Consider the following 68,295-nt stretch of genomic DNA (forward strand, 5'->3'; position numbering starts at 1 on the left):
CCCCAGCCAACTCATTTGTCCCTGAGCCCACGCTGCAGCTTCCCCCTGCACAACAAAACAAAGCCAAGAACTCGCCCCACTGCCCAAGCAGGACGCGGCCACAGCTCTCTCTGCTCTGTGCTCCCCTCCCGCCAGGAGCACCACACAGCTACTCACAAATCAAAAAGACCGGATGCAAAAAACTAAAAACTCAAAACCCCAAAACAACCTACTGAACATCCACACCGGGTTTGAAAATATTTACACGTGCACACCTGTGCACACCAAAAAGTTCTCAGTTTTTAAGCACCTTTCATTTGTTTTAAGATTCAAGGAGGCTCGTCACCTCAGTGCGAAGGGTTTTCCTTGATCTTAGAACAGTGGGACAGGAGATTTGGTATCAGGCTGGCTGGAGTGATCACCGTTGGACACGACAGGAGCAGCACAGGTCTTCTGCAAAGTGCAGTTCAAAGGTGTCTCTGCCACAGCAACAGAAGTGTCGGTCACAAAGTGCGAGAAGTGAATCCACACCGTGTGCGGGGTTAATCAGTGATTAATAGATATTAATACATGAGCAAGTGTGCAAACAACAGAGGGGGGAACCACAGGAGCCTATTCACCATAGTAAGTGCACTCCACTCGCCCATGGGATGCTACGTCTCTGGATTAACCTCTTCATTAGAACACTGTTAATAATTTATCAACCTTTTATAAAGATATTATTGATGAAAAGTGTGATAGTAGTTCCACTTTTTTTCCTGTGTTGGTCGGGAGCAGCGTGATGACAGATGTCTCAGACTGGCACAGAAAGATGAAAGGAAAACAGAACATTCTGCAGTCTCTTCCCCAAAACAGGACGGAGCAACAGCATTTGCTGTTTGAAACAGATGATGGGAACCACTGAGGGCTCTGCAGGGGCTGCGGATGCCCTGGCGCCAGGAGGAGCAGGAAGCAGAGTGTTGACATGGTGAGGAGTCTCCTAGGGGGCAACGCTTGCAAGCAGCGGAGTGGACACAAGACACACAGTGTGCATGAGGCAGCATTCGGCCCAGGGGCTGCACGGTGCCCATCTGCACCTCTGAGCTGCAGAGGGGTGGAGGTGGATCCCCCAGCCTTGGCTTTGGGAGCTCCTTGCAGGGGCCATTGGGACTGGTGGCTGCTCAGATGTGCAGAACTTACAGCAGGTTGAGATGGCTGGGAGGCAGGAATTGCTGGCAGTTAGCTTCTTGATGTGCATTTGGGCTAGAGAAAAAATTCTTCCTCTGAAGGCATTGCCAACGGGGATATTATCCAGAGCTCTGGGAGAGAGCAGGAGCGTGGGATGTGACTCAAGGTATCAAACCCAGCCCTCCTCACCACACCGAAGTGCCCGAGAAAAGTGCTGTCATCCTCAGCAGCGCCTGTAGCCACATTCCTACGAGAGCAGTGCTCCCAGTTTGTACCAGGGATCACTTCAGAAATAAAAAGGCATTTCACGTGAAGCCAAGGAAGCTGAAGGATGTAAACTTTCTTCTCAAGTCAAGGAATCATCCATCCATCAGTCTCCGATACAGAAATGAAACTGCGCATCTTGACTGTGCCCAGGGTGGGCAGGATGAGGCACTGACCCCCAGCTCGCTCCTGCTCTGCTCTGGGAACAAGCTCTGCAGCTCTGTGCTTACCAGAACAGCTGGAAAAGAAGCACAACAGAACTGCCTGTTTTCTGCCTCAGAACTTTTACTCTGCCTGCTACTGAAATTAGAAAGGAGAGTTTGAAATGGGGGTTCCTGTTAGGAATGGGACTGCCCAGCACTGGGCTCCCAGCAGCATGGCAGCCAGCGCTGTGCCCAGCAGGACCGGAACGAGTAACTGGCCTGGAAGAATTGAATCTGGAAGGCTCCCATGTGTGGCTTAGAATAAAAGCATTTGAAATAAATTTCCATTCTTCCTGTGCTTTTGGGATCACGGTGTCATCAGAGCTAAAGGTAAGCCCTGCAGGCAAGCAGTGCCAGCCACGTCCACACTCAGGGACCTGGGAGGCCGCTCACTGGAGGAGGGTCTGGGGGTGGGTTTTTCTCTCATTTAAAAAAATAAAGTCAGCAGTCTGAGGTTGGGCCTACAACGACTGCCTAAAAGCAGCTCCTACGCCGCCATTCCAGGGGTTCCCAATGATGAAGGGCAGCAAGTTCCAGGGGCCGGCACTGGGTGCCAGGAGGAGCCTGAGTGCAGCAGCACCACCAAGCATCGCCCAGGCCTGGAAGTGGCTGCCATCAGCGAAACAGTGTTGGCGGGGGCAGGCAGGGCTCCCTCTGTGGCACAGATCCAGCCTGCAGCCCTCCTGCTGCCTGGCCTCATGCTGCAACCACTGGTTTCCATCCTTTCCTTTCCTTCACGTTCTCTTGCTGCCAGCTCCATCATGCTTCTGCCACCTGGGGGTCTGCGCGGGTCCCTTCTGCGCTCTGCTGCTGGGGGTGGCGCAGGGCAGCTGATGTTCCTTGGCTCGCACAGCACAGGAGCTGTGGTTGCTCGTGGCCGTGGCGTGGTGGCACCGGGCGCGCAGATGGAGGCTGCGGGGATCCGCCGACGTTCCCGCGCCGCACCAGCGCCTGGCCGCCACCTCCCAGCAGAGCTCCAGCAGCTCCCGGCTCAGTGCTTTGTTTCCTGAGATTTCTGGTAAAGTTGTCTTTAAAAACACAGAACGCGGAGCCCCCCTGGCTCTCTGAAGCAAACGGCAGTGGGGTTTTCATATTAGTGTGGTAAAAACGCAATGAAGAATTTTGGGCAGGAAGAGGGATTGCTGGTTTTGCCGAGATGGAGCCGCCGAGGGCCCAGCAGCGCTGCCGGCAGCAGCGACAGCAGCTCCGCCTGTGCTCTGCTCTGCCGGCAGGGACGGGAGGAGGAAGCATCATCAGTTACAGCGTCGTCTTTTTTTCCCCTCAAACACCAAATCTCGCCTCTGTCCCTTTCGCCACTTCTGCTCGGCATCGTGACATCGCGGTCTGTTCACTTGGAGGAGTACGACGTCGCGAAGAAAGGCACTGATGTCACAGCTCCTCAGGACGCAACCATCGGGATTCTCCACGGGTTTAGGGAAGGGCTGTTTCGGGGTAGCGGCCGGCAGGGCTCAGCGCAGAGCGCCGCGCTGCTCCACCGTCCGCACCACGCCGAGCGGCGGCCCGGAGAGGTGAGGGGAGCGGAGGGAGCGCGGGGCGGCGGCGCCGGGGCCGGCGGCGGTGGGATGCCGAGCCCCGCCGGCGGATGCCGGGGCGAGGTCAGTAGTTGCAGTGGCGCTGGCAGGGCTGGTGGAGGAAGCTCCCCGTGCGCTGGCGGGCCCGGCGGGGGGGGCGCTGGCGGGCCCGGTCCTGCCGCTGCAGCGCCTTCTGGCTGAGCCACGGCTTCTCGGCCAGCTGCTTGGCCCGCTGCACGCGCCGTGCCTGGCTGATCTTCTCCAGGACGGCGGCCTTCACTGACAGCGATGCGCTGCGGTGCGGCGCGTGCCGCTCCAGCCGGGGCTCCGGCACCTCCCTGTGGGAACGCAGGGCCGTCAGAGGTCGGTGGTGCCCAGGGCTCCCATCACGCATCCCGCACGCAAGCCGCCCTCCTGTGCCCCGCTCCATGTGGAGCCCATCCCCACACGTCGCCACGCGAGGGCTGTGGGACGCTCTGGGCAGGACCCTGCTTGGCCAACGCTGCCACCACCGTGCTGAAATGGGTGGGAGCCCATGCCCTGTTGTGCCCATGCTGCTCCCAAAGCAGATTCGCTCCCCTGCCTGTTCCTGGTTCCCCTTGGCCTCCCTCCTCCTTCACCACCAGCACTGAGGTTCCTCTAGAGATGGCACCGTGGCCCTCAGAAGGGCTTTGCAAATGGAGGAGGCCAAGAGGGACATCATCCCCTGGCCAAACAGATTCACCCCCAGTTCTGCCTTGCAAGGCTAGGTACATAGTAAAGCTGTGACACGGAGAATGCTTCCCTACCCTGGGGGAAAGGTTCGCAGGGACAGGGCAGCAGCAACCCAGCACAGCAGCACCAGGGTTGGGTCAGCTGAACGCGGTCAGGGCTTTCCTGAGCACTGTGAGGGAGAGCCACGGGGAGAAGACAGAGCTCCCCAGGTGCAGGAAGGGCAGATCACGGGCTGCATCCTGCAGGCTCCCAGGGAAGGGGATGTCAGGGGGTTTTGTTTGCGCCTCGGTTAGGTGGCAGATTATGGCATCTCTGTTTAACTATCCCCATTATGCTGGAATATGAGTCAGAAAGAAAGGTCTGCACCCACATGTGGTGGGTGAAGAAGAGAGCACCCTGTCCCACTGCTGCACACAGTGGGAGTGTGACCCGAGCCAGCAGAGCCAGGAGGGAGAGCTGGTGGCAGCAGGCTGCAGCATTCCCCTGTATGGGGAAAATGAAGGCTCAAGGACACTGATGTGCTCAGGGCCACCCTCTCCTGGTGGGGCTTCTCTGCTCATGCTGTACTTATGCAAGCCACCAGGCTTAAGCCCAGCCTGGCAGACTCCCCAGCCTGGCAGTGGGGTGACATGGAATATGCAGGAGAGGAGCAGGACAAGGCCAGTGCCTTCCCAGCAGCAAGCAAAGGTTTCACGTGGCCAGCCCCATGCCCACAGTCATGTTAACACGGTTCTAGTGCATGCCAGAATACTTTCAGGCATGGAGGCTGCTGTCTTTGCATGGCGCTGGCCAAGGCACCCTGCCAGGTAGGACAAAGGGACACTGGTGTCACTGACTCACAAGATGGCTTGGGTTGGAAGTGACCTTCAAAGATCATCACACCCAAACCCCTGCCATGGACATCTTTAACAGACCAGGTTGCTCCAAGCTGACCTTAAACACCTCTATGACAATGGGCATCCGCAACCTCTCTGATCAACCTGTCCCAGAGTCTTATCACCTTTGGCATTAAATATTACCCTAGGCCAACCTCTTCAAAGCACCGACCCCAGGTCCCCCCAGGGTTTAGGCAGCACGGGCAAAATGTCGCAGGCTGTGTGTGGCCGCCCTGGTCCCTGAGCTCACACTCACCCGGCAGCATCGTCCTGAGGTCCCTCTGCATCCAGCTCGAGGGTGCTGGTGACATAGACAGACATGCTGGGGTGCTCGATGAGCAGGTCCTCCATCGGGCTGCTGCCCACGCCGTCGGGGCCGGGCTCCTCTGCAGTAAAACAGGGGGGAGGGGTGACAAACCAACTCTCGTCCATCAAGCAGGGGCTGGGCAGGGTGGGCGTGGGGCTGCCGGTGTGAGCTGGGACCGGGGCCGGTGGCAAGGCAGGTGGTGGTGCCGGACGGGGCCGCACCGAGCACCCGTGGCCACCAGCCCCTGCCCGCCGCTGTGCACCGGGGTGGGCAGCACCGCCTGGGGAGCAAGCGGGGTGCAGAGCCATGCGGGGCGCAGCGGGGACACACACACACCATGTACAGTGGGGAGAGGGGGGAGAGAAAGGGGCATCGTTAGTGTGCGAGGCACCCGGGGCATCGCCGCCGCAGACGGGCGCAGCGGGTGCCAGCTGGGCGGCCGTGCCCTGCGCCCTGACCCTGCACTGGTTTCTGGTGGGTGGCTTCACCAAAAGTTGGGGATCCTGGCAGTAATTATTTCCTTTTTATTTTTCTTTTATTTTCTTTTCCTGAAGCAGAGAAAGAAATTTGGCCAAAGCTAAAAAAAAAAATCCTTGCTTTTGTCTGCAAGCTTTCCTAGATCTCCTGAACTGTGCCATTCAAGAAAGGCAGCAAACTACACCGTGCACACGTGGAAGCAGAGCACACACAGTGCGCACCTTTTCCCTGGAAAAAACCTTTCCCTTGGAGTATCAGTGCTTCACCTGATGTTTCCACATCGCCTTTGACTTCAGTCTGCCGGCTGCCTCCTCCCGGCCAGCTGAGCGCACTGCCTCGCAGCCACCAGGACCACGCTCTGCTGGGGAAGGGCACAGCACAGTCTGTGCGGACAGCACTGACGCCGCTACCGGCTGAAGGCGAAGGAGAAATCAGAGGCAAACATGAGCCTGTGCTGCCTTAACAGGCTGGAAAAATTACGAAGCACAAGGCAGGTGTTTGCCTTCTAACACGCCCCAGCTCCTTGAACCTGGGACAGGGCCGGCACAATTAGTCCTGCAGACAGGAGAGCACCTGGCTTCAGGTCAGTAGACAGCAGGTGAGGAACAGCTGTGGCTGCACCAGGCTGCAGATTGCTTGCCAGCAGCAGACACAGAGCCTGGATCAAGCGCTGGTCAATGGGACCAAGCATGCTCCCAGGACACGGGGCCACACGTGCTAAGCTGTCCCCATCCATCTCAAAGAGGGCCCTGGACACACGGGCTGCCCACACCACATGGACTTGCGGCTGGGAGCCATAACGTTGAGTTGTGCCCCACGGGGCCGTGCACTCAGGTGCATTTTGCACTGCACGGGTCGGAGACCTGGAGGCTGCTGGGGGACAGCCAGGCTGCGAGGTGCTCGCCTGCCACAACACAGAGGCCGGGGCTGAAGCCAAGAGGCTTTGGTTTGGAAGCGCTTCGCATAACTCCGGGCTCCAAAATAGGGCTGAACTAACTCGATCCCTCGCTGGCTGGGGAACGCTTAGGCAGCCGTGGTGCTGGCAGGGATTAGCAGCAGGGTGCCAGGTCCATGCCGGCTCCCTGCTGAAAGCTGGCTCTGCACCAAGGGCCTGGCTGCTTCAGTTAAAAAACAAAAAATCACCCAGAAAAACAGGAGCCCCTCAAACCACAGCCAGCCCTGGAGCCCCACTGAGGCTGCAGGCCCCCACCCACGGCTGCAGGACACAGATCTGTGTTTCTCTGCTGGGGGAAAACTCGTGGCTCCTCCTGGCACGCTTTGGGCACACTGCGACCACTGCCAGCAGCAGGACAGAGGCCCGCTGGCCCCCGTGCACAGCATCTGCACACCCGTGTGCAAGGAGCTCTTTGCATCCCCTCCCACATCACAACTGTGACCCAGGAGCACTTCAGAGCCCATGTCACCCTCCTGCCCAGTCCAGATCTTTGCAGTGCTCCCATTGTTACTGAGGTGCCCCAGCCCCCCACCCCGGTGGGTCTGTGCTCCAGTCCCTCTGCAGCTGACTTAGAGATCCCTAAGGAACAACTCACATCAGAACACTGAGCTCTCCTTGGTGCATGAGAGACAGACTCATAGAACAGTGCCCACCCCAAGGGGGGCAAGCCCCAGCCCTGGACTGGGCTCTGTGCTCATGAGAGGCTGCAAAGGCAGCTGGTGGGCACTGAGGAGCAGCAGCCCAAGGCCTGCAGTGCAGACAGCTGTTTGTGTGTGCCTGTGCAAGCAAAAGGTCACAAAATGATCATTGCAATCAGCTGAGTCATCAACCCTACAATAGCAACCCAAGGATCTTAATGGAGCTGGAGAAGCCCTCATGCCCAAGGAATGTGTTTGGCCTGGCTGCTGTCAGGGGGGCCCAGCCAGCCGTGGAGCAGAAAGCATGGAGGGGCTCCCCAGGCACAGCAGCAGACATCACCTGAGTGCCCCAGGCACACTTTGGGCAGATAAACACTTACAAAGACTTTCAGAGAGATTTTCCACTCCTTGGTTGGCCTCAGAAGACCCCAGCACATCACAGAGCTGGAGATGGCTGCAGGGGATGTGGCTGTCATCCCTGCCTGCCCTTGGCTTAGCCAAGGCCACAGTGCTCTGCCCCCACTCAGTGAACAGTGGGATCACTCAAAAGCCTGGGTCTGCTCCTGACCTGGCACTGTGCAGGGGTCCCATCCTCGCACTGAGGGCTAAGGAGCCCCAGGGCAGCATCTCTCCACTAATGGGCAAGGTATGCCATCACAGCACTTGTCCAGCACTGGAGAGACCCTTCAGCAGCTGTGTGAAACCTTGCTTTCCTCACCTCCAAGCTCGATTATGAGCCATCCATCCTCCTCCTCCTCCTCCGAGACAAAGGGTTTGGGCTCCTCCAGGCCCTCTGGTGTGCTGCTGTCACTGAAGAAGAGGCTGGTGAGACGCTGGAACATGGTGGGGAGCAGTCAGGTGGGACAGGAGAAAAGCAGCTGCTGAGCACCTGCCTCAATGTGGGGACGGGCAGATAGGGCAGGGCACAGAGCTCAGCGGTGCTGGAGGTCCTTCCTCGGGGCAGGAGTGCTTTGCTGAAAGTCTTTGCTGAGTTGCAGGGCGCGTAGCGCAGTTATGAGGTTCTTCACTTGGCTTCAGTGCAAAGGCCTGCAAAAGGGAACAGGGGCATTCAGGCCAGAGGAGTGGTGTCAGTGGGGACAGCAGGAAGGCGGTCCCAGCCCCTGCTGTAGCAAAGGATGCACTGCATGTGACTTCTGTTAGAAACGTGCAGTCGCTGGGGATGGGCTCCAATAGCTTGGGGAGCACTCTCACCTCCAGAAGTCTCACTATTGCTGAAATCTGTTTTGGGCTGGTTTAATTCTGAAAGCTGTTACTGTTAGATTCTCTGTGGGTTGTTTGCAGAGATGCTCTTCTCAAGCAGCTGCATGCATTTCATTGCCACCCTCCAGCTCTGGAAGGTGACCCTATCACACGTGCCACCACTGCTACTTTACAACAAAGCCCCAAGCCTGTACCAGCGGGGCCTCCAAACCCAGCAGCGCAGGGCACACACACAGCCACACATGTGGAGACGGCCACTCACACCCATCCACACCCAACGCTGGGTGGGCACTTCAGCACAGACTCACTGCCATGCGTGCCTGGTGCACCCGAGCTGAGGGAACGGGGGCAGAGCCAGGGCTACACAGCAGGACTGCTGCAGGCAGTGAGCGCACCACGGCCCGGGCAGGGCGAAGGCTGTGTCACCCAGCCCTGGGCAGCGTCCTCCTCCAGCCAGGCCTTATTATTGCTCCAGTTTTCTGCTGGGGAAGAGTTCCCCACAGCTCAGCGTGGGGCCAGCACTCCAATTTCATTAATGGCCGCAAAGCCCTCAGAGAGCCGCAGACAGATGGCAGACACAAGGTGCAGAGTATTAACCGTGCAGAGAAAATGCATTTGGTCCAGAGACAAAAGGACATGAAAACACCCCCGGGGCTGGACATGGAGCAAAGCCCCCACACTGACAGCAGCTGGGATCCTTCCGTCCATCATCCTGGAAGGTTCCCTCTGCAGCACTGAAGCGCAGCAGAGGAGCTTCCCTGGTCACGCACACGGCCATGGCAGTGTTCTGCCCCGGGACCACGGCCACAGCACAGCATTTCCAGCAGCACCCATCCGCATGCTCATCTCTAAACCATCAGGCAGCCCCCTTTCCTGGAGCACTAAATCCTAAGAATAAAAATACACCATGGAAAAGGCCAACAAGGGTGATGCACCCACTGGGCTCCCTTAGGTGCCGGACGTCCCCCAGCCCACAAGGGGCAGCCCCAGCTGCGGCTTCATCTCACACTCAGTGGGGCAGAGAGCACCAGGGCTGCGCGGGGACCCACGGCAGCTTCACCCTTTGAGGACGGCAGCGCCGGGTGCCGCAGCGTTCATAGCGGCACAGCGGGATGCTGCTGACACACCGCACCGCGGCGCAAATCAGGTGCGCGAATCCGGCACACGTGGGAAGCGCTATTTTCAGCGCACTTCGCCTAAATTAGACAAGCGCCCGCAGGGCTGCTCTTCGCACACACGGCATACCAAAGCCCTGACCCCTGCACCGCGACACGGGGACGCGGACACGGGGACGCGGACACGGGGACGCGGACACGGGGACGCGGACACGGGGACGCGGACACGGGGACGCGGACACGGGGCGGCCCCGCTCCCCTCCCCCCTCCGGCCGCCCCGCGGGGTGACCCCGCGCCTCGCAGCTCCCGGCGGGCGCTTCGCCACGCAGCGGCCCCACGCGCAGCCCCGCAGACGCCTCCTGCCCCACCGAACCGGGCCAGGCCTGCAGCCGGGCGCATCCAGCCCTGCCCACGGGGCGGCACGGGCTCATCCTCGAGGGAAACGCTTCCCCCGCGTTCTTCCCGTTGCACCCAAGCGCACGAGCAGCAGATACGGTGACAGCGAGGTGCGGTAAGATCCTCAGCGTTATTTCGGAGAATTAAAAATAATAAAATTTATTCTTCGGGAAAAAAAAAAAACAAACAAACAGCTGTCGTTGAAGCCCCGCGTGCCACCCGAGCGACGCCCATTCCCGCGGCGGAACCGCAGCCGAGGCCGCGTCCCGCAGCACGAGGGCGCCCAGGGGCCGCGCGGAGCGGCGGTGACGGCGGCGGAGCCGAGCCGGGAGCCCCGCGGGCACGGGACACGCGCCGCGACTCGTGAGGCCGCGGGAACGCGAGTGCCGCATCACCGCGGGGCTGCCGGACGACACACCGCCGTGCCCCCACGTCCCCACGGACAGCCGCCATCTCCAACCGAACCGCCCCGCCCGCTGAGGCCCCAGGCACGGCGCGGTGACCCCGCTGGGAAGTGCCGCCGCCAGGCCGGGGCCGTGCGGGGTCACGGGAGGACATTGCGGGGGGGTGGGGGGGACGGAGGCGGCCTCGTGACGTCCCAATGTCATATGGAAATGAGGCGACGTCACCGCAGCCTTCCAACCCGGCGCGGCCAATGGGAGCGGGGCGCAGGCGCCGGGCTTAATCCGGCGGTGCCGAAACAAACAACAGCGCGGGGGGGGGGGGGGGGGCGCGGCCCCCCCCCAGCCCCCCCGGCCCGGCCCCGTCCGCCGCCAGACAAAGGCTCCCGTGGAGTCCGGCCCGGAGCCCCGCCGCACCGCCGCCCGCCACTCCCGGACACCCGCCCACCCCGGAGCCCCCGTCCCCCGCAAGGCGCACTCACCCTGCCGGTATCGGCACCGGGCGCTGTCAGAGGGCGGCGGCGCGGCGCCGGCGGGCGCGGAGGTGGCGGCGGGAGCGGGCGCCGCGGGCGGGACGTCCCCGGTTCTACTCCGCGGTTCTGCCCCGCGCCCGCCGCTGCCCCGCACAAATCGGGACCTTCCGACAGCTGAGCGTGACGTCACAAAGCGGCCCGCCCGCCCCCGCCCGCCGGCCAATGGGAGGCGACGCCGCGGGAGGCAGGGCGGGGCGAGGCGGCGCGGGCCGGGCGCGGGGCTCGGGGCTGCGGCGGAGCTCGGCCGGGGCTGCGGGACCCCCGCGTGCCCCTTGCGTGGCTGCGGGGACCGGCCGTGCCCGGGCCCCGTTAGGGGCGGGAGGGCCCCTGTGCCCCGGCCGGCAGAGCCCTGGGCGTCGGGTGGACACCGAGCCTTGCTCCTTCGCGCTCGGCACGGACCGGGGCGGGCGGATCCCGTGCCGAGTCCGTCACGTGGCGGCGGGAGGCAGGAAATGGTCCGTGAGCGGACGGAGCGTTACGGGCACGGTCATTAGCGGGGCGGCGTGTCTGCGTCACGGCCCGGGCTCGCGGCACAGCGGGTGGCGATTCCCCGCCGCCAGTTCACCGGGGACGGAATTAAATGGAGACTTATTGGAACCTGCGCTTCTCCATTAAATAACGCCGTGCCGGCTGTCCCGCGGCCTTGGCGCAGCCTGCGCGCCGCCTACCAGGAGCGCTGCGCCTGCGGGAACGGCGGGGCTGGGAGCAGAGCGCGGGGTGCAGTGGCGCGGGGCCGCTCGGAGCTGCCGGAGTGGTGGCACCGCGTTTGGGCCACTGCAGAAAATTACACGGCAGGCAGGTAGGCTTCACCGAGCTGCTTTTGAGATGCAGCGCCGAGAGCTCCTGGCAGAGAGCGCGGCCGGCGTGTAATGCCAGTGCTCCGCTTCGGCGCTGACGCCAGCAGGCAGCACGGCGGTCGGGCAGGGCTCTCATTTCTCTTCCTTTGTTAAAAACAGAATGCTGGGTCCAGCCATCCGGAGCGCTTGAAGAAACGAGACGCTAGGTAATAATAGCATGGCAGAATCTTTGCAGAGCCCTCTCAGCGCTGCCTGCAGCAGCGGGGCACAGGCAGGGCTGGCAGCCTGTGTGGGGTATCCACCTACCACCAACGTTTCCCACTAACCCATGTACATCTGAATGTTTCTTAACACCTCCAGGGACGATGAGTCCACCGCCTCCCCAGGCAGCCCATTCCAGTGCCACTCTTGGAGACAGAATTTTTCCTAACATCAACCTGAACCCCCCTGGTGTAACTTGAGGCCGTTCCTTCCAGTCCTGTCACTATTATGAAGGAGCAGAGGATGAACCCCCTCCTCAACCCCCACCACAACCTCCCTTCAGGTAGCTGTAGAGAACAATGAGGTCTTCCCTGAACCTGCTCTTTTCCAGGCTGAACAATCCCAGCTCCCTCAGCCACTGACATCTGTGCTCCAGACCCCTCACAGCTTCTCTGCCCTTCTCTGAACACACTCAGTGTCTTTCCTGTAGTGAGGGGCCCAACACTGGTCACAGTACTTGAGGTGCTCCAGCCCTGTCCCCTTCGGAGGTGCTCTGGGAGGTGCCCCCAGTAACCCACCCTGCAGGAGTTGGAGTGCCTGCCCTCTCGCAGCCCCTCCGGCTGCTGTTCTCATTCTGGTTTCTCCTGCTGCTGGCATCAGCTCACAGGCCACGGTGAGCATGGGGACACCCGCTCTGCCTGTGCTGGAGGTGGATAGATCCTTCTCTGGAGACACCTCCTTGGGACGGCCGTGAACCCCCAGCGAGGGGCTGTGTGCCCACTGTGTGCTCACAGTGATTGCAGCCGTGGGACAACCACGGCAGCCCCAAGGAGCAGCCCTGCACACTGCACCTGGGGATATGGGGAGGCTGTGCCCGGGGCACAGGCAGGCTTCAGCCCATGGCCTGGGATGGAGACAGTCTGGGTTGTTGGGAGCCTGCAGCCAAGGCCTGGGGCTGCTCGCAGCACAGCCCTCCAGCAGCAAAGGAGTTCACCTACAGCAAATAATGGAGAGCACTAAGAAAATGCTGAACATCAGGTGGTGACCTAACTTGACATAAATCTGAGTGTTAGATTTACACTTCTCTGAAAAGAAAAAAATAATAAAAAAAGACTTTCTTTGCAAAAATGAACATGACAGAGGCATTCTCCATTCATTAAAACAAGCAAGCAAGCAAACAGACTTGCACTCTATTTCAAATTAGGGTAAATTGTCCCTAAATAACCATTTGTGCAAGAGAGTCACCAGCTGCCTGCCAGGCAAAGCCAAGCACCCCTTGAAGCAAGGACTGCAAAGCATGTGGACCTGGTGGGGCTGCCCGAGGCAGGTACACACAGCAGTGGGACACAGGGCTGCCTGCGGGGGGAGGTTTGGTTTTCTCTGCCCAGCCCCTGCAGGGCATCCTGCCAGCATCCCCACCTGACCCGGCCAGAGCGCTCTGACTCAGTGCCCCTGTGACTGACATCTTGTTTTCTACCAGCTCCTGGGTTGGCTTGGGGACAGGAGGAAACGGGAGCCGCTGGGGTGTACTCAGTCATCCTCCCCAGGGTGGTTTTGGGGTGCGTGCCTCAGCCAGGGGCTGCCTGTGAGGTCATGGTGTCTGATGGCCACATGTTCAGGGAAGGTGGCTTCATAACAGCAGTGGCCCAGTGAGAAAGCAAGCAGAATGTTCCCTCCAGCCTTGAAAAAATCATGTTGGGTGTCAGGAAGCGGTGGGAAAATTTGCCTCCCAACCTCCCTAATCTTTGATGGGGAGAAAACTGGGGGGACAAAGATGAGGGGAAGCTCTCAGGCTGCCCAGCTCTGTGTCACTCCACAGCACCAGAGGGGACGAAGGCCAGGCTGCCTGCAACTGGAGCTGTGCTCCTGACATTTCCCTGTCTGGAAGGCGACACTGGAGCTGCGAGCTGCTGTCCCCGTGGGAAACACAGCTGTCCCTGCAGCCTGGGCAGGCACCTAGGGCTCCCTGGGAGGTCAGAAGCCCCCGGAGCTGCTGTGCTCAGGGATGGCACTCTGTCCCGGTTCACCTGGGGTCTGGCCTTGCTCAGCCTGCAGGGCCTCCCCAGTGTCCACCCTGAGTGCTCCTCATCTGTGCCAGTGTCTGTCCTTGCAGTGACTTCACCTGCACTGATGTTATCTTCAGCCTGTGATGTGGCAGCCTGCTGCTGTCTGTGACAGCATGTATGGATTAGGGGCACAAAGGAGGCTGCAAGGGGGAACAGACATGGGGTGGTGCTTTCCATATGCTGCCATGAGCTGTGTTGGTGCAGAGACTCAGCAGTTTTTTATGCCCCTTATGATCAAGATGGCAAAGCCAGGTATAAAAAGTGGGAGAGGGATCTAGAGTGCTAATGGAGAGCCTGGGGCAGGCTCCTCTATTACACTTTCCTCCTCACTGAGCCCCTTGGCTGTATGGTAGCGTGGAGGGAAGTCCATGGAGCCTCAAGGCACAGCCAGCCACAGAGCTGTGTGGCACCAGGACAGGGGATCTCTGCCTGTTACTGGCAGAGGAATGGGGCGGCTCAGAGCCACGCTCCCGTTATCACCCAGCACTGAAACCCAAGAGAGCTCCCAGTATGGAAGGGCAGCTATAAATGTCCTGCCCCGAGCAGCTTCTGCTATATTGAGGGGAGGCAGGGAACACTAAAGTCTTCTCTTAATCCACAGTCTGGTTTTGTGCTGAGATGATGGGAACAGATCCCCGGGTGCCTCCTCAAGATTTTACATGTGCACATTGCTGCTCCCACCATCTTGTCCTCCCCATGCCCACCCCAGGGACCTGAAAAACAAGTTCCCGAACATCCTAAAAGCCTCCGAGTGATGAGTGAGGCTGTGACCTTGGCACCTGGCTGCAGAGAGCAGCAACGGTCACAGCAATTCTGGCAATGGAGCTGTGGAGTGGAGGGCGGGAGAGGTCCTGGGCAGTCTTTGCTATCCGTGCACCATCCTGGGACCTCTGACACATACAAGAATCTTTAAACAAATGCATGCAGCCCTGAACACAGCAAGTTCCCTGGCTCACACAGCCCATGTGCTGGCTGCAGGCTGAGCACAGGGCACAGCAGGGCACAGCAGGGCACAGCCTCGAGAGCTCAGCCTGGCTCTGCCAGGTTCACCATCCTGGGGCTCAGCATTGAACCTGCAGTGCTCCCTGGGCCACATCCCTGCTTGTTGCTTGTGGGATCGCCGCCCTGTCCCAGCAATGCCGTATGGCTGCTCCTGCAGAGCCCTTGGAGAGGCCCAGCTTGGCCGCTGGATTCAATGGCCCAGAGGGTGACCCGGCATCTGTGCCCATCAGTTTGCATGTGAGGCAGTGGCCTGCCTCAGCACAGAGCTTCCACAGACACTGACCTTACAGAGCTGCAGGAAGGTCCCTGCTCCCAGGCTCTCCTGCTGGGCCCTGGCAGGCACCCAGCCCTGCACTCCTTCCAGCACAGCTGCCACCAGGCCCAGCCATGGCCGCAACAGCACCGGGCCCAGAGGCGGCCATCAGAGCCTCATTGCGGTGTCCGTGGAGGAGAAGCTTCGTCTGAGAGCTGCCCAAGCAGCAGAACTCCACCCTTCTCCCACCATCCACGTTGCCGCCGCTGCTGCTGCTGAGTCTCATTGGAAAAGCAGAGCTCTTTCATGTTGTTTTGGAAGAAAGGCTTTTGTGCCTCTTTTAGCAAGGAGAATTTCTCCCTCTTGGTTGTTGTAGTGCTGAATGACCATCACAGCCCAGCTGTGGTGCACTGCGGTGTGTTGTGCTGCAGTGACAGCAGTGGGTCTGTCTGTCACTGGGTGCTGCAGAGCTGTCCCTATGTCCCACCTCAGCCCTGCAGAGCCCAGGGCCTGGGCCTCAAACTCCTCCTGCAGGGCCCAAGGAGGAAGGAAAAAGGGCTTAAGACATTACTTTCTTTCTTTTTTGCAGTGCTAATAACCCAAAAAGCCCATTTGCCTTCTAGCACCTTTCTACACATCTGGGTGTTGGAGGATGCTGAAAACCGAGAGGCTTGGAACCTGTGATGCAGCCGGGCACAAGGGCAAGAAGGGGCCTTAAGTCAGCACTCAGCCCCAAAATAGCACAAGAAGGTTATCTGAAAAATGCACTAAGTATAGACAAAGCAGCTCAGCCCCAGCGCAGCACAGACAGCCCGGCACGCGGCAGCCCCTCGCAGCCCATGCGCCGCCACAGGCGCAGCTGGGCGGCTCGCACCCTGCGCCCCACAGTGCTGCCCACACAGACCACAGCCCAGCTGGGCACCAGCATCCCGCAGCTCCACGCGTCTCCTATGTTCTCTGATTTCTGAATTACCAGGATTAAAATTAAAACCTCCTCCGAGGACGGGGATCGAGATAACAGCAGGAAATGTGTTGGATAGGACTAGGTCTTGGCACAGAGGACAGAATTGTTCTAGGCAAACTCCCTGACAGAGGTCCAAAGCCCCCGAGGCCCGCACAGCAGCCCTGAAAGTCACAGCCAGGGCACGAGGTGCTCCGTCAGCGGGGGCCTGACCGTGCACTTGGTTTGTGGATTTGGGGTAAATTCCTCCCCAGGCATGTCTGACACAGCTGCACGGGGCTGCGGAGAGGCACCTGAGAGCGAGCACACCTCCTGCACCGCTGCTCCCCACCTCTTCCTCATTTCCAGCTATGGTTTCAGCCACAGAAGGAACGGGTTTTGTAAGGTCAGAAACACAAACACACTGCTGAGGTCAGCAGCCAGACCTTCCCTGACGTGCTGGGCCACAGCCCATGGGGCTGTCACTTCTTTCACGAAAGCTGTGTCACAGTGTTGTAGATAAGCACTCACAAACAGCACCCAGCCCTCCTGTCCTCACCTGTGCATGCATTGCCACAGCCCAGCACAGTCTCAAGCCCAAGGAGGGCCAGGGAGGCAAGGCCAGGAGGGAGCAGGGTGGGACGGGTGGCTGAACATGGGCTGGTGCCCTGTGAGCCCACCTTAACGGCAGGGCTGCCAGGGGTCAGTCCATGGCAGCTGGGTGCAGCCATCATCCCCACACCATCATCCCCACATCTTGGCAACACTCTCCTGGGCAGCTCTTCTCTTGCAGGTGGGCTGTGCACAGGGCTTTCGTTACAGTGAACTCTTCCCCAGTCCCATCCAAAGTCAATGACACCATGGCACTCTGGCAAAGACAGTGCGTTTTGGAGAGCTCGTGCTATTCTGGCTGCAAACCTCTTCACCTCTGAACTTTCACACACTTAGATAAAAGGCTCTTACAAAACTGCTTTTCCTGCATTTTGCCTCCATCTGATTCTTTGTGTAACTCAGGTTGTTAAAAAAAAACAACACACTTTTTACTTCCTGCTCTTCCACTGCCAAAGGCCACCATGCAGGTGATGCAAGAGCTGGCTGTGATTGCAGCACAGCTGTGCCCCAGGCACCAAGAGTTGCACAAGGGACAATGATGAGCAGGTGCAAAACCAGCCCCAAATAGAACAGCCCCCCTCTTCCCCCCTCCCCCCCACATATACAGCATACGGTGGAAATAAGGTTTTTGGTTGTGATACAATGCTCTCGAGGCACCTGGTTCAGGCTCAGAAATGCTGCATTAAGACCAAGGCAGAATTCCAGCACTTGCACATTCCATTTGGGGCTGGCATCAGCTGCACAGACACAAGAAGTTGCCATTACAGAGGACAGCACCCATGTATATGACACGCTCATCTGTTGGAGGGGGCCATCCTAACCAGTCCAGGAAGATGGAGGTGGTGTTCTCACCACAACCTCTCTCTGGCGATCCAAAGAAATAAAGCTGAACGAAGACAGCTAACCTGGCTGACAGCTCAGGGACGGAGGTCCCTCCTGAGAGCAGCGTGCCTGCGGTGGGCAGCAGTGGCTGTCAGCCCAGGTCCCACCAGGTAGGTGGAGGAGGGGGACGGAGAGCCAGATTGGTTTGGGAGAAGGACAGCAGCTCCCCGAGCAGCAGGGAACGGCGCGGCCTCTGCAGGCACCTGGCAGGGCACGGAGCTCGTGGCCGTGCCATTCACAGGAGAACTCTTCCAGAGGTGTGCCAGAAATTCCCCATTCCTGGCTCTGCGGTGAGGTCGGAAGGGAGAGCACGAGGCCAGGGGAAGGATTTTGAAGTTTCCTCTCAGGTCTCCCCCCAGGGTGCACAGAGCGACTCACGAACCATGGGACAGACGGGCACGGACTTCAAAGGGCCGCGTCCCACGGGACAAAACAGCCACGGGGGAGTGACTCTTCCTGCGAGCCAGTCAGTGGGTGCAGCGCCCGGCAGCGATGCGGTGCGCCGAGTCACGCAGCAGGAAGGCTGGGTGCGGGGCAGCGCTGGCCCCGAGGGCCCAGTGGGGAGGGACGGAAACCAGAGGTCACAGGGTCTGAGGCCCCCCCTGCCTCCATCCCCGCTGCTTAGAGCGGCTCCCAGGGCCTCGTGCTGGCACCGTCCCACCCGGACCAACCTCTGTCCCCTCTTCTTCCCAACCATCCTACAGGGATGACAGGGAGCGGTGTCTCACCGTGCCGGTACCATGGGAACGCCCCTGCAGCAACCTGCATCCGGGCAGCAGTGTCACCCTCAGCCCCAGGAGGGAGCCCGGCGCTGGGCGGCCCCAGGAGAGGGAGCCGAAGTCCTGCGCTCGGAGGACGCCCATCACTCTGCTCCCTCCTGCCCAGGGGGAACGCAGTGCTTCGCGCACCGTTTGCTCAGGCAGGAGGAACGCCACCAGCCGCTTGTGTCCCCAGAGAGCAGAGAAATGGGGCTGATGGTGGGAACGGAGCACTGCGGACGACAAAGTACCCCAAAAGGCAGCAGTCTGCGCCCGGCTGTATCCGGCTCCGGGCAAGAACGAGGTGGCTGAGCAAAGTCCTTCCTCTTCCCAGTCAACCTGCTCCCTCGCGGTTTTCTGCAAACTATGGGCAGAAAACACCTTTTTCTTCAGTTCACTAACCTGCAAGAAGAAATGGGTATTTTAACCTGACCCTCGAGCCTGGGGAACTGCAGAAAGCACTGAGCCCAAAGATGACCGGATTTGGGCACCCAAATCCCTTGCACCTGGCAGCCACCCACCCAGGGGGGAAGGGAGCAGGAGGCGGGGTTTCTCAATGCGGTTCTCACAATAATAGGGATGCAAATACAAAGCAATCGGATTTCGAAAGGTCCCACCTAAAACGTCTGCTAGAGAGACACAGGCACCTGTGCCCTCACCTGTGTCCGTCTTGGGCTTCAGAATGAATGGTTTACTTCAATACAAGAAACAGCGTTCCGTGCCAGGAGGGTAATTAAGAGGAGCAGTTGATCTCCTCATACATATGCCAGGTTTGAACTGCTTAAAAGAAAGCAGGCAGGATTATTTTGGCACTGCCTGCCCTTCCAAAGAAAGGCTCAGTTGTCGCAGTGCTCCTTGCAAGTGTCTCATCTTTGGGATGCTTTGAAAGAGAACATTTGCTTCTCTCTCATGTCTGCTGGTATTGTAATGTGAAAGAGATGCAAAGCGTGTTTTAGCCATAAAATAAGACATGTGAAGGGTTGTGACAGGTATATGGCTGTTGGGAATTTACAAGCACAGATGGAAGCAGATGCAGTGGAGTTTGTAGAGAGAGGAAATGCCTTTAGTGAAGTGGAAAAAACAGGCTTAGTGCACACACTGACTGTGTGTTGGGTCTGAGAAGGAGGCACACATCTCTAAAGCTAAATAAGGATGCAGATCAAAATGACTCACATTGAAAACAAGCTGTTAGACAGTCAGGCTGAGAAACCTCTGACTCCTGTCCTTGGTCTGGTGTCTCCTTTGCCACAGCAACGCTTGCCATGACCAAGAAGTGCCGGAGATTTGGGTTTGCTCTAAATCTCAATGCCCGCTTTACCCACGTGCTGGCCACGATCCCTGCACTCACAGCTGAAGCCCCAGATGCACCACAGCAGTGTCCTGAGCTGGCTGCCCCAGAAGGCAGCAGCAGGTGCACAGCTGTATGATGCAGTGCTGCTGCGCTGGTGCTGCAGTGCTTTGCACCTGCAGCTGCTTTACCATGTTCCTCTGGCTTCTGGCTGCAGGTCTGCATGAGACAACCCGTAGCCAGGGTCACCTCTCCCCACTTCCATCCTTTCAGGGACTTCATACCAACTTCTGTAGATCAGTGTCTTCCTGACCAGGGAGCGGGGACCCTAACCCTCCCCCCCCTCCCCCCAGAGCCCTAAGGATTTGATGATTAAATATTGTGTAAAATCTTTCAGGTCTCCTGAATTATTCTGGGGCTCTTCCAGCTCTCCTTTATGTCACAATAACATTGATTTCCTCTTTTAAGCTCTTAAAAAACACCTTTTTTTTCCCCATTTCTTGGGGAGGTTTCATTGCAAAACTGACCTCTCCATTTGAAAGTTTTGAATCAATCAATCAATCAATCAAAATGTACTTTTGGGAAAGAAGAGGGAAGGAAAGAGGGTGAAGGAGAGGGAAGGATGCTGTCTGAAGCCTTAAGGAATTGGCATTGTCCAGCCCCAGCTATGGTGGTCCCCTGAGCAGAGCAGCAGCTGTGAGGGGGCACTGGGGGAGTCTCGTGCAGGGCAGCAGGGGGCCTGGCTGGGATGGCCCAGCTTGTGTCCTCAGAATTAAGGGCCCAACACAACCATTTGTTGTGACAGGGCATGGAAGCCAACAATACTGTTGGATCGGATCCCTGTTCTTGAAGGGAGTGAATCTAGAAGATCCACAGACAACTTGAGTCTGAAATACTGCAGATCTGGCTGTAACTTTGCTGCCCCATTAGAACTGCCTTTGGGCTTTTTGTTATATTAAAGCTACAGAGATGCAGAAATCGAAGCGCTGAATGCATTCAGCAGAGCAAAGACAAAGTGGTTATCCTCAGCAGGGAGAGGGGAGAGAGCATACGCTTGCTGTGTTTGCACTACTGCCTCTGCACTGAGTGCTTCAGTCAATCTCAGCTCCAGGTTGCTATTACAGCAATGATACGCATTGTTCCGAATATAGCTTTGCCAGAGGTGGATCATTAAATCTTAGTTGCTTTTATTTTTGGCTGCAGTCTGAGAATTTGAAGAGCCCGAGCCTCTTCAGCTCGGCTTCTGTCACTAGCACTCTTAGAAGGAGCAGTCAGTGTGGTTCTGACCTTCCGAGTGCTGGGCAGGCGAGCTGGGCAGTAAGAGCCGGGCGGCTGGGGGCAGCACTTCTGTTGGACAGCTTCTCACTGGCTTTATTGATTCCCCAGTCAATGTCTCCATGCAAAGAAGGGGAGACAGAAATAAATAAATCCATTCATAGATGGGCTCCTCTGACCATGCTCCCCAGCGTGGACAGTGTGAACATCCTGGTAATGTGGTACCTTGGCCCACTGAAATTCCTCTCTGGAAAAGTAACCTTTATTTTTTCTTTTTTTTTTTTCTTTTTTTTTTCCCCCTTAACCACAAGAAACTGCTGTTCAGTATCTGCCCTGCTGTTCTAGGAGCCCTGGTTTGTCCTTGTTACTTTTCTTTAGACTTCAAGAACAAGGAAAAAGCTAAATGAAGGATTTGAGAGATGCTATGTAAAATGGGCCCCCACCCAGCAAGGCATTTACTAGTCAGGGAGACAGCGGAGCTGAGGTCTGTGGGCTCAAAACCTCTATGCTGAGTTTCTTTAAAAGAAAATGCTTAATTCTTGGGATTTGTGGCAAATGTAATAGTTTACAGTGCAGTCACTTGGAACTCACACACCTCTGGAGCAGCAGTCATATAGACTAGCTCAATGAAGCCCAGCGTATCCAAGGCTCAAGACCTCAGATGGCTCTGCTCCATCTGCTCTGGAGGATGTGACGTTGCTCCAGACACACAGCCTGGGAGCACAGCACTAGCTGCTCTGGACTCACTCCAGCGCATTTCTTTCTATACAGCTCACATGTTGACCCCTGCCTCTTTGACAGGTCTTGGCTGAAATACACACATCTCAGGCAGCTTGCCATGAAAACACGTCTCAAGAAAGGCTGAGCTCCAGTGTCTCTGCAAGAGCCTCCAGCCTCATCAGACAGTTGCAGGCAGCCTATGGCAGCAAACAACCAAATTTTAAACACTTTATATTCCTTTTCCCAACACTTAACAAATTCCTTCTGGATGGATTGTTCCCAAAGCTGAAATGAGACAGAACAACTAGGAAGAATTATGCAAACCTTGCTGGCAGTAGCAAGCACCCACTCTACCTTGATTCCACACTGCAGTGAGAGTGTTTGGGCTCCAGCCTCCTGCTGCAGTCAGGACAGGTGAACTACACCTACATCAGTGACCCCATCTGAGAGCTGAAAGCATGCTGCATCTGCTGGTGACACGGCCTGGGAATGATCAAGTGAGAGCAGAAGAGAAACACAGGGAAGAGAGGAGGGAGCAGCCTGTGCAAGGGCTGGTTTGCAGAGGGTCTTGGTGAGGGACAGATCCCTTCTTGATTCTTTCCCATCTGACTGTGTGTCAGGTCGCAGGTGGGGTATGTTTGGTTGTGCCTAGCAGTGCTACCAGGACAAGCTGACAATCTCTCATGTGCACAGCACTTTCTCTGAGTTCCCTCATCTGCCTGTTTCCATTCCAGTTGTCCAGTGAACAAGGCAAAGGACAAAACTTATCTAGTTTTAACAACTGCTTTTCCATTCATTATACCCTGTTGGCTCCGATTCTTCCATTGACTTCCCCACAAATGAAGAAAATCACATTGATTTTCAAATATCTGTTGTCAGTCTGGCACTACAGGCATCCTACTCATTATCTCCTTGCTTTTGCTTTTCCTTTTCTTCAGTCCACACACACTTCCATGACCGTGGGTCTCTGCACACAGCTCTGGGCCATGACAAGCACAGTACATGTTAGAGATCATAGCACAGACTGTCACAAACCATGTGTGTAGCTCTTATGTTACAAACCATAAATGTGCTGTCAGAGGCAGCTACAGACCATTCTGAAGTCCCCGCAGTGAACAATCCTGTGGGCAAGTAAAGCACTGCCAGAATGCTGGCATGGAAGTGCTCTGAGCTGTTACACCGGTGACCTATGAGTTCATCATACCTGAAGTGCTTCTGAGTGTACCACAATTGACCAAAAATAGCCACTGGTCCATGAGACCAGGGGTGAGCTGGCTGCTCCACCTCCTGCCTATTTCTGCTCAAGTCATTCCTCATCGACCAGGGTAAGAAGGGAATCCAACAGCCAAACCCACAGACCTCCACCTATCTGATACAACGATCTCTGCAGCCCAGCAAGGAATTTCAGCCAGAAGAAGGGTGTCATTGTTGGGAGCCCATTACACACCTGGGTGGTGCAGCCATGAGTAGGCTGAGTAGAAAGATGGCAAAGCCCACATCAGCCCAGGAAACAGCCTGCTGCTGTCAGGGCGAGTAGTTGTTCATGCTTTGTTTAACAGTGCCCCAAACTGAGCAGCGTTTCCTTGTCAGGCCCTTTAGATTCACCTTGCCTAACTCTAGCTGTCTGAAAGTTTGGTTCCCATAATTAACATGGCCCTTTCCTGCCCAGGAGAGATGCCTAAAGCAAATTTTTGGCTCTCTGGACAAGCTCACCTCTCCATAGCATCAGTGACAAACTTCCGTCAGAAGATGAGCTGGCTTAAGTTTTCTGGCAGGATTTGCAGCTTTCCTCTATTGGTTATTTTTTTTAGATCTCACTCTGGAAAATGTTCAGTGTGGTACCAGAAATATAATCTTTCTGGGAAATGAGGAAATCTGATCTTCATCTTACAAAAAAGAGATTTGTCTTCTATATACAGGAAGTTCCTGGCATAGGAAACCACTTGGGGAAATCTGAAGCGTAATTTGTTCATTTTTCTCTCTGAAGCCAAAGAAGAGCTGCACAGTCAGAGTCCACCTTTTACACAGACATCTTCTTGCCTCTAAGAGAGACAGGACCATGCTGCCTTCTGCTAGTCAGAAGGACTTCAGTATACCCATGCTGCTGCTATTTCAGCTTGCTGGGAAAATCTGCTCTTCCGAGATAGCGAACCAACGAAGCAAGCGCCTTTCTCTGAGTGATTCATAAAAACCAGAACACTCTTCACTTTTACAGCATTTTTTTATCCAGAGTCTAAAGAGCAGATATAAAGAGAACTCATGTAGCCTGCATAAATAAAATGAATTCGGACTGGGAGGTGGCAAAAGCAAAAGCTGGCAGCTGTTTTGACCATCATGCCTCGATATTCAACAGGAGACAACTTGGAAAAGGACAAAACAACTGAGGTTCTACTGATAAAAAGTCCTGGTATTTATGATAGCAGACATTGGAGCGGGCTTCACAGGAAAGCCCAAAGCACCAGGGAACAGCAATGACTGCAGTACAACTCTTGCTCTGTAAGGTCTTCGGCAACAACAACAGAAGAGAACACAGTGTAGTGTTGGAGTGCTTGACTGTAACAAAACAAATCCTTACAGCATGGGTAAATAAAAAGTGGGCAAAAAGTGGCTCTGGGAACGGAGATGTGCTGAATAGATCCCACAGGAACAGGAAGCATCCCTGAATGGTGAACACCACTGCACACAGCTGTGATGAGAGCTCAGTCAGAACTGTACATTTACTTGTGGTGACCCAAGTAGGAAGAGATCGACTCAGACAGGGAGAGCTGCAAGGAAGGGCCGTAGGTTGCCTCAGCAATCATAAGGCCTGTTTTATACAGTGAAGCTAGAAAAGGAGTGGCTTGTTTACCCAGCAGAATGTCAGCACTGCATAATGGCAGAGGGGCACAGAAGTGCCCAAACCAGCAACTGTGTGCATGACCAAAGATGAATCACCCCTGAATTGGCTCAATCTTCAGCAGAGTGTTTTGTGAAAGTCCTCCTGTTGTTATCAGCTGAGTATCACTGGGGGTGTCCCATGTAGGCAAAGCAACCGATGAAGAGAAGGAAGTTTCCAACAGCTGCTCTCAAGTTGGCTCCATCTGGACCTGTGCTTTGGCAACAGAAGCTGGAGCCTCTGGGTAGGCAGGGGGAGGAAGTCCCCCTCACCGCTTTGGGTCTCTTTGCCATCATCCAACTTTGCGCTTTTCATAAAGTCAGAGGAACACCAAGACTTTTAGAGGTCTCCTCCTCTGTATCATTTGGCTGAAAGTAGATGATAAAGTTTCTGCTAGACAAAAGGCAGCAGACACAGCGTGTTATGCTTCACACAACTCCTTCATGTCCCCAGTCTCATCCCCAAATTAGTGTCAATCTGCAGATTCCACGACTCTGGCACTTAACACATGCATGTTTGTTTTAGGCATCTGATGCTTTTATGAGGCATGTGAGTTTAGCTTACGAACTTCACTCTGCTGCTAACCCCAGATTTCCTACTGGAGAAACATTGGAGCAAACCCACGCTCCAGATAAAATTGCTGTATTTGTCACAGATTACTCTTTTGATGTTTTTTTTTGTTTGTTTGTTTGCTTGCTTGCTTGCTTTTGCACTCCAATTAAACACAGAGCAACTGCAGTGGAATGATTTTACAAATGATTCATGGTGCCATCTGAGGTTATCTGAATTTCCCCAGGGCTCCCATTTCCCAGATGGTGCTGGAAAGCGGATGGCATGGATCTGATCAGCAAAACCAGCATTGGAGAGCAGGGCAGCTTTAACCACACAGCTGTACTCCAATTATTCAATAAAGTAGTGCTCTCAGGCAACTGCCGTCTATTACAGAACGGCCACTTGGAGAGCAGTCAGTGTTGACAAAAAAGCATTTCTCATCAGAAAGCTGAAGACAGCATTAACAGCTACAGAGAAAAAATGTCAGTATTTCTGTCTTCTTATTTACAGATGTCTGCTCAATTTAACTTGAACAAGTCCGCTCTGACTAATCAGAGGAGGCGCAGAGCCCAGCAGTCAGTCCTGTGGCCCATGGTCAGCTAGTGTCTGTGCTAATAGGAAATCAGTTTTACCATCTCAATAGAACTGTGATGTTTTCAGGCCAGTGGCCTGAAGAGCAGAAGAGGTCCTGCCTGATAGGCTGATTAGTTCTAAAGTCTCCCGTACTCTTTGAGAAGATCTGTTGTCCTGCGGCAGCAGACAGGACCATACTTGAGCAGCCTCCTGGAAAGGCAGCAGCAGATTGATATTCTGCCTCACCCCAGGGCAGGGGGTGAAGTGCAGCAAGAAATACTCCTCGGGCCATCTGATGCTTTTTCTGTAGTATGAAGGCAATAAGCCCGTTCTAAGTACTGGAAAAACTTGGAGCCATCATCTTGATCCAGAAAGTGCGTGATTTACCATCTAAATCCACAGATCACGGGGACGGCGTACTGGGGCTTTCAGGGACTCTGTCCATGAGGCATTTAGCCTTCATTCCACCGTCTGGTGCAGAAGTTGCATGGATGCAATGCAAACATTGTGGCTTGGACACTAACGAGCTCTTCCAAGTGGCAACCTCAGTAGTGTCAGTAAATCTTTACATTTCTTAGATGAAAATAATGATATATTGTGATATGAAGCGTGTGCTTTCATTCTGGGCCTCAATTTTTTAAGACATGAACAGGTCTTCCTTCCTTCTTTCACCACTCTGGACCAAGGGTTGTAGAACCTGTTTTGTGAGAGTTTGTGTGAAGGGGAAGCAGAGGTAGCTATGGATGTAGACAGAGAAACAGTCGTCATGCAGACTGAGGAAAGTAAAGCATGTACAGAGAAAGCAGTATACTAAAATCTGTCTGGAAGTCGTAACTGATGGTCAGCAGAAACCACAAACACACACTGCCATCACGAACACAAGGAGGGCAGTGCAATGTCCTGCAGCATAGCTGGCTGAGCTCAGTGCACGGCCACCACCACAATGCTGAGCGTGGCACTGCTCTGAGGAAAGGCTGAGGCACCAGACATGTTCCCAACGGGAGGGAAGATGGCATTGCGGCAGCACAGCAACCATTTGGAGGCAACTGTGGAGGAGATGGTGCCTGGCTCCTCCCAGGGTAGAGGCACGTGATGGGGAACGGGCACAGAGCACAGGGTGGGAAGTGGAACACCGGCACCAGGTGCCAGGAGCAGCCTTTCCCCATGAGGTACCGGGGCACACTCCATGCCAGAGGCTCCGTGAGAAACACTTGTGCCCAATAATCCAGGCTCAGGTGGAATTTGCTACGAATCACATTTTATTTTACACTTTTGCAACAGAAGGTGACCTATAGGGCAGGCACACTTGGCCAGAAAGACACAACACTTTCTATTTCCTACTGCCCAAGCACAAGTTCTCGTTTCCTCACTGGCTGAGCACTCCAGGGCTTTCAGCCTAAGCCACACTTCTGATTTTCTTATTACATGTCCTGCCCCTGTTTACCGCTTGGTTACCTCCTCCCTGTTCCCCCCCTGTTTGTGTTCAGCTTTTCCCTGTTACGGTATGCTGAGATAACCTCCTCATAGTTAACCCTGCCCTCTGTCTACCATTCATCCTGCAGAACAGATCTGCTCCAGTACATTTCCTGATGTTACTCAAGAAAGCAGACCTTCTATTCTTTAAGCTCAGCCACAAGCAGGAACTTGTCAGTATTATGAGTCCTTAGGTACATCTCTGTGGTTGCACAAGCTTCATTCCGCTGTCTTTCCAAAAAAACATTTCCTTTCCCACAGTTGCCCCTCTTTCTATTTACACAATTATTGATTTTTGCAAAATTCAGTATAGTCCTGTATGTAGCTACTAGTATCAATAGCATTATTTCACATCTCTCTTCTGAAGCCATGTCGTCCTGATCACCATCTCCTACTCTTTCCCTTAAAGACAGCGCTTTGTCTGAATACAGTGATAGCCCTACAGCATCTACTTGGATAGGGTGGTTATGATTAGACACTGGACCAATCCTCTAACACAGGATAATACAGCATCTGACTGCTGTCAGAACTCCTGCTACCACAATTAAAGATGTAAGTATGGATACCATCACTCCTTTCCAGTTACTGAACCAAGATTTCAACACCTAGTAAGTGAAGTGTCTAGCCCTGAGTCCTCTGCATCAGCCAGTGAGTCCTTGCAGTGGTTATGGAGCAATTCAGGGCTGTGCTGTTGGGAATGAAGCAGTGGTTGCCCATCATTACGCATACTTGCCCCTTTTCAGCCAATATAAGATCTAATGCTATCCTATTTTCCCATGTCATCCTACCAGTGGCACCTCATTGTTCTGCAATCCCTTCTATAGCATCCCTTGTATGAACCTCCGCTGACTGTGGTAAATAGAATTGATCCAATCTATGTTCTTACTAATAGTTATCTACCAAAATAGTGAAGACTCAGACCTGGCCGCAGTCTGGTTCCTTACTTTATGTTCATCAGGGATTCCTTCAGGTGCCCCAATAGAATTTATCCTTCTGTCAGATGATATTCCTAAACTTCCCCTATTTCTCACAGGAGTACAGGGGCTTTCTCTTTCAAATGGCAGGGTGAATGGGATGGCTAAATGAATAAGTGCTCAGGTGCCCTCCAACTTAGAGGGTAAGGTGAACCGTCGGGCTTTCCCTCCGCAATACCACCAATCTGCCCTGGGGATTCTCAGCCTCAAATAGTTCAATTCAAAACCATCATATAGGGTTTCAGTGCACAAGACACATTTGCCCAATGGCCTGGTAGCGTTCACACCCTGTGGAGAGAGACAAACTGTATGGTGACCAACGGCTGTGGAGAGCATAGGGGGAACCCTGGTATCACTGCTATGGAGGGAAGGACAGAAGAGAGAGGGAGACTTGCAAGCCTCATTTCCCCAGGCAGTTTTCTGCAATCATGTGTTCCATTCCTAGGAGATCTCTGGTCCCTCCCAATGGACAGGGGACCACCTGGGCAGATGGCTGCCCTGAAGCGTAAGCATAACACTTGCTATGACTGAGACTCTGGATGGTATATTTTACCCATTCTACCCAGACATTAGGGTCACCATACCCAGTTTTTACCTGGAACATCTGTCAGAGATCTTTTATTTCCTTAACAGTTACAATGGAGTTATTGAGATGACTTCTCTCCCTATCTACAGGGTCTTTCTTCTCCAATGTAATGTTAGTCATGTTGGGTTGTGGTTCCTTTACTGCTACCCTAAATCTTGCCACTAGGTCCTTCCCTGTCACATCTGCTCCCAAACCATAAGTGTGGCCGACAAACTGTCAGCCTTTCTAATCATTATCCTTAATGGATTACACTGCAGGGGCTGCAATTTGGCTGAACAGTCCCTTTAAATATGCTGACTTGATTTTTCAAAGCTCCAATAGAGTTGGATGAACTTGGTGAGTAAATCCATCCGTTATAGGTGGTGGTCCACCACATTACTCCATCCAGGACATGGTGGTCCCCTATATACCTGCTCCAGATCTCAGGGCAGAGGTATTTATTCTCATTAGTTAGCTGTCACTGAGCCTCCAGGTCTCCTCAGGCTAACACCTGACAAGTGTCAAACTGAATATTCTGGGGTACCTCGGTCTTGGTTACATTCACCAATGATTTCACAGGGTATCTTGATCATCCTCCTCCCACCTGTGCCCTCGATTTCTCTGAGACTGGTCATCACCACCACTGATACCACGATTTGGCCCCTTTTTAACATTATACCAGTGGCTGGGGTTAGGAGACAGACAAGGGCATTTTTCTTACAAAGATTCGTAGGGGACCATCAGTGGTTTGAACATGCCAGTCCCCACAGTCTGAGGGTGGGTCAGTTGGCTATTTAACTCGTGTATAATGAGTCCATCCTTTTCCAGTGGTTCAAACAGCAGTCTCTGTGATCGGCAGAACTTGTAAGAGTCCACTCCACTCAGGTTGGAGCTTGGCTTCTCTCCAAGTCTGGATCAATACTGAGTCTTTGGATTGAAACCTCTGAACAACAGACTCTAGTGGTGGGGTTTGAGCCAATAGGCTGTGGTTCCTGAGGAGGGATAAAGAGGAAGACAGCCAGGTGGGGTACACAAAGAGCATTTCATATGGTGAGACTTCCACATCTTTCCATGCAGCCGTTCTGATCCTCAGCAGCTCTAAGGGCAAGCATTTAGTCCATGGTAGCACAGTTTCTAACACTAGTTTAGACAATTGTTACTTTAGGGTCTGATTCATTCTTTCTACTTTCTCAGATAACAATGGGTGCCAGGGGGTATCTTGGGGGAATTCCCAAGATATGCCTAATTCTGTCATTAAATTCTGTAAAACTCCAGAAGTAAAGTGACTTTCCCAGTCAGAATCTTGGTTCTCAACAATCCCATATCTGGGAATTATCTGTTCCAAAATGATTTTAGCCGCTACTGTGGCTTTAGTGGAGTTGAAAGGAAAAGCTTCTACCCAACCTGTTAGGTGGTCCACCATGACTCTTCCCACCATGGGGAACTGGGTGAAGTCAACCTGAACACTTTGGAATGGTCTTAGCCCTGGGTTTCACCTACCCAGGGGCTGGTTCCAGAGGGCTTTCTTAAGAACCTTCTTACAAATCACACACCTGTCACAGACTTGTTTGACTACTGTAAAAATTTCTATACACCCATACTTTCGCAATACGGCACCACACATCATCCGAACGCCCCTATGACTTCCTGGATGTAAGATGGCTACAATTTCCCTCATCACTTGTTTATTCAACATCTCTCTTCCATCAGGGACTATCCACCTTCCTTCAGACTCCTTTGCTCCCAACCCTTTAAAGAGCCTCCTTTTCACTGAATGCCCTTCTTTCTGGAGGAAAGGGTATCTCAAGTGCGAAATGATTCGCTGTGACTTCTGGCTGCAAGGTTGCTTCTCGGGCCCTTTCACCTGCTGGTAGATTCCTTAGGGCAATGACCAGGTTCCCCTTCTGATCTCCTTTCACACGAATCACTGCAATTTCCACAGGTAGCATTATTTTCCAGGATCTATCTAATGAGCTGCTCATTGGCCAATCCCTTCCCCTTACTGTTAACCAGTCCATGTCCCTCCCATTTCTTTTATTTCATTAATCCTCCCATCAACAATCATTGCACCTCTTCCCCTGCACCATTCTTGAGGATCCATCTATAAGAAAACAATTCCTCTTTGCCAACGAGTACATCCTCTAAATAAGTTCTCACTTTAGTTTGGTATTCTATCAGCTCCAGGCAGTTACGCTCTATGTCTGACTTATTCCTTTCACCCTTCCACAGGAAGGTAGGTGGATTCAAACATGATTCCTCAGGTAATGACAAATCGCCATCAATCTGCACACCAATCCCCACCTGATTCATATTCTGGCCAGAATGCATGCTGCCCTGAAATAAGTTCCTTTGTCCAAACAAAAAACACAATAATGAATCCTTTTTCCTTCATCTTTTCCCCAGTCACTGGATTTTCCTCCCATCTCCGCATCCTTCCCAAGGGCTACCAGAGGAACGTTTCCCGGGGCTTTTCTTCCTCTCTCCGAGGCCCAGCATTATCACTCCCCATAACTCCCCAGACTTCTCTTTCAGTTCAAGTCTAAATCTTCACCCTTCTCTGGCCGTGTCCCTCGCAGGGTAACGGAATCACAGATCCAGGCTCCTCTCTTCACACGCAGTTCGTCTCATTCGCTGTCTCTCAAGAGCCTCCCCAGCCCGCAGTGACACCTCACGGCCCTTACCTCGCTCCGTGACCAGACGGACGCAGCAGCTCCAGTCCTACCGCCCACCACAAGCTCTGCTTCCTCGCAGCCCGTCCCACTTCTGATTTATCACACATCCCGCCCCTGGTTACCGCTCCCGTTCCCTGTGCTCCCGTTTAGCTCTTCCCTGTTAGCTGTGCTGGGATCAGCTCTCGCACTGAACCCTCCCTCTGCCTGCCGTTCGTCGCACAGATCCGATCCGCTCTAACGCATTTCCCGATGTTACTGAAGAACGCAGCTCTTTAAGCTCGGTCCCGAGCCGCAACGTGTCGGTACGACGATCCCTCAGGCACTCGGTCGCACAAGCTTCGTTCTGGTGCCGTTACGCAAAACCAACATTCCCTCTCCCACAGCTCCCGCCCGGCACCGGCTCGGGATCCCCGCAGCGCCCGCGAAGCGCCCCGCCCGGCCCGGCGCAGGGCTCGCCGTAGTTCCCGAGCGCCGTCGGGAGCGGCGGCGGCGGCGCGGGGCCTTCTGGGAAGCGTAGTCCGCCCGGCCGGGCCCCGCATTGCCGCCCCGTTCTACGGCGCCGCCCGCGAACTACAGCCGGCGGCGGGCCGGCTTCTGCCCGCGAGGATGGCGGCTCCCTTGGTGCTGGTGGTCCTGGCGGCCGTGACGGTGCGGGCCGCGCTGTATCGCTCCAGCTTCGCCACCTTCATCGCCGAGCGGGTCGAGGTGGCGTCGCCGTTGAACGCCTGGAAGCGAGGTGAGGCTCCGCGCCGGGCTCCGCGGGCGGCTGGACGGGCCGAGGCCGGCGGGCGGGCGGGCGGCTGCCGGGACGCGGAGCCCGGAGCGGGGCTGGGGCGGCCCTGCGTGGGCAGGGAGGAGATGGGAGAGCGTCAGCAGCTGTGACCGAGTCGCCTCCGTTGCGCTGTGACCGTGCGGGCGCCGCGCCGTGAACCAGGCCGTTCCGGCATTGCTGCTCGCTGTTCCGCTCTCTGTGTTCACTCGTGGCCTCACCTTGTTACCAACTCCGGATCCGAACCCTGTCCGAAGACCGAGCTGCGACGTAACCAAGGCTTTTCTGTGACATGCATCATCAAGGCATCTGAGCCCAGAGCCAAGCATAAAGACTGCATATGGGAGATAATATCCAGGTACCATGCAGGTGAAATTACCCGCAGGTTTGGGGCAGCATACAGTGGCACAGCGTAATAAAGGCCAAAAAGCATGAATGCATTTGATGATCTTTAAAGCACTTCATGGGTTCAAAACACAGATCCCCAGACTGCCCGTACAGCAATGGATTCCTTCTAAATCCCACCTTAGAGCATCGGACTGTGCCTCAAGCTGGGAAGGAGCCCTGGCTGAGGGGCCTGAGCTGGAGGGCAGAAATGGAATCTGCTTCTCGAGCATATCCAAAAGCCTCTTGTTGTTTGGATCTCGAGCTGATCCAAAAGCCTCTTGTTGCTTCCTGTAATCTGTTCATTTCTCCATCTCGTTTTATTCATTTGAGGCCTCTACACATAATGAGGTAGCATAGTTCAAATTGCACTGTAAGCCTCTCAGGGATCTAGTTATCAGCGTACCCTGGGGATCCACTCCTGAGGGTGCAGGTGCCCACCAGAATTGAATGCCTCTCAAGAACCATCTTTTAAAAACAGGCTATCCACTGTGTGACAAGCAGGTGGGGCAGAGGGCTGCCTGGCTGAATGGGCAGGAAGAGAAAGTACACAACCTCTGGAAGAAAGTTTGGCTTCACAGGGAGAGTGTAGAGCTGCAGTTCACATCTACAGAGAGAAAATGAGGAAAAACAAAGCTCAATTTGAGTTGATGTTGGCCAGTGTGGTGTCAGACAAGAGAAAAGGCTCTTTTATGTGTGTCAGCAGCAAGACGAGATCTAAGAAAGCACTGGACTGATACTTGATGAAGATGGTCACTTAATAAGTAGGCATGAGGAAAAGGTGGGGGCATTTAATGCTGTGGAGACAGTGGCTTCCCATCTGTGATGACTAAAAGGGTGCACTTGTATCAGCAGAATGTTCGGAAGTCTTTGGGGCCTGTCAGGAGTGAGCCCAGAGTGCTGAGGGGTGTTACTGTGGGACTCCTCCCAGCAGTTTACCAAAGGTACTGGGAATGTGGGGACTCTGGTCAAAGACAGCCAGCGTCACACCCACCCACCAGAAGGACACAAGGAAAGAGCCAGGGTCCTCCAGACCTGTCAGTCCAGGGAGAAGTGATGGAGAAGACTGTCCTGGGGGATACTGAAGGCACTTAAAGAACAAAGCTGGTATCAGGCACAGTCTGCAGGTGCTTATGAAGGGGAAGTCCTGCCTTGTATTTTGGTGACCTCATATACCATGAGAAGGTCACCTGCTTGGTGGATGAAGGGGAGGCAGTGGAGGCAGTTTCTCTGGATTTCAGTGAGGCCTTTGTTGCTGTCCCTCATGGCATCCTTTGGCAGATTGTCCAGCTGTGTGACAAATGGCTCCATGCTGCACTGGGTGATGAACTGGCTCAGTGGTAGAGCTTTGAGGGCTGTTGGCAATGGGGCTGCACTTGCCTGTGGCCTGTGGTCACTAGCGCTGTCCTCTGGGCCCAGCTTTAGGGTCAGTCTTATTCAAACAGTTCTGTCAGTGACCTGGGTGTGGAGTGCATCCTCAGCATGGCTGCTGATGGCACTGAACTGGGAGGTTGCTGGCTCCCTGGAAGGATGAGAGGCCTTGCAGGGGATGTGGACAGGTGGGAGCATCGGGCCGTCACCAGCAGCATGACGTTTGGCAAAGGGAAATGCTGTGTTGTGCAGTGGGGACAAAGCAGTGAGGACACAGGCACGGCCTGGGAGTCAGTGGCTGGAGCAGCTTAGCAGGAAGGGGCTGGGGGCGCTGGTGGCAGCACGCACAGCAGGAGCCAGCAGTGTGCCCTGGTCTCTATTTCCCAGTCAGCAAGCTAAGTTCAACTACATCTTGGGAACCAGGTCCTCAGTGTGCCTAGTGGCTGTTCAGGTGGACAGACATTTTCTTAATGAGAGCTCCCCTTTTCCCTTTTCAGCTCCTGTCACTGCGTGTGTGGCATCACACAATGTGTGATATCCCTTCAGTTGAGGTCAGTGCCCCAGCAATGTCCCCTCCCCACCTTTTGCCCACCCCCGGCCTGCTAGCTTTCAGAGCTGTGGAGTTGATGCTGTGCCAGTGCTGCTCAACAAGAGCAAAATGCCAGTGCTGTATCAGCACTGTTCTAGTGGCAAGTGCAGATCACAGTGGTGCATGGCTGCTGGGAGCAGCAAACCCCTCCCTGCCTGGCCCAGCACAAGGGATCAGGCTGTTGGACTCGATGATAACTGTGGGTCTCTTCCACCTGAACTCTTCTGCTCTTCCAAGTTTTCAGTCAGAATTATTTCTCCAGTGTAGATACCACATGTCACATAATAGATGACTTAAAATCAGTAAATACATGTGATTTATAAATACAGATAACTGCAAAACATTTCATCTCTTAACATCTTGAGTTGTCTGAAACAAATGGCAGGACCACAGAGCAGAAGTTAGAAAGCAATCAATTCTAGCTGATGGTTGCTTGTGTGAGATTCTGTGCCTCCCGTTCAGATGGTGGTTCAGTGTGAGATTTTTATGAGCATAGGTGTTTTGAGAACTATAGTTTTTTTTTCTCTTCCAGCACTGCAGGATTCTAATGCAGATTTCTTTTATGTTTCAGTGGTCGAAGGATTAGCTCTGCTGGATTTAGGGGTCTCACCGTATTCTGGAGCTATTTTTCATGAGGTTGGTATGCGTGCTTTATTTTAAACGTGATATTCCAGCAGCGCATTTCTTAGTCTTATTGCATGTGGATTGGCAAAAGATGATGGACTTATCTTGTCCCAAAGATTTCAGAAAATGTGGAGTTGTGTCTGCAAGAGTTCCACGCAGTGAGGAAATGTAGCTCACAGTTCTCAGAACAACTGTTGAGAGCAAATGATAGACACTGTGGTACTTGTGGTGGGTAAGGAGAGTCCAGAATAGGGGAAATCTCTAAGAAATAAAATGCTTTGTTCCTGTGAGTAGAGGCAGGAGCAGGGAGATACAGAGCTGCTGGCAGTTGGAATGTAATTCTGCTGCATAGCAGCATCCTGGGTTTGAGCGCAGTCATGCATTGCTTATTCCTCATTTTGGAAAGCAAGTTGTTCCTCCAAAGGCTTTTGTCCCTTGATTGGCATTACTGATGTGAACATACACTTACACGTGGTGTCACCTGCGTGTGTCTCACGCTTTGGGTGTCTCTGAAAATTTGTTTCTTTTCAGTAAATTTTTTCTGAAACAATTTTCTCCCAGACCATGAAGTATTTAGGGATGCTTAGTTATACCATCACATTATGTTAAAAGTATTTTAAAAGAATTCTATTTTCTCACTGTGAAGACCAAATTTTACACCATGTGAACGTAATACCTCCAGATTAAGCTTTTCTGTCAAAGGAATAATTCAGAAACCTGCTCCTCTACTTACCCTGGAACTACGGGTGTATGAGAATAACAGGACCACTGCTTTGTTTTCACATGCTTTCTTTTTACTCCATAAATAGCTTGCCTAACCAACAGGCTGAGCAGGGTGACCAGCTGTGTAGGAAAAGCTTTCAAAAGACATGCAAACAACCTGAAAAAAGAGATTCTCTAGAAAAAAAGAAAAAAAAGATTTTCTGAAACTTTTCTTTTATAGTTCTGTTGCAGCTCTACCACTGTGCTATAGAATTGGAAGTTGGGAATAGAATATGATTTTTCAAGTTCGCGTGTCTTTTATAAAATGTGTTGAGAACTTTGCAAAGAAGAAGATTCAGTGAATTGTGGTTTGGTTATCACTTCACTCCAAAGTAACAGCCTGGGGGAAGAGGCTGAGGAAGGTCAGCTTTTGCAGCCTCTCACTGCGCTGCTTTGTTTTTCTCCTCGAATTTCAGGCTGGTTTGTCCAAATGGAGGTGAGCACTGTTTGACATGGATTTCTCTTCTGCTCTCTCTTAGACCCCACTGATAATATACCTCTTTCACTTCCTGATTGAATATGCTGAATTGGTCTTCATGGTGAGTGCCCCTGCAAAGCTGCTCTTGAAAAGTCCCATTCTGTGAAACGCTGAGCGCGACTTTCCTTTTACTCCTGCAAGCATCAGGGACCTTCAGGCTCCCCGTAGTCCAAATTCCTGTTGACCTCACAGTTCGATTATAAAGGCAGCTTTGCAAGTACAAACCGAAGTTCAGGCTTTTCTCTTGCTCTGTAAATTCTTTTTTTTCTTCTTTTTTGTTTGTTTGTTAGTTCTTGGCTTGTTAAATATCCCCTCAGTGGGACAGGACGCTGACATTTGGTTTCACATTTCAAAGTTTACCTCTTACAGGTCAATCCCTGTGTTGCCGCGTTTCTCATTAAAACCCACTGCTGAAATCCAGGGCCATAAAGAGAACAGAGATGGCTCAGTAATCCGAATGTCCCTTGTTGTAAGCTGATCTGTGAGTCCTGTGTAATTCAGAAGGACAGAAATCACATAGCTGGCTGCACATACCACCTGGTGGAGCCTCTGTCCCCAGCTCCCTGCTGGCAGGTCTGTAACAGGGTTAGCAGCCATCTGGGTTGTGCTTACACCAATTCTTCACTGCTGCTTCCTGTGAAGTGCAGGACAGCTATAGGCACTGTCATGCTGGATTCATGGCAGGTGGATTTAGCCAGCTGGGCACTGTCCTGGTGTTGCCATGCCCTGATAACACCAATTCATTTTCTGTTATCCCTGCAATTCCCCATTCTGTTATTCTGCAAATATTGATGTCTTTGATACATCCCATGGCTTCTGTTTTCATTGGTGGGGTGTGAATACAGCGCACAGATCAGCAAGCTAGTTGGCATTTTTAAAGCTTGTTTATTCATTAATCAAGTCAGATCAGAGCCCTTTCTCAAGTTTGCAGAAGAGTCCAATATGTTTTTCTTCATTCACTTGTTTTACTTAATTTGCTTTTTTAGATAACAGATGTACTAACAGCTGTCGCCCTTTACTTGGCCGTCCAGGACTACAACAAAGTTGTGGTAAGCTGACTTGTCAGTGTTGCAGGTCCTCTTCTCCAAGCAAGTACAAATATCTTGTGCCAGAGAAACTTGTGTCATAGGATGCAGCATCAACCAGTCCTCATTACCAAGCAGATTTACTTACTTAGCAGTAAATCTGAGCACATCCCTTGGATATATAAAAAAAAAACAACACAACATAGGGACTGAATGTGGTAAACCAGCTAAAGTACTTTAAATTCTGTTGTGTGCATATTATAGGGTGAAGCAAATTAGCTTCCATAGCTATTGCACAGTATGTGAATGATGATTGCTGCAGTATTGATTCTTTAATCTGAAAGGAATTAAAACAATTTAAAAATTCCTCAGAATACAATATCCAAAGAAATGCTGATCTCTCCAGGGTTGTGATACCCAGGAGGGGTGTGAGAATGTAAAACGTGTACTGAAAATTCACCTTTGGTTGTTGCAGCAGTTTGAAGTGCGCAGAATTTAATTGCTGAACTATTGATTTGTCCAGCCTCTGTCACAATCCTCCATACATTTTGTAGCTAGAAAGTGGAATGTTTTATCCTGAATTTGCCTTCAAGATAAAACATGGCTTGTGTTTGCACTCAGCATGAGTTAATAGACAGACTGGAGAAGTGTAAAGGAAGGACCAAATTTTTGTAGGATGCTGAGGAGACATATGTTGTTGTGCAGAGCAAGATGAAAGTTCAATACCAAACATGACTTGTTCTATTATGTATTATTCTATCATATTTTTCTCTTACCTATTTTTGGGGGTGAATGATTTCTCCCAGCTTCCTCTAACTGTGTAAGCAGTGCTGTTCTCCCTGTTGTCCCAGAGGGGCAGTGGTAGAGCACTAATGTGAACAGGGAGGTTGCATTATCCACAGCACTGTGTGATCTCCCATCCAGCTTGTTCTTTGTCCTCTGAAGTTGAAGAAATAACACGATAGAACTGCTGACATGTAAAAATCCGTGTGAGTTATTTCACTTGTTGAGAATTTATTGTCAGTGTCCTCTCCTTTTGTCTCACCACAACGTAGTTCAGTAAGCTCATAATTCAGATTTCTCCTTTGTCTCCATCAAAAGCATCAAATACAAGGTATATTGAAGAGAGAGCTTTGGGATCTCTGGAAGAGGTTTGACATAGGGATATCTACCTTCGAAATAATCAGGATGGCACAGTTCTGTGTCTTGGTTTCTCTGGGGCTTGTGTGTTGAACAGTGAGGTTACAAAGCCAACTGACGTATGTTCTGTAGTACTGGAGATCCTAACTGGTATGAAACAATTACTTTCCTCACCTGACAGTCTTTGGTCATTCTCCCTTGTTCAGTTCAAAAAGCAAAAGCTCCTGATAGAGCTGGATAAATATGCACCAGATGTGGCTGAGCTCATCCGGACGCCCATGGAAATGCACTACATCCCCCTCAAGGTAGCACTGGTGTAAGTACTGCTACTTTCCAATTGCAGTGGGCTGCTTTGGTTCTTCTGCTCTCTGGATTTTTCTTTCCGATTCAGGACTTCCACATTTGCTGAAGATTTTTTTTTCTCATAAATCTTGCATTTCCTATTCCACATAAAATTCCCAAATACTTGATTTTAAAGTGAATGCTTTCCTGAACGTATGGTGCCAACAAGCAGATTTACTCAGTGCACTCAGCAGCATGAGGTCAGCAATTGCTGTGAAGAGCCTTGTGTCTCCATAGGTGACTTCCCAGTTATTTTGTCAGTACACTGGTGTAGGCAGAGCTGATTCTATGCCAAATATCTCAGATGTCTTTTCAGTCAGGAGAGTTGGCTGCACTCAAGAAAGATGTTTTTTAATATTTCAAGTTGCATTTCCCAGAATTGTATGTATGTATGTAATGCTCAAAGACATTCCAGGTTGTCAGTTTAGTAATGTCACGTGTTGGTGTTCCTCTGTATTTTAAATGTGTTCTGATCTCAGAAAGCTTCAATTAAAATATATAATATACAAGCAAGATATATAGCATAATATAAAAGATTATTTTTTTCATGAGGGTTTTGACCTAAGTAAATCATTGTCTTAAATTATTCTGTGTCAAAGAGAGTTTTCCATAAGAAAAGTTATTTTTTCTTACATGAATGTTGTAAATTTTCCAGGGTGAGGAAGGTAGAGTTTTGCCTTTCACATTCGCAAAGCGCAGGCTGCTCTGTTTGTTCCTCACGTTGGTGCATGTTCTCATAGGAAGGCTGTCATTAAATCACACTCCTTGCTGTGGCCTGTCTGTCTGTGGGAACACAGGCAAAAGCGAGCTGGCACTCAGGGGTGGGAGCAAGGTTTATGTAAGAAGGCAATTAGGAAGTCATCAGCCTTGTCCGCTTATTAATGTGACTGATGTAGCTGTTACTAGGGGCAGCATCCCATTATCTTGCGTATTGTATTGCTAAGCCTTCCAAGCACGTTTCTGGGCTTTGAACCTAGCTAATGGAGAACACTGTGTGAACCACCCCCAGAAGAAGCTGGCAGCCTTGAAGTGCAGCTGCGTTCTGGAAGGTAAAGGCGTTCAGGGCTCACTGTCTTTCTGTAACTGCAGTTAAAACGGGCCGGATTTCATGGCTGGCAGTTCTGTGCTCTGATTATGCCATGGGGAGCCTGCGTGATTGCTCTGCCAGGCTGGGAGTGCATGGGTGCAAACGGTTTGAGGGAAACTCCCTGGTCATGCACCAGAAGGGTTTGTGTCCATCTTGCTTTCTTCTTCCTGCTGTTGATTTCTCAGAGCCAGTAACTGTGAAAAGCAGAAAGCTTCAGATCCAGTGGGTCTGGGTCTAGCTGGATAAATGCAGTCTTTCCGAAAAGCAAGGAAGGTTTTGGTGGTCATTTCATAAGACAGAATTTGGCATTTTAGAAATCTTCCCATCTCCTTTTTTTCCAGCGTGCCCTCTGTGGCCATGGTGCCTCAGGCTGCACTGCAAAGATCTGGGTTTTGCTCCAGATAGAACCACCTGTTCACCTGAGTGAGTTTGGTGATGAGAGGAACCCATAGCATGTAAATAAACAAAAAGAAATTGCAAACTGCATGTGGTTTTCGTTTGAATATCTCTTTAATTACCTCCTTTGAATGATGTAAATGTAACTTGAGCTTTGTCCCTTTTCAGCTATCTGTTAAACCCCTACACTGTGATGTCTTGTGTGGCAAAGTCCACCTGTGCCATCAGCAATACTGTCATTGCATTCTTCATTTTGGCTACAATAAGAGGTAACACAATAAACAAAAAGCCTTTCTTTATGTCTTTCTGTCATGATGAGAAATAACATCAATGTAGAATTTTACAAAAATGATTGCTACAGATATGTGAGTGGGACACATCAGGTCCTGGTGGGAGCAGTGTCTCAGTTCGACCTGAAGTCACAGGAGCCCAAGGTACTATAAGTCAAAACTTCCCTTTGTCTCAGCGTAACTTGGAGTTTCTCCTCTGAAAACCTACCCACTTTCCTGGCTGACTTCACATGGTTTTCTGTTTATGAAAAAATCTGTCTGTGCATAGAAGCACGTAATGCTCTGCTGCTCTTTCTTTTGTATGTGAGTATGCACCCACAGCATGTGCACCATGAGTTTGTGTTTGAAAACATGCAACGTCTACTTACAAACGTAACGTGGGATTGAAATTAGCTAACTGAGCTTTGGGGAGGCAGAAACAGTAACCAAAGACTCACGGAGCCCCATTGAATAGGTTATGACAAAATGGCTCTTTCACTTTGTACCAATGTTAAGTGAGGCTTCTGTTTGTTTTGTGAACCCTCAGTGCTGAAGTATGTTAGCATATGTGATTTGTACTGGGCATGTAAGTTTTAGGAGTACATTCGGGTCACATGAAAGGTGGGTCTGATCTCTTTTGTGGTCTCCAGAAGTGCCCAGAACCAGACATCACAGAGGAAACTGCTGGATTGTTATTAGGAGTATTTCCAAAAGAAAGATTTCCTCCATTGATTAAGTCATTGAGGCAGGAGGGGTTTCCATTTAGAAGCATTTCCAGAAGCCAATGTGTGGGATCCACTTGGTTAACCTGATTTTTAGTTCACTGATACTGTGGGACTTACAGCTGTGTCGCATTCAGACCTGTAGCTGCTGTCCCCCTTGTCTCCTCCATCACTGGGAGTGTGGCAGCCTCTAGTGTTTAAGCTGGGCAAAGGGAGAATATCAGATAATGACTCATTTCTTTATATGTATGCAGAATTTAACAATAAAATACTGAGTTTAATTAAAAAATAATTAAAAAAATATTAATTGGGTGGTTTGTGTTTAGGAAGCTACAACTGTAGAGCAGAGGCAGTTCATTGCCAGGTGATGCTTTTGCAAGGTGGAAGCAGGGAAAAGCTTACTGAGTGTTTGATGTCAGTGAGTGGGCACAGGCTGACAGTTAGCCCAACACACTGAGTCAAGGTTCTTGTCTTCCAGGCTACATTTTTACAGGTAACTTTCATAAAGTGTTCCAAGGTGGAAAGCTACAACCAGGCTACTGCACTGGGTGCTTGTATTCTTTGTTGTGCACCTTTTGGACTTGGTTTCTGGCGTTGGCAGTTGGGCAGTGAGCACATTCAGCAGTTAGCTCCACCTGTCACACCACACAGAAACCTTCCTTGGTAAAGACACTGCTGGTTTTAAAACCACTTGGGAGACCTGTGCCAGTTCTTTCTGTGTCTCTCTGTGTTCTGGTATCTGTAAAGTAGGACCGATGTCCCTTCATTCCTTCAGCTGCAGATTTTCACTGCACTCTTTCACAGAGCTTTGCTGAGGTCCCTGACACATTCTGATGATGAGTGGCACGCACCAAAGAGCTGTTTCTTGCGGATATGACTTAAGTGAATGCATTCCCACAGATAAACAGAGCCATTGTGACCTAAATATAGACTTATATATAGACTGAATTACATGAATCTCTTTGTGTGTTTGAATTGTAGGAGATAGAAACCAGTGAGTGGTTCTTACTCATACACATCATTGTCTGTTCAAAATGTAGATAAAAGCCCACTCTCCAGCACACATTCTGCTAGCCTTCATGAGGTGTTCTGATACTTATAAGCCATTGCAGAGGGTTATGCATTTCTTCCCATTTGGATTTCCTATCTGCGAATTTGTTTATGTTAAATACCCCTTACAAATAAACTCTTTTTTTTCTTTTTTTTTTGTAGGTAGTGCCTTCCTCAGTGCTGTGTTCTTGGCCCTAGCAACATACCAGTCACTCTACCCCATCACGTTGTTTGCTCCAGCACTGCTTTACCTTCTGCAGGTAGATGATTGCTAACTGTTGATCTCTGTTGTCTTACTGTAGGTGTGCAGCTGCAGTTCTTTGTGTTGGGAGGAGAGCCTTAGAAAAAGTAACTCTCTCCTCACACCACTGAGAGTTTAAGTTTAAAGCCTTCATGGAGATGCCTGTGTGTAGAGAAAAGGAAGTGGAAAGCAGTCTACAAATTGCCTTTGGCTTGCCTGAAATATGTGCTATTCTTTGTGTCACTCTTTGTGACAACAAGGATTTTAGGCCTGGAGAATTTCCTTTGACATGGCTCGCTGCATTTGAATGAAGAGTTGTGTGTTCAAAAAACTCAGAAATTTTTCGTTTACGTCAGAAGATGTGCTTGTGCAAGCAGCTGGTTGTCCTTGTGCGTTCTTCCTCCCCATTATCAGGGCTGAGGGTGAGCTCTCGCAGGGCTGACCTTGGTCACTTACGGGTGCACAGCAGCTCAACAGACGCTGCTCGAGGCACAGCCACTCCAGCAGGAGACTGATGGGCACACCTGTAGGCATGGGCAGGGTTTAAAGCTGAGGCAGCTGTTAGCCAGCCAGTGGATCCATTTAACTGTGCCTGCATGCTTCCCCCGACCTCTCTCTCTTAGCTGTTCTGGTGATGTTGTAAACAGTGAGTTAACAGAGAGTCAGAATTGATGAGCACTGATAATTTGCCGGTCTGATCCTGATGTGGGGTTAAGGAGAGGCTGTAACTACTAGCAGAAGACTCTTATCTCACATTCACAGATCACTTGGTGATCATTGTGATGATTTTTACCATCTGGAAGTCCTGCTGTTAAGTTAATACCAGTCTTGGTACTAAATTTTTTTTAGCTAATCTTTATGAGTTCATCACAACCTGTTCTGAAGTCTCTGAGCTTCAGAAAGGGATGGAGACTCAGTTCTTGTCCATTCTCTTTTCCTGACAATCTCTTACTTTTTTCAGGAGTTTGTCTTTTGCTACTCTTTGCAAGACTAGAATTTCAGCAGAGCCAACGTTGTTTTTCAGTTAATTTTCAGGAGCATTTATTTTATAAGTTGCTGCCATTTTTTTCCAAATTCAGTGTGAGCTGTGTTTCCTGTTGGCAATAGAAAAGTACAAGTGTTGTGTCTGCAAGCAGCAACGAGTGCTTTGGTGTTTGAATGAGTGATTTGTGACTGACTTTAAAGCGGAGCAGGCTTGTGTGTGTTCTTTTATCTATATTTGTAAATAATCTTTTGTGAATTTTTTGTACAGAGTTAAATAGCTTTTCTCCAGCACTTTCCAATCTGTCCTGCCAAAAATCCTTGGTAAATTTGCTCAGATTGTTCCAGCAAATTGTGTTAAATGCACTCTAACTGAGGAAACAGAGCACGCTTTCCCCAGAGCCTGTGCCAGTTAGAGTTGGCCAGCACATCTCCTGCCAGTGCAAACCCCAGTGCCAAATGGAAAAGCGACATCAGTGCCTTGGAGGTGGAGAAAGCTGAGCAGTTCCCAAGGCATCGCCCCTGTGTGTACACTTGTCTTTACAAATGCAGCTGGGACTTCAGATCTTTTGGAGTGAGGTGCCTGTATGTGATGTTGTGTGACAAGGGCTTGTTGCTGACCTTTCAGGGTATGTGGCAGTGGCAGGGCTGTAACAGCTGTCTTCAAGGAACAACCTTGTACAGCAGTTCTGTTGTGCTGAGGAACCCATCAGCTCTCCTCTTTCCCTAATTTCAGCAGAACATGAGCACAGTCCATGTGGTAGGAGCTGCCATCACAGGACAGTTGGTCATGGAGTGTGCCTCTTGGTCACCTCAGTCAATGGAGGTTCATGGAGGAGAAAGCTGGCAGTGGAACCATATCGTAGGCACACAAAAGCAGAAACTGAGCAGAAACTGCCAGGCTGGGTACTTCAATTTCAAGCACAGTTCTGGAAATAGAACTTAACTGGAGAGCACACTGTGCTTAAAGCTGCTCGTCTCAGTGCAGCAGTGCCGGTGTTTGGTGCTTTCTTCCGTCAGTTTCAAATGATGTTCTGAACTTTTGGGCTTTCTTGGGGCTTTCCAACTGATGATGAATATTTGCCTCCTTGTGTTTTGTTTTCAGCGTCAGTTCATACCAATAAAACCAAAAAGTAAAAGCTTCTGGCTCTTCACCATGCAGTATACAGCCTTGTACCTGTGCAGCCTGGTGGTGATCATCTGCCTCTCCTTCTTCCTCCTCAACTCATGGGATTTTATCCCATCTGTTTATGGGTTTATGTAAGTATAAGAACTCTTACCAGTTTTATTTTGCTCCATATGCATCACACTCACGTCTTGCTCCCTGCCCTAAGGAATATGTGATCTGTGATTTTACTGGCAACACACGAAAAGTATGTGTGGAGAAGGCCTGCCATTAGCCTGATCCTGTTAATTAAGCAACAGCAAGATTAAGGAAGACAGGAGATGTTTTCCACTGATTAGATCAGAAATGGATTTGATTATTGAGCTGCTCTAGTTGTGGAGTTTCCATCTCTGGAGTAATGTCTGCTCAGGAGTGGTTTAAATCCTGCTCGGACATAAGAAAGGGTTAATCCCTTTTGTCTCCAGATTTTCACCTCTTTGGCTTCTTTTCCACAACATTAAAATATAGGCCCTCCTTTCAATAGTACCCAACACTGAATTAATGTTACAGAAGCAGTTACATGGAGAACAGCCAATTAAAAATTATGTTTCTTTTTCAATTTCAGCCTTTCTGTTCCAGATCTGACGCCCAATATTGGCCTTTTCTGGTACTTCTTTGCAGAGATGTTTGAACACTTCAGTCTTTTCTTTGTATGTGTGTTTCAAATCAATGTGTTCTTCTACACCATTCCCCTGGCAGTAAAGCTCAAGTAAGTATGTTTCTTCATTAGCTTTCTAATTCTCACAGTCGTGCAGTGGTTATAAGGCTGACATCGCAGTCTGAATCTATGAGCATGAAAAGGGCTTTTTTTAATGGAGCCTATCTTCCTCATTTCCCAAAGTTTTACTCTTCCCCTCTATTATGTTGTGATGGAATGGAAGGGGAAATACCTCTTGTTCAGCCACGTATCACAGGAGTGGTTGTGCTCATTAAACTCCATCTAGAATACTGCCTCTAGTTTTCAGCTTCTCAGTAGAGAAGTTGACAACAGGAAGTTGACAAGCTTGAGCAAGTCCAGTGAAGGACCACAAAGGTGGTCAGTGGGCTGGAGGATAGAGAGGAACTGAGGGACAGAGCTTTAGTCTGCAGAATGAAGGTCTTAGGGAATGTCTGATAACAGCCTTTCAATGCCTAAGAGGAGGTTTCTGAGAAGATAGAGTCTTTTGCAGAGGTGTAAGCAGAAGACAATGGTTGTAAATTGAAAGAAAGGAGATTCTAACTAGATATAAGGAGAACAGTTTATCACTTTGGAAGCAGTCACAGATTGGAGTAGGGCCCTGTGGTTTGGAAACCCTCCTTGGAGGTTTTCTAGGTCTCACTCAACAAAGCCCCAAGCAGTCTGGCCTGAATTCAGCATTGACTTTGCTCTGAGGAGCAGGTTGGACTGAAAAACACACAAAGTCCCCTTCTCACCAAGGCTATGGCTGAGAAACGTACTACTGCTGTACAGCCTTGGAAAGCCTTGTTGCTGTCTTAGTAATATGCACTTAGATTTGGAGATGGAAATACCATTTTCCTAAACCATGTCAGGTGTCTGTGGAGACAGCAGTCACTCCTGCCCCTGCTGGAACCCCATCCTGCTGCTTATGTGTGTGGAAAGCTAAAAGTAGCCTGTGGACACAGGCAGTAACACATGACTTTCTCTTGCAAATTCAGCATAAGAAAATGCCTGCATACGGCCTGAAATCAAGATGCTTGGAGTGCTGTAAGGGAACTGGGGGGAGGGGGCTGCATTTTCCAACAGGCTTCTGCAGCTGAGAAAATGTGCATCCTCTTGTGCTGCTTCCCTGCAAAGCAACTCAGTCTGTCCCACCCAGCACTGAGAGGCTTGCTTGCAGAGAACAACAGGGTCTTTAGAGCCTGACCCACAGTATGTTTGTGCTCTTGCTGATCTTTATTTCCATTCCAGAGAACCTACTGCATCCTCTTAACCCTTTTGTCTTTCTGTTCCAGGGAACACCCTGTGTTCTTCATGTTTGTCCAGCTCGCAATCATTTCTATCTTCAAGTCCTATCCCACAGTGGGAGATGTTGCACTGTATATGGCTTTCCTCCCAGTCTGGAGCCACCTTTACAGGTGTAAGTTCTTTGTGTTTGATTGTTCTCCTCCGGAATGGGAAGCTGTCAGTCCAGTAACTGCCACCACTAACCCAAATCCAAACCTGTAGGCTCTTGTAGCCTCCTGTGAAGGAAACCTTGATTGCCGGTGATAAATTCTCTACCTTATGTTTGGGATTAGGGTTGGAAGAAGTCACAGAAGGAATTTTCATTTGTACATTACCTTCTCCTTCTCTCGAAGTTGTTCTGAATTAAGATATTTTTGTAAGAACCTCTTACAGTGCTGTAGGAAGGATGTGACTTGTGTCAAGTACATTCATGCTGCCCATTAAGGCTATGTAATTTGACTGCTGCTCCTGCAACTGATGAGTCTACAGGCCTTACATACTGTCCCACACCTTGCAGCAGTTCTTTGGTTTACATGTGCTTGTTTGCTTCAAGTGAAAGCAACTGAATTACGTCAGTTGAATTTGTCTTTTTTTTTTTTTTTTTAATTCTCACCTCTTTGTTTCTGTAAGTCACCAGAGAGCTACCTGATGATTTTCAAGCTCTGACTGTAGAACCTGCTGCAAGCCTGCCAAGTGTAGTTCTTCTGCAAGCACTTTATAAATGTGTTTTCCTGGTGTTACTTGCCAAAGTCAGCTTAAACAAACAGCTTTCACCAGCACTGTCAGTCTGCCCTGAGCTTTTACTGCAGCCTCCTCTAAACAGAGTCGGGTTGGTGTAAGGCAGCCAGTCTGCCTGGTAGCAGGAGGCATAATCAGGAGTAAAGAGAGTTTGGGTATGTTGGGTTTGACGCTCATCTTCTGTAGCATCAGTAGTAGGGAGTGAGTGGGACATTGTCTGACTTGGAGACCATCCGCCCCATTGGTTTCAGACTAGTGAAAGCTAAGGCGAAGCAGCTGCAATAAATTAGGGCAGGAAGCCTCAGGCTAGCCCTGAGCATGCTGCAGCCATACGAGGTGGCACACTTCTGGAAATCCTGATTCAGCTTCAGTGAGCTGCGTGTTCCAAGCATACAGAAGGAGGGGAGTGTGAGTATGAGAGGGACAGTCACCTGTCACCTGCTCCCATCCCACAGTGAGTGAACAGAACTGTGGAACAAGAAGCTTGAAAAGATAGACGTGAAGGTGTGGCAGTGCTCATCAAATGTCACATAGCTCCCTCCAGCTGCAGAATGATCGGGATTCTTTTTGTTAACTTCAGGGACGTTGGCTGAGCTACAGCCAGGCACAGCAGGACGACTGCCAGGATAAACTATACAGAAAACAAAATCTCTTCTGGCTTAGTAGTTCCGAGCTCTTTTCGACAAAGTTGTGCTTGCTTGTTGGCCGTTTGATACGTACATCCTCATGCAGGCTAATGGATTCTGGCTGCACTTCCACCTCCTAAAGGATTCTCAGACCTATATGAATGTTTTCCTTGATGGTGCTTTAATTTCCTTACCATCTCCTCAGGCAGTATGTCTTTTTCCTTTGGTCCATGGATTCGCTTTTTGTCCAGATAGTCAGCTTGATGGGGCTAGGGATTGGCATGCTCTGTTTTCTGAATCTTGATGCTGATGGAAAGACCCTTCTCCAAACTACTAAATGCTGTCTGTAGGGTAGACACGAAGAAAACAAAAGTCCTCAGTGGAAGAGTTGATCTATGGAAGTGCAGAACCTAGAAGGAAGGAGCTACAAACGAAGGGGCCACGGTCAAGCAAGGGCGGAATTGTTTATTTTAAAGAGAATGTCTTATAAAAGCTTCCCAGGGAGTTGTCCAAACTGTAGAAGTTTGGTTATTGCAGAGAAGTGTGAGTTGCCAAGTGCCTCTCCCCACCGCAGAGAGCCGAGATGCCCATGCTTGTTGCATGAGCATGGCAGTTCAGTAATGCATAATGCTAACTGCTTTTTTTTTTCTTTTGCAGTCCTTCGGAACATCTTCATCCTGTCATGTATGCTCATCGCCTGCTCCCTCCTGTTCCCCGTTTTGTGGCATCTCTGGATTTTTGCAGGAAGTGCCAATTCCAATTTTTATTACGCCATCACGTTGACTTTCAACATAGGGCAGGTTAGTAGAGTGAAGGAAACCAGTGAATAATTCTGCAGGATGTGCCTGCTCTTTGCACCCCTTATCATCCTGCATAGCAGCTTCCCGCTTCTCTGTTCTGGCTGAAATCTGCCTCACCTCACTTTCTGGCACACTAACAGGAGAGAATTCATGTGGTATTTTAACTACAGCTTAATACACCGCAAGTTACGCAATGCAATGCTTGATAGCAAAGAAAAAGCATTTCGGTATGGCAGGGTAAATAGCACTTGTGATAAAGAGAGTAGAGAAGGGAAAATGGAAAATAGTATAGGGCACCAGCAGTGGAACCCCACAGCAGACAAGTGAGAACTGCTCTAACACTGGGCATGGCACCAGATTTTCACCTCAGTGAAATGCAGGGCTTTGGGCATGTGCAGGCCTTGCTCTCCCTCCTTCTCTCAGGGCTGTGCCCTTCTACTTGTGTGACTTCCACTGGCCTCAGGAGAAACAGAGCTTAGCAATCCTGGAGGATGAGGTCTGATATACCCAGCTGCTATGACCTTTTTTAAGTCCTTCCTCTTCTCTGCTAGTTGATATGGGCTGCAGATACTCCCCACGTCCTGGAACAATTTTATGTTCATTTCATTTTAAAGTTGATTTTTTATGTACCTCAGCCATTCACATTTGTCTGTGTCTCCTACGTCTTCTAAAACTAAAGGAGCAGTTTTGCCAGAGACTGGAAATCCCCAACCCCTTGTTAAATGGGAATGAACACTGTGCTGTAAAACTCTGTTCTGTAAAAGCAAGAAGAGGGAGTAGAGTGAGAAGAGAGATCATAGAATCATAGAAAGGCCTGGGCTGAAAAGGACCATGATGATCATCTAGTTTCAACATCACTGCCATGGGCAGGATTGCCAACGATTAGACCAGGCGGCCCAGAGCCACATCCAACGTGGAAGGGGGAGATGGAGATGCTAATAAGAAGGGCTCTTAGGAAACTGTAGTGATTCAGTAGCTCTCTAACCATGTCTTGCTGAGGAGTGAAAGGAATGGTAAAACTTCCATGTCATTTGACCGAAAAGGATTGTATTTCCTACCTGAGAAAATCATAGCAGGTCCTGCAAGGACTTGTGCTTTGTGCCAATGCAGACAGAGAAAAAGTCTCTCTCTTGATTTCCTTGTGAGAAAGAACTAGCCTTCATCCCTGCCAATCCCAGTTCCTTATTTTCCCATTAAGACATCTGCAGAAATATTTATTTGAAAACAAAATCAACTATTAATAGTATTAGTATAAATGGAGCATCTCATGTAGTCAGTAAAGCAGAACAAGCAGACAGAATAAGCTCTGCTGTTCACCCTTTTCTGTGAGCACCACTACCATTCTCTGTTCTCCTTCCAACTTTCTTCTCTGAGCCCAGCAGTGTGCAGCCCTTTTCTCTCTCCCTTGGATTTCACTCCATCCTCCATATCCTCCCTTTCTGCCACTGAACCTTAAAGACGGGCAGCTGCCTTTAACAGTAGCTTGAGCAGCCTGGCTGTGCCCTCCTCCATCCTCTTAGCACTGCAGCATGCTTAGGTGAAGCTGTCCCCAGTGTGAGTTCCCCAGGTGTGTCACCCCAAAGCAAGGTGCTAATGGCAGCTGGATGTTAGGACGGAAATTGGTTTGGCACTGAAAAGGTTTCCCTCTCTGGTTATGTGATGCTGTTTTCAGATGGAGAGGAAGGGTTGCACTGTAGGAGACTGAATGACAAGTGGCATTACTGATGCATCAGGTCAATTAGAATGATAAAATCCTAAAGATTGGAAAAGAGCTCTAAGATAATCTAGCCCAGTGTCAACCCATCCCTGCTGTGCCACTAAGCCGTGTCCTGCAGTGCCACGCATACCCTTCTCTAGTAAACCCCCTGGGATGGCAACTCTGCCACCTCCCTCGGCAGTCTGTTCCAATGTCTGATCACTCTTTCTGAATGAATTCTTCCAAATATCCGACCTGACCCTCCCCTGGTGCAACTAAGCCCACTACTTCTCATCCCATCACAAGTCACCTTGTGACTTTCACAGATAACCTCACCTACAGAGACAGCAGTTCCACAAACTGTCCAAAACATGTGACAAAAGCAGAGGCCGACTCTCCTTACTACAGTGTCTCCCCTGAGCCTCTTCTCCAGGCCGAACGATCCCAGCTCCCTCAGCTGCTCCCCATAACACTTTTGCTCCAGACCTCTCACAGCTTCACTGCTCTTCTCTGGACACACTGCAGGTCTTTCTGGCAGTGAAGGGCCCAACAGTGAGCACAGCGCTTGAGGTGTGGCCCCACCAGAGCTGAGTACAGAGGGTCCATCACCTCCCACGCCTGCTGGCTCTGCTGTTTCTGACACAAGCCAGGATGCCGTTGGCTTGCTTGGCCACCTGGGCACGCTGCTGGCTCATGTTCAGCCAGCTGTCCATGAGCAGTGCAGGATTGTCTGCCTCATGGAGAGGACAGGACAGCAGGGAGGCAGAAAGTGGTGGAGCTGCTCTTAGCCAGTGATGCTCCTAGATTCCACGAAGCTGTAGCCTTGACTTTTCAGCTCTTCCCTTCAGCCCTTAGTCTGGTGTAGATCATTAGACTATTAAAACTTGTTTGCTGAAGCTAACCTCTGAAGCTGTGGTATTTCTGCCACTGCCTGGAAGATTCTTACCATTCCTGAGTAGAAATGGCAGCAGAAAAACAACCACAATTTAAAAGTACTTAATTGCAGTCTGCAGCAGGAGACTTGGAGCATTTGGGTTGAGCTGCATGACAGCATTTGCATGGAAGGAGTCCTGTGGTGAGGCTTAGGGGCAGTCGGTAAAGCTGCAGCACAGATGGCCTGCTTTTGTCATACATTTTGGACATTTGTGGAACTATTGTCTCTGTAGGTGAGGTATCTGAAAGCACACTGGTAGTAAAATAATTAGATAAATTAAAGCCTCCCTTGGTTTTGTGCAGTCAGGCAGTGGCTAAGGAGTGTTCACAGGATCACAAAGCCTTGTGATGAACAGCCTAGGAGCTTCTTAAACCCCTTTGTCACAAGCGTGTCCCATTGGTTGCATCCCTGATGTGTCTGATCATCTCTCTGCAGATCCTGCTCATCTCGGATTACTTCTATGCCTTCCTCCGGCGGGAGTACTACCTCACTCATGGACTCCATCTGACAAGGCAGGATGGGACAGAGGCCATGCTTGTTTTGAAGTAAGGGTTGAATCCACTGTTTCTTGGGCCATGGACTACTTTAAGGAACATGTGAAGCTGGGTGTATATGGGGTGGGTGGGGAAGGTTCCCTGGATGAGGTCTGGCTTTGGGGATGATACCTACCAAAAGAATGGGCTGCAGTTCTTCTGGGAGCACCCTCTGCAGCAGCGGACACAGTGCAGGCTGAGAGCTGCAAGAGCTGCAAGAAGAACCTTCACCGGAGAATCTCCCTTCTTCCTTCAGCTGTGCTTTTCACTGAGACCTCAGCCATCAGTTCTGGGCAGTCCAGCAGGAACTGGAGCAAGCATTTGAGCTAAAAACAGGGCTCAATCTCTGGACCAGAAACTGCTCAGACCATTAACTGTTTTCTTTACGTCACTGCTTCTTGAAAATGTTTGCTTCTCCTGGAAATTTCCCTGTCACAGCTTCTACTGGTAATGCTCCTGTTTGACACGAGAACATCTGGGTGCCTGTGCCAAAGGCCTGCCTGCTGTTGCGGGTTCTGGAAAAACCATGTGCTCAGGCACAGGGGCAGTTTTTGAAGCAAGTAGGTAAGCAAGGATGGATGAACTGTTGAAAGGAGGAGCTGCTGCTGTGGGAGCTCTTGGTGCTCACGTCACTACTGAGAACTGGAACTAGAGGAAAGCAGGAGCAGGGGGCAGTGTGCAAGTGTTCGACCCCTTTATGAGTAGATGCTCCCTTGTGAAGAGCTGCAGGGAATCACAGCAGGCTCTCAGAGGAAGAAACACTACTGTGCAAATAGTCTCCTACTGCAGTGTGGGTAGTGGGTAGCTGCTCTATCCTGTTGAGTGGATGCTTCCTTGTGAGGAGCTGCACAGAAACGTGGCAGGGTCTCAGAAGAAGAAACGCTGCTGTGCAGGTAGTCTCCTACTGCTCCTTATTTCTGTGTGTTAACAAAGCTTGGCAATGCAGGGCTTGCTGTTGTGATAGCTTGGGCAGCAGCACACACATGAAACAAGCAAGCTGCCTGCCTGGGCTGGGGACCAGGAGGTGTCAAGATCTCCCTACAGACCAAACTCAGAAGGTGCCTTGGACTCCACTGTTACAGAGTTGTTGGGCTCCAGGTGTTTCACAGCAGCTTAACCATACAGATAGTCACGGCAGTGTTACACTCTTGCACACACAGCGAAGGTATCTTGTTGCTGTGTGTGGAAGGCTCTGTAACATGCTGTCCTTCAGCTCCCCTGCTGCCTTCCCTGTGTTCACACCTTTTCTCCAGAGCTTCTGCTGCTGCTGACCCCATGAATGTGACCCACCGAGGGAATCCCCAGGGCTCTGCTGGTTGCACGTGGCACTGGGCCATGAACCATAGCGTTGAAAGCCTTCTGCAGTGCTGGGGCAGGGAGCGGCCGCTGCTCCTCAGTCGTGCCGAGAAAAAAGCGGAAAGGCTGGTGGTTTGTCAGCATGGAAACAGGACTGCCTGGCCCAGAGCAACGGAGAGAGCGTTGTGCCCAGGCCCTCCCCAGGCGGTTTTATGAACAAATCTTGTGGTTTTTTTTAACAGTTAAAAATTTTGCCTTACTGCACTGCTGTTAGCGCTTTTGCCGGGGGGTGTTACTGTGAGTCCGGCTCAGCCACCCCATGCTGCAGCCCTGGGCCGCAGGTCGCGAAGGCAGGGCTGCTCCGTGCGGCATGGCAAAGAGCACAATAAACTGTGCAAGTTTTAGGAGTCGTTTGCCTGCTCTGTGTTGAACAGGGGCGGAGGGAGGAGTGCAGTCTGTCACCTGGCGCTCAGGGTGTGACCTGTGCTTTGCGGGAGTCCCAGGGCTGGTTTTACTTTTGTACAGGGAGGGGACAGTGCAGGCATATCGCCACCAGGAAAAGTAGCTCCAGGCCAAGTAGCTCCGAGCCGAGGGGCTGGGCTTAGTCAGAAAGTAACTAGCAGGCTCTGAACAGCACCAAAGGGCAAACAGGAATGCAAAATGTGGCTACTGGGAAATACGTGGAAGGCACTGGGAACACCAGAGCTGCAGATAGGTCTGCCCAGCAGATGCTCACAGTCCAGCTCAGGAAGCAGTCACTGCCCAAAGAAGTGCCCCCCCCCGAGGCATCGCCATGGGGTAACCAGGGGAGGTGTGGGGCTGCCAGCACCAAACTGGGCTGACTGGTGTGTTGTGGCTATGGAGAGGACAGGCAGAGGTAATTGCAGGTGTGTCTTCCACTCAGCACCCATTTTGCAGCTCCCTCCTTCCTTCCCCAAAATAGAAAATAAGTTGCTTGTCAGGAGGGAGGCAGTGCTGGCTGCAGTGACAGGAGGTGACAGGACTGCAGCTCAGAGCTGCAGGCAGCAGCTGAGCTTTGTGGCTGTGCCCAGGGGCCTGCTCCGGGGCTGGCTCCTGCTGGGTCTCCTGGGAGGCAGCTCCCAAATTGGCATGCAAAAGCAGCCCTGAGCAGGGATAATGGTGTACAGGAGGGCACGCGGTGGGTGAAACACACTGAGCATCCTTGCTCCTAAACAGAAAGGCATGCAAATGCTTGGTGGATCTTCAGTATACATTTATGGCCTTTGGCAGAAAGGAAAATTGTGGCAGCTCAATTCTGAAAGAGCCATGAAAGATTTTACTCCCTTAAGGTCTTTTTTCTTAGAATTGAAGGGAGACTCCTCATGTGAATGAACCCTCACAGCTGGCACATCTCCATGGCAAGATGGGATCCTGCAGCACTGAACTCAGTAGGTGCCCACGCCATGCATGCTGGTGTTACGTGGAACCCTGGCAGGAGATGGGGCCAGAGACAAGGACTGAGACAGGATGGCCTTTATGGGAGCAGGCAGAGACCAGATGCCTGGTCCTGAGCTTTAATGATGCTCCTGGTACAGGGTGCCAGGTGAGATGTTGGAGCCACCAGGCCCCCCTGTCCTCCACAGCTCCCTGATGGGGCCCAGTGCCAGCCATGCCAAGCGCTGGGACACTCAGCTGGGACTCCTGTTGACAGAGCCTGATGGGGTCATTGGGTGCTGAGTGGGCAGCCAGGACCCATGGATCTGCAGTGGGTAAGGAAGCAAACCCTGAAATCCCCCCATGGAGTGCTGTGGGACCAGGCTCTATGCAGCAAGGCAGAAAGAAGCCACTGTGCCATCTTGCTAACATGCAGGGTGCTGCCTTGCACCTTTGTCTTCCCTGTCTGATATTTGCATAAATGGAAAGTCCTTCCGCAGCACAGGCTCACCTGGTACCGGCTGTTTGGGAACATAGGTATTGGGTCAGTAGCAGCAGGAGGCCAGCGCAGTTTCACTGCAGTCCCTTACTGTTCTGCAGCAGCCCCAGGCCATGGCAGGGACACCACAGCCCAGTGTTTCCCTCTTTCTGCAGTCATCAAGCCCAGCTCTCATGGATCACCAGTTCTCCCAGCTGCCCAATCGTTGAGTGCAGCCCAAGGCCGTGCATCCCACAGCAGGGCAGAGTGCCCTGTGCTGCCCTGCAGCTGCGCCATTCCCGCTGCACTGTGTTGACACTTAACACAGCTATTGCAACAGTTGTGTTGCAAAGAGCAACACTGACCATGACCTGTTGGTTGATCCCAAAACAAGGGATCCTCACGCTGTTGGTGCACCTGCCCACTCATCCCAGCTCCACGAGGCTGCAGGGCTCCACACCCAACCCTGCGTCATACTGACACGCTGGTGGAGGCACCGGGGGCTGGGGAGGGGCCAGAGCAGGTGAACATTAACCTGGGGCAGTGCGAGGTGTCTCCAGCAGCGCAGCACCCCAGGAGCACACAGGATGAGGGGACTCCGTGCCCACTATCACCTCCTGGTAGGTCTGACCCCGAGGGCGCTCATGTGGGGCTGGAACACGTGGTTGGGCACTGCAGGGCCACCCCTATCTCTTCCCTTTGTCCCCTGCTCCCCAGGGGTATTTTCTGCCTGCTGCCACTTCGGGGAGCCTGGAGTAGCTGCTTGCTTCTACCCTGCTGCCCTCCTACATTCAAGTGGGTGCACGGGCTGTGCACACAGCTGCAGATGGCCGAGGCTAATCACCAGCTTCAGCCTGGCCCGAGGTGCATCTGTGTCCTGGTGCACAGGGCCAGGGAAAGATGCAGCTGAGATTGACTGCAGTGAACCCTTCCACTGGGACTGAGCTTGGAGGCTGTGGAAGCCTCTGCTGCCTCCTCTTCCTCTTCCTCCTCCTCCTTTCCCCATCTCCTCCCTGGGCAGCCCGCACCCTTGAACTTCTGTGCCATGTTAGAACTGCCAGGCAGGGTGCCAGAGCATGCCATGGAATGGCGGTGTGTGTTGGGAGCGGGGCAGGAGGCTCAGCCAGTTGCTCATCCCTGGGGTCTGCGTGACCTTCGAGCCTCTTCACCTGGCCCCTGCCCTCTGCATGGGGTGGGAGAGCCCCTTGTGGTGCAGGTTTGGGGGTGCTGCCTCGTGGGGTTCCAGGGGAGTAATCACTTCCATCCACCCCCAGCCTGACCAGGACGAGGAGCAGCCCACAGAGTGCACGGAGCCAAACAGTGAGGAGCAGCCAGGCTGGGAGGGGGCTCCGGTGACACCCCCAGCCCCAGAGGAGCCATGCAGGCTGGTGCTGAGCACGCCAAGCAGCATCCTGCAGGAAAGGGAGATTGAGGAGGTGAGGGATCTTTGCATGCTGGGAACCGGTCCGGTGAAAGGCTGGTGGGTGACATCACCTCTATCCCCAGGGAGCAGAGGCAGCCAGCAGGGCTGGCACTGCCAGAGAAGGGGTGCCAAGCACTTGGAGCCCCACGTGTGTTCCAGCACAGTGCATCCATTACCATCCCCCTGCATGGTTTCCTGCGGAGGGCAAAAGGGGGTCACACATGGATGGTTCATGAACTGCAGCTCCCCAAGAAGCCACAGAGGGGTGCCTTTGGGTGACAGCCCTGGAGGTGTGAGGCCCCACACCCCACCAGTGTGTCGTGGTGTAGCTCATCCTGAGCCAGCTGCCTGCTCTGCTCCTCCCTGAGCTTGTTCTCTGGCCTTCTGCAGGGGGGCTCAGGGTGGGGATTTTTGCAGAGACCTTGGGAGGATGCCGGGAGGCTGGCAGGATGGTCAGAAGGACCTCTTGGGAACAAATGCTCAGGGTGTTGTCTGGGGAACGTGGCTGGTGTTGGGAGAATGCTCGGGGACACCTTTTGGGCACATGCTATGGGTGAAGATGCTACAGGGTAAGACTGCTATGTGGGGAGAGGATGCTGGGGGTGAGGGTGGTGGGGTTCATTCCAGCTGGGTAGGAGGTGGCTGGGAGCACTTGCAGCCCTGCCGTCCTGCTGCAGGTGGGCAGGGAGGGTTGGGGAAGCAGGGCTGGGGGACAAGCAGGGGCTGCTGCCCAGGCCAGGACTCTGCAAACAGCAGCATGTGGCGGGGAGCTGCCTGCCAGCCCCTCTGAGCCTGCTCTGCCCCAGCTGGGCCCCCACCTGCCCACCCGGCTGCAGCAGGAGCCCTGGAGCCTGCTGTACTGCACTGCGCGGGATGGCTTCAGCCTGAGGACCCTGTACCGGTGCACCGGCCAGCTGAGCTCCCCGGCACTGCTGCTCATCCGTGACACCGAGGCTCAGGTACGGCTGGGAGCTGTCACCCGGTGGCACCAAAAGTGGCTTCACCTGCACCTGATGCTGTCCTTGTTGTTCACTGGATGGGAATGTGCCACGTAATCCCGGTACAGTTTGTGACCCCACAGCACCGGCATCTCTCTCCTCTCCCTTTGCCAGGCCTTTGGTGCCTTCTCCACCAGCCCCATTCATGTGAGCAGTGGCTTTTATGGCACAGGGGAGACATTCCTGTTCTCCTTCTCCCCGGAGCTAAAGGTAGGGGCTGTGGGACCAGAGGAAAGGGGGATCCTGGGGACCAGCAATGCTCCACAGCCTGCCCTGCTGGAAGGACTAGGAAGTTCGGAAGGGTCTGGGGAACAGTCCAGGGTAATGCAGCTGCACTTGTCTGTCCACAAGCAAAGCTGCTAGGCCAACTTGCCCCAGGTCCCAATCAATATGAAGATCCACCCGTGGGACTGGTGGCATCAGCAGATGGCAGCTGTTCCCTGGAGGGGGGAGGACAGCAGCGAAATGGCACCCACACCTTGGGCAGGCCTCTCTATGGACTCTGAGGCTTCAAGCCATGACCGACGGGCACAGAGCCCTGCGTGTGGGCAGGACAGGGGCAGGATGGGGACAACCCCACATGGCTGCTGTCCCCACAGGTGTTCAGGTGGACGGGCAGGAACAGCTTCTTCCTGAAGGGAGACACGGACCTGCTGATGGTCGGCGGGGGCAGGTAGGGGCAGCCTCAGAGCTCACGTGGCCGAACGGGCTCAGCAGGAGGGGCCCGACTGAGCGCGGCCTCTGCATGTGCCAGCGGCAAGTTTGGGCTGTGGGTGGACGGGGATCTGCACCACGGAGGGAGCTGCCCCTGCGAGACCTTCAACAACGAGAGCCTCTCAGCGCGGGGGGAGTTCTGCATCCAGGACCTGGAGGTGTGGGGCCTGGCCTGATGGGCAGCGGTGCCACAGGACGTGCCTGAAACTATGGTTCTTGGAGCCGACAGAGCTGTGCCCCGTCCTGCAGGCACCGGGAAGGGCGGTGCGGACGGAACCCTGCGGGATGCCGGCCCTGCAGCGGGGTGCTGTGGTGCACACGGTGCCCCGCAGGGCCAGCCCTGCCTGCAGCACCTTTGGACACAGCCTGGCAGAGATGGGCACGGCCCCCAGAAGGGCACGAGTCAGGAGCCGTGTGTGTGCTGGGGGAGAAGTGAGCACCTGGGACGGCCCTGTCCTACCAGCTGCTGCCCTCAGGACAGTGGGAGCGGGGCTGGTGTGTGAAAGGCTGCTGGCCACCAATAAATGGGAAGAGCTGCGCTCTGAGCCTCGTCCTTATTGCCAAAATAACAGTGAAGCTGTATACAGAAAGCAGCAGCTTCAGGTAAAACCTGTGTTGGAAATATCCAAATACTGTATCAGGACGGTATCTCTGATAAAGCAGATTTTATTGCAATTTCGATGGTGGGCCTCCTGCAAGCAGGAAAGCACCCAGAAAACAGCGTTCCATTTTTATTTCCTATTGCCCGACGCTGATCTCTTTCTCCCCTGGTTCCTCGTTGGCTGAGTACTTTAGGTTCACAATCTTCTTGACGCTTCACTGAACATGCAAATACTGGACAAACATAAATCTTCGTTGTCTGAGCGTAAATCTCTAATTAATTCATTAACTTCTAGCCCTTTCTCCACACTAGGTCCTTGTTTCTGGGTATCTGCTTGTCCTCCCTTGCATAGAGATAAGCTCGGAAGGAGGACACTGGGGAGGATCTTGGTGCCTGTCACGTCCCAACCTTCCCACGGGGTGACACAGCCCGGCCTTGTGCAGAGGCCCTGTCCTCTTTGATGTTTGCTAAATCTGTTTTTCTTTTGCTGGGAGTTTCTTAACCTAGGAGAACAACCCTACAGTATGTTTTCTAAACCCTAACACTATACCCACATTGTTTGGAACATTTAACAACTATTGCAATTTTGCAAGAAAGAATTAACCACGTAATTCGGTAATTATGTTCTGAAATGTTACAGAATACAAATGCATTATGTTCTACTTCTTCCAACCAATTGCCTTTTTTAATATCTAACGCAGAAACAACATTCCATTCCCGCTCCTGTAATTCGATGGAGCTTGGTTCCACCCATCACCCAAACTGCACTGCTTGACTTTACCCTGTGCTCATCGGCAATGAACCTCACCAGACTCTTTGGTCTCCCGTGGCCGAAGATACGAGTGAGGAGTTCTGAATCCCCGTGAAATAAAACAGCTCCCTGTTGCTCTGATGGGCTCACGTCCAAGTGAAGAATTTTAGCAAAGCTACCAGCCCAGAGGTGCTGGGGCTGGGTGGCAACAACTGCTTTTTCCTAAGTTCTGCAGGATGCTCTGTGGCTCCAGCTGTGCTTGGCCCGGTCCCGCAGTGTATCCCCTTCACACAGGCCTCACACAGACCTTACAAACAGACCCAAGAAGCCCGAGGCCCCTCCTTGCCCTGCCCCAATGTCCACCCACGGCTCGGCTCACGGTGCCCCCACGCTTCATGTTCTCCTGTGCGGGGAAAGCTCTGGCACCCACACTGGGAGGCCACCGCCGCCGTGACACGTGGCACCATGGGGACGTTGGGGCGTCTGCCACCAGAACCCCCAGCCAGTGCCATCAGGTTCTGCGTGCATCAAGCAGGGCTGGCCCTGGCTGGGCTCGGCCACGGAATGTCCTGCAGGGGGAGCGGCTCTGGCTGCTCTGTGTCTCCCTTCTTTGGCAGGGCTGACATCTCCCTGCCCACCTTTCCCCAGGCGCTTGGGGCAACGGCCGACTGCGACTGCTTTAAGTCTGCTGGGAGGGTGGCTGAGGGAAGCTGCGCAGTGTCACGGTATTCCAACAGAAAGTGCTGGGGAGGAGAGGGCTTCTGTGCATTTGTGAATCCAACAGCAAGGAAAATGCCACCCATCAGCTCCACCCGCACAGAACGACCAAAGTGCAGCCGCCCTTTGATCCCCAACTCACCCACTCCAGGCTGAAGGTGACACAGATCCTGCAGGCAGCAAGGAACGGCAGCTGCGCACATGAACCAGTCCCAGAAAGGGCTGCTGGGAGGGATGGGAGTCCAAACGAAATAGGCCTTAATAATAGAGGAGCCGGGGATGGCCTTAAATGTTCTGATAGACCTTTTCAGAGGGCACATTCGCCTTCAGCAGTTCAAAGCCTTGTGCTCCTGGTTCACGGTGTGCAGCAATGGGCAGGGACACCACACGGCACCCGCAACTGGCTGCTGTTGGACCAGCAACCTTTTCCCTGCTCCTGCCCTTTCCTTACAGCAGGACCCTAGGCTGAGTTTCTAGTTCATCTCTCAAAAGGAAATAGAGGCAACTGCTCTACCACCGATTTCAGGATGTTCCACAGTTTACTGACGGTGATACGATCCCCTGGAGCCTCCTCTTTAGCAGGAAGACCATCCCAGCACTCTCCTCATGGAAAGATGCTCCCACCCCCCCCCCCGGCAGCTTGGCGGTTCTTTCCTGAGTCCAATTCCGTATCACTGAGGAGCCCACACCTGGACACTGTGGCCTCACCAGGGCCTTTTCTGCAGTGGCTTTCCAAATGGGTGCTCCCCTGCATGCCCTGGTACCTCCTGCTGTTCTTCTCCGGAGGCAGGACTGTGCACTTCCCCTTGTTAAAATCCATGAGCTGCCCAACATCCACTTCCCCAGCCTGTCCAGGTCCCTCTGGATGGCTGCACGGCCTTCAGCTGCATCAGCTGCTTCTCCCGCTTTGGGATCCTCAGCACTTGCTGAGGGCTCAGCTCCATCACCCAGATCATTAGCGAGGCAGTGATACAGGCCTGGACCCACTGCTGACTCCTAGCATGAACCACAGGATGGCTGCGATTGTTCCAGCTTCAAGCAGATCAGCAGGGGAACAAAGGGGCCATAGGCATCTCAGCTTCGTATTATCTGCAGATGAAGCTGCTTCGTGAACAGCTCATGAGCCCAGAACAACTCTAATCTGAACTTCTTTAATGAGCTCATCTGCATCAGTGAGCACCACCGGGTCCAGCCACCAGTTGGTTTGCCTAATACCTGCACCAGGGTCACACTTCACACCTCTCCCCTCAGGGCTGGGCCTTCCTGCATTGCTCCACCAGCCGTGGGTGCACCAGCTCTGCGCTCTCCCTGGGCTGCCCACCTGCCTTCTGCAGCCCTCCTTTGCAATGCCCTGCAGCAGCAGCCTCTGCTCTGAGCACACGACGCATCCCCAGCAGCCCCACACTGCCCTGCTTGAAGTGGAAGCACGGGGAAGGAGAGGTCTGAGTTCTGGAACCCAGCAGCACGGAGTTCTACCCATCAGCCCCACCTGCACACAACGACCAAATTCAAAAGGACTTTAATCCTCCTAACTCCCCCAAATCATTTCTAGGCACCTTCAGAAGTTCATTGGGCTGCTTAGCCCTGCACAGTGAGACTGCTGTTTTTAACAAAGTTCACACACTGCAATTCACTGCAAGAATATTAAAATCGTTGTTTATTAATTTATTTTTCAGCACAGAAAGGCTCAGATTATGTCTGAGAAAAAGAAAAGAGTCCCAACTCTACCAGATGTTAAGTTCTAAGTACAAAGTTTTTGCTTAGTTTTGAGCAGAAAGCTTTTCCCAAATATAAAGTGCACCTTTTATAACAGCATCAAAACAAACCCAAGGAACAGTGATAGAATTACATTATTTTGGAACAGTACTTGATTTCACTTAGATAACGAGGATAAATGCCTTCACTCTGTAACATTATTCCTTGAACCATAGAACAAGTACTCCAAAAGCTTCTATAAAGGTCCCCCCACCTTCCAGCAGTAACGTGGTACACTGCAGCTGTGAAATGCTATTAACAGGAACAGCAGAGGCGGTGCTGTATCACCATTAAACACAGGCTCACAAGCAGCTGAGCGCAGAACAACAACTGGCTGCTTCAGACCACATCTGCAAAGCAGGCCAATACCTCCTCTCACGTCACAGCCATCAGCCTCCAGCCCAAGGAAGCAACCAGATGGGAGAAGAGTGACACCATCTTCTCACACAGCAACCTCGAGTTAGCTTCAAATGCTTGGCTGTCAAGACTGAATGCTGAGCTTCTATATCCTCTCTTCAGACACAGAAATCCAAAGCTCTTTTCCAGTTTCTGAGCACTAAAGAACACTTTACTTCGCAGTTTTGAGGGTGAGAACGCTTTACTTAGTAGTTTTGAAGGTGGGTTTTTATTAATTAACTTCATTTAAAGAGAGCAGCCTTCAAAGAGAACACCTCAGACCTGAGTATAACAGGGAAGAAGTCTTCCTTGTTTGCTTTTTGATGGGACAGACACCTAGGAACACTCACACTAGTACTGCCCATAGGGGAGAGTGTAAGAACCCTTATTGTCTGTAAGGGAGATAAAAAGTACACCAGAACAGCAACCACCAGGCCAGGAAAACAGGGACGGGATGCAATCATGGAAGGGTTCCTGAAGAACCTGACCACCCAGTGCAGAGAAATGCAGAAACAGCCTGTGCTGGGAGCAAGGAGAAGCAGAGCCACTGCTGGGCCACCACTACACTGAGAGCCAGCACGGAGCTCTGCTTTCCTGCAAGCACCCCAAGCACAGAGCTGTTGAGGAGTTCTGCAGTTCAGTGTAGCAGTTAAAAAAAAAGTTACATTCAATGTATCAAAAATATGCTATAAAAACAGTAAAATGCTGTGTGCCACTGCAGGGCAGTGCTACTTCAATACAAGTTGTGTGGTCACTTTCATAGCAAGAGGCCTGCATCCCATCAGCTTTCAACACCACAACTGTCATCTTCAATAAAAAGATCGTTACAGAAAACAAGAGGTGGTGGAGTAACAAAGATTAAAGGAGAAGGAAGTTTTTCCACCAGCTCCAGGAACGCTGCAGCTGCCTCCAGAAGGGATCAGGACAAGCAGTATCAAACCCACTGCACTTCTGGCCATTATGATGAATGGTCTTTTTAAATGAAGTTCCTCTTGCTACAATAGCACCAATACATTCAAAAATACACGAGAACTGAGCTCGCTTTGCTGTAACAGGTTCTCTGTTAGCTTTGTAGCATTTCAATCCAAATAAGCACTTAGTTTAAGTGCACACATAAAAGCACATGGTATTGTAAAATGCACTGCTGCATTCCTCTATTTTTTTTTTTTACAGTTCATTGGATCGCATTTTAAAAGAGCTGCTGCTCAGAGCTGCCCGTCTTCTGAAGGAGGTGGTTGAACAGTGCAAAAGGAGACACCTTACTTATTGAAAGAAAGCTTCTGCTTGCAGCTGGGCTCTGAAGCTGTCACGTATTCATCCCTGCTTCTGTTATTCCAGCTTTGTTTCAGTGGAGTTAGATGAGGGGCAATCACATCACCATCCTGTCATTGAAAGTCAGAGAGCATTCATGACAATGCGTCCATTTTCACTCGCTGTGCAAAGCAGGGAAAAGCAGCTGGCTGCCAGACTGAGCACCGATAAACACAGCGCTGCACAGCAGCGAGCGTGGAGAACTGCACTCAGAGATGGAAACTGCTGCCAGTAAGTGGTAGAAACGGGTGGGGAGGAACAATTCCCCGCTTATGGGAGAAACCTTCACTGCTCGTATTTAACCTCTTCCTAAATTGACAGCAGCAAACTCAGGAAGCTCAAGAGGCTTCTATTATGGGCACTGGTACACAGCTTGGAAACATTACTCTAAGTTTCTATCACATTACTCTAAGTTTCTATCACGTTACTGTAAGTCTTTGCTCTGAATTCCCCAGCCTCACATTAAAAAGCTTAGGAAAAAAAAAAAGCTTAAAAAAGCTTTGCTTAGCACCTACCAAGCGCAGTTGCACCTCGCCACCTTAGGGTGCATCCCATACAGTAACTGCTGTGGCCTAGGCTCTGTGCTCACACTTGTCACACACGTATGTTAACCTCATGATCAAACACTGCAAGGGCAGGGCAAGCAGAAATAAGCTGGGACTGCCATGGTGCAGTCAGACACCCCTGACCTGCTGTGCTCTGCAGGCTGTGAAGGCAGCCTGCTATGTGACCCCTTTGCAAAATGCCCTCCAGAAAGTAACTGCTCTCACAAGATGGATGCAGGCTGTATCATGCACGAACGAACCCTGAAACAAAACTGCTCATGCCTCTAGTTGCTGCTCCAGTACAGGAGAACACCGATCTACAGCCTGATCTTCCATTTTAGAGAACAGAGCTCTTTCCTTGAATGGCATTTGCAGGTGTATCTAGGAAAGAAGATGCAGGCTCAGGGCTGTTAGCATATGCAATGAAAAGGAGAAACGCGAGGTTCACGGAACAAAGTGTTTATGCTGCACTTTTGAAGCAACTTGCAGATTTTACTTTGAGATTTGATCCCAGACAAAGGAAAATACCTGAAAAAAAGAAAACCAAACAAACATGGAAAGAAAGAAAGGCTGTTCCTTCCTACAGTGTGACAATTAGACAAAAGCCAACGTGAATAATTGGGAGAGAAACTCAGCAATGGATTTGCCAGCTCATCTACTAATCCTGTTCAGGCTTCCAGCCTGACCCCACACACACAGTGCAATGGCTCCATTACATATTTCAGTGAAAAAAACATTCTTCATAATGTCATAACTGCTTCCTTACAACGAAGGATAATGCTGGAAGCATCAACACAATCACTTTATTAGTGAAAAAGACATCCACCTTTCTGCAAAGGAGACGCAGTGGGGAAGCTACATCATGAATCACTAGTTTACAGTCAGAGTTGTTACAGGCTTCTCCATCACTTTTGGCAGGAGGAACACAAGCAAGGCATATGGACCCAGGTTCTGCTTTAGGTTTTTTTCCCTTTTCATTGCCATGGCAGCTCTGACACCGCCCCCAGAGCAGAACAAAACTTAGGTGAGCTGTAACCTTAGGTGAGGTGCCTACCCTCCTGCCTCACAGCTGCAAACTTGTACGTCTGAGACGTGGCAGGAAAGGGGCACAGCACAGGTGAGGCCTTCCAAGCACTCAGCCTGCACATTGGTCGCCTTAAGAGTGGAGGCTTGCAGTCCTGTTGCCCTGGGGATTTTGCCCTCCCAGGCTCAACAGACCGACCGTGGATATCCAGTGGGAGCAGTGCTGGAACAGCTGGTGAGCAGGGCAGAAAAAGAGGCAAAGCAATAGGCAGAACCAACCTGATCACTTCTCAGGATCTTTCAATCCCTGTGGCACTGTAAGCCTTTGTATGAGGAAACCTGCATCAGCGAGTGTCTGCCACCAGCTATTTTTAACTAAACGTGACTTTTCCAAGCACTTGAGTTAAATCAGTGAAAATCTGTCAGCGCTTCAGTGAAACCAGAGTATGACCAGATGTGGACTACAAGGAGAACAGAAACTGGGATACTGGAAGCAGCTCTGCCCCACAGACAAGGCCTGAGTCCCAGTATTTTTAATGCAAAAATTCCTAGAAACTAATACCTAAATTAGTTACCTGTGGTTTGGTGAAATCCCTCTTTATACACCACTGAACAAAATACTGCTTTGCAGCTGAAACAATAACTGGATCCTGATGCTTGCAGTAAACCCGGATAACCTGCTCTGAAAAGGTCCCTGGTAAAAGCCTTGAAACCTTCGGAATAAAACAAACAAACAAACAAGCTTTAGTCCTTCTTTTAATTTAGAGTCCTTGGAACTCATTCTCAAAACAAAGAAAGCAACAAGAACCATCTCCCTATAATCCCTGAGTTTTACCCCAAAACTATATTTTTTTCAGAACAAGTTAAAGGCCGTTCATACGTAAAGGCCATCAGGACTTCACACAGAACCAACCACAGGATCACCAAGGTTGGAAAAGACCTCTGAGAGCATCCATGCAGAAGGACACCGATTCCACCACCCTCATGCACAAACACGGCACGAAGCACCAGGAAGCACTGCGATGGCTCCCACTGCCAGCCGTGAAGCTGAGGAGGATAAAAGGACTACCTGCTCTTTACTGATCTTGATGGCCTTGGAAGGATCAGCCTTGCAGTAGAAGAGGACATTATCAATGGGGTTCTGATCTTTCATTCCATAATCCATATTAACAACCTTGTGTGCAGAACAAATAAAAAGGACATTTGTTAATGTTAGTCATTCATCTTCTGACAATAAATACAAGCAGATGTGCACAACACTTCTGTAAATGAGAGTAGTCAAATAGAAGAGTAATTAACAACTGATTACTTAATACACTTAATGAAGTTTAAATAACAGTGTCAGCATCTGTTTGGTAAACCATCATTTGTTTGTGTGGCCAGAGAGCAGCGCCCACCTCCCCACACCTTCAGCCCTGGGACAACGCAGAGCAACGTCTGCGTGCAGCTGAGCAGGATAAGAGCTGCTTGCTCTGGAAGGATAGTTACATCAACTATGAAGTCTCCAGCTGTCAGCTCCACGTTTGGAGGATCCTTTTCTGGCTTGGAGTTAGCAATGTCACCTGCCAGGTCATCATATTCATCCTGAAAAAGAAAAAAGCTCTCACTGCATTTTTCAATCATCAGGTCAAGCCCTACAGACTTCCTACAGCAATCTGGCTGTGAGAACCCTTGTACATCTTAAACAGCCAGAGTCCTGCTGTTAGATTTCAGAAAGAAAACAAGAACAACCTTAACAAACCACAAAGATCCAAAGAACTCGGCTGCAGGAAGCAAGGAAAGCCCTTCCAGGATATTTCATGAGCACAGAAATTTTAACGAGCAAAGAACAAACTTCCAAGCAAGTTGTTTGCTGGCACAACTGCATTATGCAGTTAAGTTCCCCAAAGCTAAATACTAAATATCTTTACTCAACTTTTTTTTTAACTGACAGCTGCAGGATGTCACCCTCTAGTAGTTTTTGTACTAGAAAAACAACACTAAAACAGACAGACAGGATCAGTAACATCATTGACCACTACAGAGAAGCAGACAAAACAAGCTCCTCAAGGAGCTTCAGAGGGGATTGCTCCCACCTCCAAAGCAGAAATCCACAAAGGGTCTCGTCTGGTGAGAGCATTCCCTGCCAAAGGCTGGGCTAATGCTGAGCACACACAGTGTGGTGGAGAACTCTTATTTATAGAAAGGTGTGTGCTGTCTTTAAAGGGCTGGGCAGGAGAGAGAACATTGCCTGCTTAGGGATGGCCAGTGCAGGATGCAAGATTTGATGAAGGATGACTTCCTGGGAGCACCTAAGACTCCAGAGAGAAAAGCTTTGAGCACAGAGCAGACAGGTCCAGAGGGAAAGGAATTTGGCAAGCAGCAGATCTGTCCATTGCAAGACAGAGGGACTGCTGAGAGGGATCTCCACGAGCTGTATGTGCAGCCTGCAGTGACTCCAGGAGCCAAGGGAAAGTTTAGGTTTAGATTGAGAGCAAGTCCTCCTCACCAACCTCTTGAGTGACCCCCACGTGGTGCAGACCAGCGGGGTACCCAGCTGGGTACAGTGAGGGCATGTCTGTACATAAAACTCTTCCCAGTTTTCTGTAAAATATTCCATAACAACACAAAGACAAGGATGGGTGGGAGAGAACTTCTGAGCCCATTGGGCAGCTGATGTCATCCACCTGGACTTCCACAAGATCTTTGACACGGTCCTGCAGCACGGCCTTATCTCTAAATGGGACAGAAATGGACTTGAAGGCTGGACTATTTGGTGACAAAGAATTGGTTGGATGGTCACAGACAAAGGGTTCAATGGCTCGATATCCAAGTGGAGACAAATTACGAGTGGTGCCCTCCAACCTCAGACATTCTGTGATTCTATGATTTTTGGAGTATTGGTTAAGCTTCTCAAAAAAAAAAAACAAAAAACCCACAACCCCAAAAAAACCAATCACTATCAATAACAAGAAGAAAACAGGAAGAGGA

General features: G+C 51.5%; 4 protein-coding genes and 1 long non-coding RNA gene across 12 annotated transcripts in view; 3 read left to right on the top strand and 2 right to left on the bottom strand.

Moving 5' to 3' along the window:
* Positions 1-3,230: 3,230 nt before the first annotated feature.
* On the bottom strand, positions 3,231-10,789 carry TP53INP2 (tumor protein p53 inducible nuclear protein 2). 2 transcript variants are annotated; one of them, XM_042886693.1, is made up of 4 exons: positions 10,727-10,789; positions 7,830-8,158; positions 4,991-5,120; positions 3,231-3,483 (listed from the first exon to the last, which is right to left on the bottom strand). In XM_042886693.1, the coding sequence occupies exons 2-4, from the start codon at positions 7,951-7,953 to the stop codon at positions 3,231-3,233; spliced, it is 507 nt and encodes a 168-aa protein (XP_042742627.1). In that variant the 5' UTR covers positions 7,954-8,158; positions 10,727-10,789. The 2 variants fall into 2 exon arrangements, with proteins under 2 accessions (XP_042742627.1, XP_042742626.1); XM_042886692.1 differs by having other exon boundaries at positions 4,991-5,321.
* Positions 10,790-11,478: 689 nt separating this feature from the next.
* LOC122188408 lies at positions 11,479-12,175 on the top strand. The gene is made up of 3 exons (XR_006181566.1): positions 11,479-11,576; positions 11,734-11,780; positions 11,935-12,175. It is a non-coding gene; the product is annotated as an uncharacterized LOC122188408 (long non-coding RNA).
* Positions 12,176-31,846: 19,671 nt separating this feature from the next.
* PIGU (phosphatidylinositol glycan anchor biosynthesis class U) lies at positions 31,847-53,622 on the top strand. 3 transcript variants are annotated; one of them, XM_042886639.1, is made up of 12 exons: positions 31,847-31,991; positions 34,940-35,004; positions 36,234-36,293; positions 37,219-37,281; positions 38,604-38,713; positions 40,391-40,491; positions 42,426-42,523; positions 44,591-44,745; positions 45,216-45,359; positions 46,604-46,728; positions 48,617-48,759; positions 51,825-53,622. In XM_042886639.1, the coding sequence occupies exons 1-12, from the start codon at positions 31,862-31,864 to the stop codon at positions 51,936-51,938; spliced, it is 1,308 nt and encodes a 435-aa protein (XP_042742573.1). In that variant the 5' UTR covers positions 31,847-31,861; the 3' UTR covers positions 51,939-53,622. The 3 variants fall into 3 exon arrangements, with proteins under 3 accessions (XP_042742573.1, XP_042742575.1, XP_042742576.1); XM_042886641.1 differs by lacking the exons at positions 31,847-31,991; positions 36,234-36,293 and adding exons at positions 32,125-32,382; positions 35,936-36,190; XM_042886642.1 differs by lacking the exon at positions 31,847-31,991 and adding an exon at positions 32,126-32,382.
* Positions 53,623-55,433: 1,811 nt separating this feature from the next.
* On the top strand, positions 55,434-59,719 carry TLDC2 (TBC/LysM-associated domain containing 2). Of its 5 annotated transcripts, none has more exons than XM_042886644.1 (6): positions 55,434-55,711; positions 56,366-56,527; positions 57,351-57,473; positions 57,627-57,722; positions 58,112-58,185; positions 58,476-58,771. In XM_042886644.1, exons 1-6 carry the CDS (start codon positions 55,679-55,681, stop codon positions 58,660-58,662), a joined length of 675 nt encoding a protein of 224 aa, XP_042742578.1. In that variant the 5' UTR covers positions 55,434-55,678; the 3' UTR covers positions 58,663-58,771. The 5 variants fall into 5 exon arrangements, with proteins under 5 accessions (XP_042742578.1, XP_042742577.1, XP_042742580.1 ...); XM_042886643.1 differs by having other exon boundaries at positions 55,439-55,711; positions 57,321-57,473; XM_042886646.1 differs by lacking the exon at positions 58,476-58,771 and adding an exon at positions 59,140-59,496 and having other exon boundaries at positions 55,442-55,711; positions 57,321-57,473.
* A 2,210-nt stretch (positions 59,720-61,929) lies between these two features.
* Positions 61,930-68,295, bottom strand: part of SAMHD1 (SAM and HD domain containing deoxynucleoside triphosphate triphosphohydrolase 1) — a 24,615-nt gene continuing 18,249 nt past the window's right edge. The window contains exons 13-16 of the mRNA XM_042886637.1: positions 66,814-66,909; positions 66,395-66,499; positions 65,901-66,038; positions 61,930-63,828 (exon numbers count right to left, since the gene is read on the bottom strand). Coding sequence (XP_042742571.1) covers positions 63,706-63,828; positions 65,901-66,038; positions 66,395-66,499; positions 66,814-66,909 — 462 coding nt within the window. The 3' untranslated portion in view covers positions 61,930-63,705. The remainder of the gene's footprint in view (positions 63,829-65,900; positions 66,039-66,394; positions 66,500-66,813; positions 66,910-68,295) is intronic.

This window comes from Lagopus leucura, unplaced genomic scaffold, assembly GCF_019238085.1.
Source record: "Lagopus leucura isolate 7727_CA_CO unplaced genomic scaffold, USGS_WTPT01 Super-Scaffold_100060, whole genome shotgun sequence".
NCBI classification, from domain to species: domain Eukaryota; kingdom Metazoa; phylum Chordata; class Aves; order Galliformes; family Phasianidae; genus Lagopus; species Lagopus leucura.

What these genes read in the sequence shown, in the direction of transcription:
- TP53INP2 (XM_042886692.1), bottom strand. Translation starts at nt 7,953, where the DNA reads ATGTTCCAGCGTCTCACCAGCCTCTTCTTCAGTGACAGCAGCACACCA. An exon ending in GCTCATAATCGAGCTTGGAG is followed by an intron (nt 5,322 to 7,829) that starts GTGAGGAAAGCA and finishes CTTGCTCCCCAG; the next exon opens with GCGGTGCTGCCCACCCCGGT. An exon ending in CCTCAGGACGATGCTGCCGG is followed by an intron (nt 3,484 to 4,990) that starts GTGAGTGTGAGC and finishes GCGTTCCCACAG; the next exon opens with GGAGGTGCCGGAGCCCCGGC.
- PIGU (XM_042886639.1), top strand. Translation starts at nt 31,862, where the DNA reads ATGGCGGCTCCCTTGGTGCTGGTGGTCCTGGCGGCCGTGACGGTGCGG. An exon ending in CCCCTCAAGGTAGCACTGGT is followed by an intron (nt 38,714 to 40,390) that starts GTAAGTACTGCT and finishes GTCCCTTTTCAG; the next exon opens with CTATCTGTTAAACCCCTACA. An exon ending in TGACTTTCAACATAGGGCAG is followed by an intron (nt 48,760 to 51,824) that starts GTTAGTAGAGTG and finishes ATCTCTCTGCAG; the next exon opens with ATCCTGCTCATCTCGGATTA.
- TLDC2 (XM_042886643.1), top strand. Translation starts at nt 55,679, where the DNA reads ATGAGGGGACTCCGTGCCCACTATCACCTCCTG. An exon ending in AGGAAAGGGAGATTGAGGAG is followed by an intron (nt 56,528 to 57,320) that starts GTGAGGGATCTT and finishes GCTCTGCCCCAG; the next exon opens with CTGGGCCCCCACCTGCCCAC. An exon ending in CTGATGGTCGGCGGGGGCAG is followed by an intron (nt 58,186 to 58,475) that starts GTAGGGGCAGCC and finishes CCCGTCCTGCAG; the next exon opens with GCACCGGGAAGGGCGGTGCG.